The 52,010-nt window shown below is 50.0% G+C and overlaps 2 protein-coding genes across 2 annotated transcripts; one reads left to right on the top strand and one right to left on the bottom strand.

Moving 5' to 3' along the window:
- Positions 1-12,647: 12,647 nt before the first annotated feature.
- On the bottom strand, positions 12,648-21,091 carry LOC128930172 (uncharacterized). The gene is made up of 4 exons (XM_078355986.1): positions 18,219-21,091; positions 17,806-17,872; positions 17,084-17,152; positions 12,648-15,561 (listed from the first exon to the last, which is right to left on the bottom strand). The coding sequence occupies exon 1, from the start codon at positions 20,415-20,417 to the stop codon at positions 19,896-19,898; it is 522 nt and encodes a 173-aa protein (XP_078212112.1). The 5' UTR covers positions 20,418-21,091; the 3' UTR covers positions 12,648-15,561; positions 17,084-17,152; positions 17,806-17,872; positions 18,219-19,895.
- Positions 21,092-22,091: 1,000 nt separating this feature from the next.
- Positions 22,092-51,592, top strand: MIR9-1HG (MIR9-1 host gene). Its single transcript, XM_078355184.1, is given in 11 exon segments — positions 22,092-22,118; positions 23,539-23,699; positions 25,370-25,403; positions 26,911-27,029; positions 29,501-29,535; positions 29,538-29,574; positions 41,551-41,650; positions 47,918-48,048; positions 48,692-48,809; positions 50,048-50,402; positions 51,252-51,592. Coding segments are annotated over 9 exon segments (759 nt in total). The 3' UTR covers positions 48,807-48,809; positions 50,048-50,402; positions 51,252-51,592.
- Positions 51,593-52,010: the final 418 nt, after the last annotated feature.

The raw sequence follows: 52,010 nt of genomic DNA, 5'->3' as shown, positions 1-52,010 counted from the left end.
ACAAGTTAACAGGACTTACTGCCAAAATAGACATGAAGTATGTTGTTATGGCTGCATATATTGTTGTATGTGGCCACAGGATTTTTGATCCACCCTAACTGGAAAAAAATGACTAATGGGCAATCTGTTAAGTACAGGATAGTGCTCGAGAGAAATAAGGGCTGATATGTCCCACTGAGATAGAAGGGAAAGAGCTGGAGTTAGGAGACCTGATTTCTAGACCTAACCTTATCTTTAATTAGCAGTGTCATCTTGGACAAATCCCTTCATCTGCATTAAGTCTGTTTCCTCTTACAGTAAAGATAAACACACAATGATAGCTATAAGGAAGAATATGCCGATCCCCTTCTTAAGATCCTACTCATCTAGTTAAAAAAACAGATATCTAGTATTAAAACTGCTTCCTGGGTGAGGCACGGTAGCTCACGCCTGTAATCCCAGCACTTTGGGAGGCCAAGGCAGGCGGATCACAAGGTCAGGAGATCGAGACAATCCAAACCAACATGGTGAAACCCCATTTTTACTAAAATACAAAAAATTAGCTGGGAGTGGTGGTTCACACCAGTAGTCCCAGCTACTCGGGAGGCTGAGGCAGGGGAATCACTTGAACCTGGGAGGTGGAGGTTGCAGTGAGCCAAGATTGCACCACAGCACTCCAGCCTAGGTGACAGAGCAAGACTTCGTCTCAAAACAAACAAACAAAAAAAACTTTGCTTCCCTTTGTTGTACCGTAATACTATGTTCATTTATCCATTATAGGACTTATCACATTTTATGTCTGTCTGTTCCAACAGAAATGGCTTCCTTGAGAGAGGGAATTCTGCCTTGTTCAACTTCATATTCCTCCACAGCACCTTGCAGAAAGTAGGAGCCCAGTAAATGTGTATTGAATTGCTCAGAATTATGTCGTGAAGTAGAAAGTATTGCTTAATATCTCCGACACTTCAATTTCCTTATTTGCAAATTAACTTGGTTAATTTCTAAAGTTCCTTTGCATTACAGAATTCTGTTATCCAACAAAGTTTCACAGATTGAGAAGATTGAATTATATGATTTCTAAATTCTCTTCCAGCTCCAATATTCAACGATTTTTTGATACTGAGTTGCAAGTGATCTAATGGAAGCGATAGTTGAACAAGTTTCAGAGGAAAAACCTGTGGAAAAAGATTGAAAACAGAAGTAACATCTCGCTATCCACTACGAGAGAGAGAAGCTGCTGAAAGTAACATGGAAGAATCAGTCTGAAAAGCAGGAAAGATAATAATAGAAGGAGTGACAGATTCAGATGCCCAGAGGACTATTATGCAAATGAACCAAGTGGTCCGGTGGTAAGCCTTAGGGAGTGGTGGAGACTGGAGAGGACATGGCTCATCTAAAGTCAGCTACGTTGTTACCAATGTGAGTGTCCCCACATCTCCTGGGTTTTTCTTTGTTTGTTGTTTTTGGTTTTTGTTTTTTGAGACAGAGTCTCACTGTCGCCCAGGCTGGAGTGCAGTGGTCAGCATCATCAAATTTGCCGAAAGATCAAAGACTGTGGAGGCCAAATGAAACCCACTGGATTTGAAGATAAGGAGGTTACCAGGAACTTTTGAGGGGGCAGTTTCCGTTTAGGGAGTTGGAAGACTTGCCGTGGTTTATAAGGAAGAGGGCTGTGGAGTGAGTGTAGACCACGAATTGGAGAAGTTTGGCACTATCGGGAGGAAACAGCAGGGAACATTGGAGATATTTCATGCCAGTTCGAGTTCTCAAGATCGAGAAAATCGTGGCATATTTGTAAGTAAAGGAGACAAAACCAGTGGCATAGGAGATGCTGAAAATGTTTGATAAAGAGAACACCTCGGAGTACACCATAATCAGTGATGGGAGACAAGTGAGAAATTAGCAGATTCAAGGAATTGGTTGGAGGTGAGAAGTCGCCTCTGAAATAGGCAGAAGAGTTAAAGGCCTGAGTCAGAATTACACACAGACCCTTGAGTAAGGAAAGGTGATGGAGGAGAGCTCCTGTGCGTTTTATCAATAAAGTGGAAACGAGGTTACATGTTTCCAGTAGTCGGCTGCGGTCGTAGACCTATAGATTGCTAGCAATCTTAGAGACTATTCTTTGCAGGCTCTACTCCTTTTCCCACCCTGTAAATACTATTGTTTCATTGCTGATGATGGGGGGACGCAGGCTGTCTTTGGCTGCCCTCTCTTCTTTACTCCTTTTTGGGCAGTATCATCTACTCCTGAGTTTTTTGTGGGTTTTTTTGTTTTTTTTTTTTTTGAGACGGAGTTTCGCTCTTGTTACCCAGGCTGGAGTGCAATGGCGCGATGTCGGCTCACTGCAACCTCCATCTCCTGGGTTCAGGCAATTCTCCTGCCTCAGCCTCCTGAGTAGCTGGGATTACAGGCACACACCACCATGCCCAGCTAATCTTTTGTATTTTTAGTAGAGACGGGGTTTCACCATGTTGACCAGGATGGTCTCGATCTCTTGACCTCGTGATCCACCCACCTTGGCCTCCCAAAGTGCTGGGATTACAGGTGTGAGCCACCGCGCCTGGCTACTCCTGAGTTTTAAGCAACCCCTAAATGCCAGTGGCTCCTGATCTATGTCTACAGCTGAAACTTCTCTCTCTCGAGCTTCAGACCTATGTGTGCAGCCACATTTGTGGCATATCCCCAGGATATATCACAGGTTAAACCTAACAGGAACTCGGCATTTTCAGCACTGACATTGCTAATTTCCCCTAAATTCTTTGTCCTAGCTAATGATCACACTACTTCCCCAGCTGCTCAAGCCAGATACCTCTCTCTCTCTCTCTCTCTCTCTCTCTCTCTCTCTCTCTCTCTCTCTCTCTCTCTCGAAATATGTGTGTGCATGTGTCTGTGTGTGTAGACAGGTAGGTATATTTAAAAGAATAGGAATATACTTATATTTTTTTTGTATTATGTTTTCTTTTACACTTACTAATGTCACGATCACTTGACCATGCCGATAAATACTTTTCTTTTTCTTTTGAGATGGAATTTCACTCTTGTCACCCAGGCTGGTGCAATCTCGGCACGCTACAACTTCCACCTCCTGGGTTCAAGTGATTCTACTGCCTCAGCTTCCCCAGTAGCTGGGATTACAGGGGCCTGCCAGCAAGTCCAGCTAATTTTTGTATTTTCAGTAGAGATGATTTTGCCATGTAGGCCAGGCTGGTCTTGAACTCCCGACCTCCATTGATCCGCCCACCCGGCCTTGCAAAGTTCTGGGATTATGGGCGTGAGCCACCGCGCCCAGCCAATCATGCCAATAAATACTTTTCTACATTTTTAGTGGCTGATAAGTATTATCTTCTAACCATGTACTGTATCCTACTGCCTTGTTGGAAATTTGGTCTGTGTCCTCTTTTTTTGCTATTTGGAATAGTACTGAGTCTGGGTGTGGTGGCTCATGCTTGTAATCGTAATACTTTGGAAGCCTGAGGTGGGAGGATTATTTGAGCCCAAGAGTAAGACCAGCCTGGGCAACATAAGGAGACCCTGTCTCTGCAAAAAACAAAAAAATTAACCCGAGAGTGGTAGAGAACACCTGTGGTCCCACCTACTCAGGAGGTTGAGGTGGGAGGATTGTATGAGCCTGGGAGGTCAAGCTACAGTGAGCCATGATCATACCACTGCACTCTAGCCCAGGCAACAGAGTGAGACCCTGTCTCAAATAAATAAAGAGCACTAAACGTATCTGTACACATCTTTTATTTCCTTAGATTGAATACTTAGAACTGCAAATAAAGGGCCACGGAGTATATACATTTGAAAAGATTTTAATACATTTTGCCAAATTGTCCTTCCACAAAAATTATACCAGCAGTATGTGATAACATCTTTGCCAATATTCGATATTAAGATTTTTAATTCTTGCCATTGTAATAGATTATATCTGACCCACCAACTATCAGCCCCATCTTTTCCCTAAATCCTTCATCATTCCCTTCCAAGTACCCTCACGACTCCCCTGGGACACACAACTTAGTCAAAAGGCAGAGAGTCTCATCTTCAAGACTCTAGAAGATAATAAAAAAAAAAAAGAAAGAAAAAGAAAAGCAGACAGGGACCAATTTCCCATAGGGATAATTCCCAACCTTCTCTGCTTTCCTCTAACCCACTTTTACTGGTCTAGAGGTTTCTAGACCAACCTGTGTGAGCTTCCAAAATCATTTTTTTTAACTTTTTTTTTTTTTTTTTGAGACAGAGCCTCACTCTGTCACCCAGGCTGGAGTGTAATGACATCATCTTGACTCACTGCAGCCTCCTCCTCCCAGGTTCAAGTGATTCTCCTGCTTCAGCATCCAGAGTAGCTGAGATTACAGGCGCCTGCCGCTACACCCAGCTAATTTTTGTATTTTTAGTAAAGACGAGGTTTTACCATGTTGGTCAGGCTGGTCTTGAACTCCTGACCTCAGGTGATCCACTTGCCTTGGCCTCCCAAAGTACTGGGATTACAGGTGTGAGCTACTGCACCCAGCGTTTGTAATTCTTTAGTATGTTGCTCTGTCTCCCTCTTTTCCTAAATTCCTGTCTCTGAGAGGTTATTTTCCCTCTCCTTTTGAGAGTGATGCTTCAAAAGCACTTTGTCCTTCCTTCCTCGCCTAACGTTTGTATTATGCCATTGCTGCCTTCCATTAATAGAGTATTAATTTCTTTCATCTGCCAACAATATACGTAAATCTCTTCTATGCAAGAAAAAATAAAAAGAATTTCATTATCCTCAAACTACCACATTCTTTTCTCCTTCCTTCACCATCAGTTTTTTTTTTTTTTTTTTTAGACAGAGTCTTGCTGTGTCGTCCAGGCTGGAATGCGGTAGCCGTGATCTCAGCTCACTGAAACCTCCACCTCCCAGGTTCAAGCGATTCTCCTGCCTTAGCCTCTGGAGTAGCTGGGATTATAGGCCCCTGCCACCATGCCTGGCTAATTTTTTTTTTTTTTTTATTGAGACAGAGTCTCACTCCGTCACCAAGCACCAGACTGGCGTGCAGTGGCGTGACCTCGGCTCACTGCAACCTCCGCCTCCCGGGTTCAAGCAATTCTCCTGCCTCAGCCTCCCGAGTAGCTGGGATTACAGGCGTGTGCCACCACGCCCAGCTAATTTTTTTGTATTTTTTTTTTTAGTAGAGACAGGGTTTCACCATGTTGGCCAGGTTGGTCTCGATCTCTTGACCTCGTGATCTGCCCGCCTGGGCCTTCCAAAGTGCTGGGATTACAGGAGTAAACCACCGTGCCTGGCGCTAATTTTTTTTATATTTTTAGTAGAGATGACCATGTTGGCCAGGCTGGTCTAGAACTCCTGACCTCAGGTGATCCGCCCACCTTGGCCTCCCAAAGTGCTGGGATTACAGGCGTGCATGAGCCACCACACCTGGCCACCAATACAGTGTTGAGAAGTGTCTATTGACTCTCATGCACCTCTCAGCACCTTGAATTCTGGGGTCCAGCCCCTTCTCCTAAAATTGCAGTCTTCAGGATCCTAAGCAACTTTAAAGCCCTATCAGAAGCCTGTTCTTCGCCTCGTGGCAGCCTGGGGTGCAGGTCCCTGCCCTCCCTCCCACGGCTGTCTTCCCCCAGCTGCATAGTTCGCCCTCTCCTGATTCTCCTCTCTCAGTGAGGGCTAGATTCCTGCAGCCCCTCAAAATGTTCGTATGTCTCAACAGTCACTCTCCTCTTCCCTCCCCCTGACTTTCCTCACCTGCTCCTGTGGCTTCAGTTTTCTCCTTTATCTTGCTGATTAATAGCCCAAATGGAATTCCAGAACTAAATTATGCCCTTGCCTCCTAGACAGCTCTAGGTGGATGTGATTTGTCAAATTCCACAGATCTCAAACTAAACTTGTTAGCCAGTTTCCCCCATCATCCCCACTGCCACCCACACACAAAGAGAAAAACCCGCCTTTCCCACTGTGTTTCCCATTTTGGTCAATGTCATCATCAAACTTTTAGTCATCACGTTCAAACCCATAACAATTACAGCTGCCGGCCGGGTGCGGTGGCTCACGCCTAGGTGAAACCCCGTCTCTACTAAAAATACAAAAAATGAGCTGGGCATGGTGGTGTGCGCCTGTAGTCCCACCTACCCGGGAGGCTGAGGCAGGAGAATTGCTTAAACCCAGGAGGCAGAGGTTGTGGTGAGCCAAGATCACGCCATTGCACTCCAGCCTGGGTAACAAGAGCGAAACTCCGTCTCAAAAAAAAAAAAAAAAAAATTATAGCTGCCACGTATTGAGTGCCTGTTGTATTTGCCAGGTGCTTTACATACAGAGTCAAATCCAATCTTCCCACAATAACCATGCAAGGCTGATTTACTGTGTCCATATATATATATATATATATATATATATATATATATATATTTTTTTTTTTTTTGAGACATAGTTTCGCTTTTGTTGCCCAGGCTGGAGTGCAATGGCGTGATCTCGGCTCACTGCAACCTCCGCCTCTCAGATTCAAGCAACTCTCCTGCCTCAGCCTCCTGAGTAGCTGGGATTACAGGCACTCGCCACCATGCCCAGTTGATTTTTTGTATTTTTAGTAGAGATGGGGTTTCACCATGTTGACCAGGATGGTCTCAATCTCTTGACCTCGTGATCCACCTGCCTCAGCCTCCCAAAGTGCTGGGATTACAGCCTTGAGCCACTGCGCCTGGCCCAGCTGTGTCCATTTTTATAGATGAGGAAACTACCAGAAAGTGATGGTATTCAATCAGTCTAGGTATTGCCCACGCCTCTGCGTGGAGTTTCACCATATAGTCTCTCCCTGCTCCTCAGTACCATATTCAGACAGTTTCCAGGTCCCCTGTATTTCTGCATGTTCACTGTACAGTATACCTGCCCCCTCTTTATCTGCCCACTACCGACTCCTTAGGCGAGCCTCATTGTTCCCACCCTCCCTTTTTTTTTTTTTTTTTTGTAGAGACAGCTGGTCTCAAACTCCTGGCCTTAAACCATTCTCCCGCCTTGGCCTCCCAAAGTGTTGGGATTATACCTGACCTCACTGTTCTTTTACCTAGAAATTAGCAAACCTGCCTCAACTATCACTGACAGGTGTCATTCTAAAGCATACTTTTAAACATCACTCCTTGGCAAGTGAAAATCCTAAATGGTTCCTGTTGCTGTGTAGGTTTTTTACCCTTTAGCCTAGTGTCCAGGGCTCTCTACCCTCTAAGGCCAGCCTTATCTCCTGCCTATGCTCTTGGAGAACCTTATAATCCATTTAGCAAAAAACAAGAGTTTTCAGCATGCCCTGCACTTCCTCCCATGACCCAAGTCATTGTTCTTACTATTGCTTCCCTCTTTCATTCCCTTTCTTCCCTATCTAATCCCCCTCTCACATGTGTTTGCTGAAATCCTACCCTACTTAAACCCCAGTTCCGCTGCCACCTTCACAGAAAACCTTTTCTTTTTAAAAATTAGAGAGGGTCGGCCGGGTGCGGTGGCTCACACCTGTAATCCCAGCACTTTGGGAGGCTGAGGTGGGTGGATCACGAGGTCAGAAGTTAGTTCAAGACCAGCTTGGTCAACACAGTGAAACCTCGTCTCTACTAAAAACACAAAACAGCTGGGTGTGATGGCGGGTGCCTGTAACTGCAGCTAGCTACTCGGGAGGCTGAGGCAGGAGAGTTGCTTGAATCTGGGAGGCGGAGGTTGCAGTGAGCCGAGATTGCACCATTGCACTGCAGCCTGGGTGACAGTGTGAAATTCCATCTCATAAAAAAAGAAAAAAAATTAGACAGGGTCTCACTGGGTCACCAAGGCTGGAATGCACTGGGGCAATCATAGATCACTGCAACCTCAAACTCCTGGGCCCAAGCAATCCTCCCTCCTCAGCCTGCAGAAGTACTGGGATTATAGGCTTGAACCACCACACCCAGCCAGAAAACCCTTTCAAGTCCTCCAAGGAGTCATTTAGGTCTACCTCTTCCAACTCCCACTCTTAGTATTTTTGCCTTTTTTTAACCATATTTTTCCTCATCTCAGAGATATTTTTGTAAGTGTCTCCCCCTCTAGTCTTTCATGTTCTCAGAGGATATGGACTATTTCCTTTTTTCTTTTCTTTTCTTTTTTTGAGACGGAGTTTCGCTCTTATTACCCAGGCTGGAGTGCAATGGCGCAATCTCGGCTCACCCCAACCTCCGCCTCTTGGGTTCAAGCAGTCCTCCTGCCTCAGCCTCCCGAGTAGCTGGGACTACAGGCGCGGTGCCACCATGCCCAGATAATGTTTGTATTTTTAGTAGAGACAGGGTTTCACCTTGTTGACCAGGAAGGATGGTCTCGATCTCTTGACCTCGTGATCCACCCGCGCCCGGCCTCCAGTATTAAATAAAATGCAAGTAAAACACTTAGAACGGTGCCTAGTAAAGATGAAAAGTTTAGGCCGGGCGCGGTGGCTCAAGCCTGTAATCCCAGCACTTTCGGAGGCCGAGGCAGGTGGATCACGAGGTCGGCAGATCGAGACCATCCTGGTCAACATGGTGAAACCCCGTCTCAACTAAAAATACAAAAACTTAGCTGGGCATGGTGGCGCGTGCCTGTAATCCCAGCTACTCAGGAGGCTGAGGCAGGAGAATTGCCTGAACCCAGGGGGCGGAGGTTGCGGTGAGCCGAGATCGCGCCATTGCACTCCAGCCTGGGTAACAAGAGCGAAACTCTGTCTCAAAAAAAAAAAAAAAAGATTAAAAGCTTAGTTAGGTATGGTAATCATGGAAAATAAATCAAATACATTCAAACTGGGTTTTATCTGTTTACACTTCAGAATGAATGTGTCTGCCTTTCTGGAAAGTCACATCAATGCCAATTAAATGACGCTGCTTCGGGACTCTATTCCCAACCTAGCTCAGCCCCTCCAGCTCGTCTTCCTTTTCTCTTCCCTGCCATAGCCTAGTGTGGCCACCAGGAGGAGTATTTGTGCCACAGAAAGATTTTCACTCAACTCTCAGGCGGGAAAATGCCCTCCTCATTCTCCGGGCCATATCCACTCCCCTCTGGAGCACGGTTTGTGACACCGCTGCCGTCTGCCTGTCTTCTCCTCCTCCCGGCCTGAGAGGAACTCTCTAGTTCTAGGTTTCCATTCCTTTCTTTTGGGCAGCCTGCTGTAAAGAGCATACACTTCAGGCCGGGCATGGTGGCTCACTCCTGTAATCCAAGCACTTTGGAGGCCACGGCAGGCAGACCACCTGAGGTCCGGCGTTCAAGACCAGCCTGGCCAACATGGTGAAACCCCGTCTATTTAAAAAAGAAAAAAAAAAAAAAAAGAACATCCACTTTGAATGAGAGCCAGGAGACCTGTGACTTGCTCAGCTTTTCCACTATGTCCCTGTCAATCGACTTTTTTCTTTCTTTCTTTTCTTTTCTTTTTTTTTTTTTTTTTTTTGAGACAGGGTCTCACTCCAGTTGTCAAGGCTGGAGTGCAGTGGCCCGATCTCAGCTCACTGCAGCCTTGACCTCCTGGGCTCAGGTGATCAGCCTCCTGATAGCTGGGACCACAGGCGCATACCACCATGCCCAGCTATTGACTTTTTTTTTCCGAGTCAGAGTCTCCCGCTGTCACCCAGATTGGAGTGCAGTGGCCTGATCTCTGCTCACTGCAACCTCCACCTCCAGGGTTCAAGCGATTCTCCTGCCTCAGCCTCCTGAGTAGCTGGGATTACAGGTGCGCGCCACCACACCTGGCTAATTTTTGTATTTTTAGTAGAGACGGGGTTTCACCATGTTGGCCAGGCTGGTCTCTAACTCCTGAGCTCAGGTGATCTACCTGCCTCGGCCTGCCAAAGTGCTGGGATTACAGGTGTGAGGTCATGGTGCCCGGCGCTATTGACTTTCTTTAGCCTGTTTCCTCACCTGTGAAATGGGAATACTATTACATGCCCCATGAGTCTCAGCAGAGTGCTGTAAAAATGAAATATCCTGACATATACAGACACTCTTTATGAAGTGTCAAATAGGTGACAGCAGTGTCTAACCCCACACTGTGTCATTACTCCCGTTTGCTGTCTTTTCAAGGGACACTCTCATCAACCCAGAGATTTGGGCTGGAAATGGATTGTTAGGAAGGGATTACAGAGCACCTAGTCTCCACTTACACTAACAGAAGAGAATGAGTCTGAACCACAGCAAGAAGTACTGGGATTACATTTACCTGGAATATTCAGAGAAAGGTTAAAGTCTCTTTTCACAGAAAGCAAAGGACAGCAGGGGAACTGTCTAGAGCAGAATGACGGCAGGGATTCCTAAAAACAACTGGAGGGATGGGGCAATTTGCCTCCATAGTTGGCTAGAGGGAAGGTTTAATGTATTTTTGCTGGAAGATGGAATCAGTGAATAAATGAATCTGAATTTGGGACACTAGGTGGCAACACAAGGCAAGAGACCAGCACTTCTTTCAATGGGGCTGCCCCAGGAGGGGCACCTCGTCTGAATTCCCCGGACTTTAAGCACCCTTTCCCTTTCTGTCTGTCCTTTCAAATGATGCATTCTCTTCAGTGGTAAAGACCTTGAAGCAGGCAGGGAAGAGAAAACCTGGGGAAGCCAAATACATATGACCTAGGGTTTCTTCAGATAGCCAGTGGAGTTAGAGTTCTCCAGCTCTGAAAAGGGCACAAGAAAGGGGGGAAAATGGGAACATTGCATGAGAAATCTGGATTAGGGTGAGAAGGTATTTAGATAGGGTTACCCAATCTAGACTGATTGGGGAAAGAGCTGGTGACAGATTTTTTTTTCCTTTTGAGACAGAGTCTTACTCTGTCACCCAGGCTGGAGTGCAGTGGTGCGATCTTGCCTCACTGCAACCTCTGCCTCCTGGGTTCAAGCGATTCTCCTGCCTCAGCCTCCCGAGTAGCTGGGACCACAGGTGCCTACCACCACACCCCACTAATTTTTGTATTTTTAGTAGAGATGGGGTTTCATCATGTTGGCCAGGCCGGTCTCAAACTCCTGACCTGAAGTGATCCACCCACCTCAGCCTCCCAAAGTGCTGGGATTATAGGAGTAAGCCTCTGTGCCTGGCCTTTAATTTTTTCCCTGGGGAAGTTATTGTCTCACCCATTTCTTCCTCAGGACACCTCAGACCCCTCCCTTCCAATTTATTGGAGGGGGGGGGACTGGGACTAAAGCCCTTCTGGGCAAACCAAAAGCAAAGCAGAAATCAGGCCATGTAACTATCACAAGCTCTTCATTGTATTTTTTCACCTAGTATTGGTGCTTTGATACAGGAGCAGAAGCACTGCCAAAAGCCAAGGGCCTTTGAATAAATTCTATCCCAGTCAGGAAACACTAAAAAGTGATTCTGGTAGTAGGTGGCTACAGGGAGTTGATCATGCCACCTTGCCCACCGTAATGCAAGCCTTCTGAGTCATGAACATAGTGCCAGTGGAAAGATGCCACCTTCTCCTTAGCGTCACTCAGCTTGGGTTTGTAACTCTAAGACAAAAGCCCCCTCTGTATCATCTCCATTCCTAGTGTTCTGTTCCGAGTCCTATTTTAGCAGCCATCAGTGGATATGCAGCCCAGCCATGCCCCTCCCAGTTTCCTTTAGCACAATGGAACCAAGACCACCATCTTATCCTCTGTCCTCTCTTCCATGGATGGTAATTCCCTGGTCTTTCCTATTTCCCCCAAGCCTCCCTTCTTCCCATGGTGGGGGAGGAGGAGTAGTGAGCATTGTGCTTTTTACAGTGAGCTCCTGTGACACTGTCTTTATAATAATGCATGTAAAGCACTTGTAACAGAACAAAAAAAAAAGTCAATGATTATCATGGCTACTTATAACTATCTGCAGACTCCTTTTTTTTTTTTTCTTTTTGAGATGAAGTTTTGCTCTTGTTCCCCAGCTTGGAGTTCAATGGCACAGTCTTGGCTCACTGAAACCTCCTGGATTCAAGCAATTTTCCTGCTTCAGTCTCCTGAGTAGCTGAGATTATAGGCGTGCACCACCACGCCCACCTAATTTTGTATTTTTAGTAGAGATGGGGTTTCTCCATGTTGGCCAGGTTGGTCTTGAACTCCGGACATTGTGATCCGCCCACCTCAGCCTCCCAAAGTGCTGGGATTATAGGCATGAGCCACCATGCCCGGCCAACTATCTTCAGTCTTTTACAATGTACAAGAACTTTGAGGGCTGGGTGCGGTGGCTCATGCCTATAATCCCAGCACTTTGGGAGGCCGAGGTGGGTGGATCACGAGGTCAAGAGATTGAGACCATCCTGGTCAACATGGTGAAACCCCGTCGCTACTAAAAATACAAAAATTAGCTGGGCTTGGTGGTGCGCGCCTGTAATCCCAGCTACTCGGGAGGCTGAGGCAGGAGAATTGCTTGAACCCAGAAGGCGGAGGTTGCGGTGAGCCGAGATCGTGCCATTGCACTCCAGTCTGGGTAACAACAGCAAAACTCCATCTCAAAAAATAAAAAGAACTTTGACATGTATTACATATTCATTTATTCATTCATTAAACAGATATTTATCAAATGCATGTTATATACCCAATACTCTTCTGGGCCATTGACTGAGAAATACATGAGCGTGATCCCTGCCTTTTTGGGACTTTGAGGAAGCTTACAATTTTTAATGTAAGTTGACATATTTACTGGTTTTTAGAACTTTGACATTGAAAAGAATGTTAGAAATCAGCAAGTTCAAATTTTATTTTTTATTTTATTTATTTATTTAGCGATAGAGTCTTGCTCTGTCCCCCAAGCTAGAGTACAGCGGTGTGATCTCAGCTCACTGCAGCCTTAACCACCCAAGTTCAAGCGACCGTCTCGCCTCAGCCTCCAGAGTAGCTAGCACGGCACATACTGCTATGAAATCAGGTAGTTCAGTCACTTACCCAAAACAGAAATTTGTTCTTCTATATCTTGGTCTAAAATCACCAAGAACTGGTGGTCATGACTGACTAAATGTTCTCGTGTTTGGTCGTTTCTGGCCGTTTGTACATTCTTCTTCATGCCAAGCCTTAATGTGTTTCCTTCTATTTCCACTCACCGATTCTTTTCCTGTACCATTCAACACGTCTACCCCTTTTCTATGTAGATTGCTCATTAGATAGTTAAAGACAGGTACCATATCTGCCGGGCGTGGTGGCTCACGCCTGTAATCCAAGCACTTCGGAGGCCAATGCGGGCGGATCACCTTAGGTTGGCAGCTCAAGACCAGCCTGACCAACATGGTGAAACCCCGTCTTTATAAAAAAAACAAACAAACAAATTCTGCTTTTCAATGTTGTTAACAGAAATGTAGGTCTCGTCTAATCTGCTAAATATGTTAATCAGTGTCAGATGATGGATTTCAATTCATTTTTAGTGTATGACTTTTTCCACATTCTTTAATTAAATTTCTATTACTTGTTTTTTGTTTTTGAGACAGAGTATCACTCTTTCATCCAGGCTGCAGTGCAGTGGAGTGATCTCAGCTCACTGTAACCTCTGCCTCCTGGGTTCAAGCAATTCTCCTGTCTCAGCCTCCTGAGTAGCTGGGATTATAGGCATGTGCCACCACATCCAGCTAATTTTTGTATTTCTTTTTTTTTTTTTTTTTTCTTGCAGATGGAGTCTCCATCTGTGGCCTAGCTGGAGCGCAGTGATGAGACTTCAGCTAACCACAACCTCTGCCTCCTGGGTTCAAGCGATTCTCTTGCCTCAGCCTCCCAAGTACTTGGGCGCGCGCCACCATGCCCAGCTAATTTTTGTGTTTTTAGTAGAGACAGAGTTTCACTATATTGGCCAGGCTGGTCTTGAACTCTTGACCGCGTGATCTCCCCACTCCATCTTTCTAAAGTGCTGGGATTACAGGCATGAGCCACTGAGCCTGGCCTAATTTTTGTATTTTTAGTAGAGACAAGGTTTTTATCATGTTAGCCTGGCTGGTCTCAAACTCCTGACCTCAGGTGATCTGCCCTACTTGGCATCCCGATGTGCTGAGGTTATCTGCATTACCCAGGGCGACAGCCTCAATTACTTATTTGAATGTTATACAATACAGTTTATACATTGCAAGTGAAACCACTAGGTAAAATGAGTTCTGACTTAATATAAAGAAACAGTTCCTAAGTTAGTGTTACATATAAAGAGGGATGAGACTCAACAAGATTTTAGACAAAAAAAAAGATGAACGGAACTAACATGTGTTTCCCTGACAGTCTCTAATAAGTTTATAAATAAATCCAGATTTCAGCACATTAAAAAAAAAAAAAAAAAAGACAGGTACCATAGCTCCAGGATCAGCTTGTTCACAATCCTTCACTTAATGGAGACTTCTTTTTTTTTTTTTTCCCCCCCCCCCAAAGATGGGATTTCACCATGATGGCCAGGCTGGTCTTGAACTCCTGACCTCAGGTGATCTACCCACCTCGGCCTCCCAAAGTGCTAGGATTACAGGTGTGAGCCACTGCGTCTGGCCAGAAGACTTCTTTTTCAAGAATCATTTGAAGTATTTCCCATGTACCGGGCACTTTAGCAGGTATTCTCATATAATCTCATTTAACCCTCACTATGAACCCTGTGCAATAAATCTCATTCTCATTTTACTGATGAGGGAAATGAAGATGAGAGAGATGAAGTCACCTGCCCATGGCCACATCCCTTCTATATGGTAGAGCCCCCTCCCCATTTGGTTAATCCTCTTCTCGGTGCTCTCTTACATGTCAGTATCTTGTCTCAGATGGAGTCAGTTAAGTGCACTAACGCTCCTCAGCTCTCTTGATTGGAATGTGATTCTTCTTCCAGAGCCAAAGACATTAGCCTTCAGCAGTTCCACCATGTTACTGGCTCATATTGAGCTTATGGTCACTTAAACGTTCAGGTCTTTCCGAGATGCATCTTTGACAAGCCTGGTCTCTCACACACTGATCTGCTTTGTCTTACCCTCTGCATGTTCCGGTCCTATCCTTCTTTCAAAGACCACCCAGCTCCTGCCCACCTCTTTAGTGAAACCTTTCCTGATTCTACATTACCCCTGTTGAACGTGATCTCTTTCTCTCTGTGTAGAATTTCCATCGATATTTTCTGAACAATAATTTGTGGCTTTGCTTTTGATCTTTAATCAGGGCGGACGTCTCCTTCCCCTTATGTCCCTTTAGTGCCTGGTCCATAGGGTCAGCCAGCAAACACTTGTCAAATGAACAGTTCTTGTAACTAGAAAATTTATGTTTTGTCTCTACATGCAGTGCTTTACATATCCCTGTTGAATTTCTTAAGCACATTCTAACTTCTTTATGGTGTGGGACCCATTCTCTGCTCTATCTCACACAGTGCTCTGTGTAGAGCACCCACCAGGAACTGTCTGTTTCCCAGCAGCTTCATGAAGTAGGCGGAATCTTTGTTTTACAGATGAGGAAATGGAGAGTCAGAGTCCAGGAGCCATACCCAGAATCACATAGCTCATAAGTAGCAGAGATTGTCCTGACTCCGATGCCAATGTTGTTTCTGTCACCTTATGCTGCTTTCGAAAGTACAACATGTCTCTACAGGAGACCAGATGTGTCTACAGCAGAGTCATTCCCAACAGGCAGCTGTTTGCCAGAGTTTGGGAGACCCACCTCTGTGGATTGTCCTGCAAAGGATGAGATGGTGGCTGAGAGCCCCTTCCTGAACAGGTTAGAAAACAGTTGCGGACAATGATGACGGAAGGACCAAGGGGGTAGAGGCAGCAAGACGGAAGGCAGCTGTGGGAAGAGACTGGATGGTCCTTGTGTGTGGAGCTTTTTCCTGATTTTCTTGAAAATATCTCTCTTACCTCCTCTAAGCCTTTAGTGTCGACTTCTCAATGAGGCCCCTCCCTGTCCACTTAGGCTGTTTTACATTTCATTGATTGTCCAAAGTGGTTATCGCCTTTTAATATATTACGTACATAATCTAATTTCTGAAGCCTGGGTAGCACATACACACTTTTGGTTCTAGTTATCAACTTTTCCCAGACCTTGGGCCAGAAGGCGCTCCCCCTGAGCCCCTCATTTTCCCATTTACGAAGCCCCTTTCTGCAAAAGAGTAGCAACAAATAAGAATAAATGTGAAAACCCTATAGAACAAGTAACTCTTAGATGGAATCAAATTAGTGTTTTTATGGACTCTCGTGTCCTTTTTCCCACAGTTCTGTCAAGGGAGGGATGAAAGTTAGATTTTAATAATTATTTCCCAACAGTCATAGGTGGAAGAAACTCAAAAAGACTAGAAAGGGACCAAAAATGGGCTGGGGCTAAGGTGGCCTCAGAGCAGAGACAGCAGGACAGTGGGGCACAGAACAGCCTGTCCCACACCTCCGCAGGGGGCTGATCCTGAGAGACCCCCAGAGCCCCGGGGGCCCGCCCCTCTCCCCAATTCCCATCGTCGCAGGCAACGGAGAAGAATGCAGGTCAGGATCGTAAGTGACCTTTCACACCTCAGACAAGCTAAGTTTGTTTTCTCCTTTTCTGTCCAGCCCTCAGCGGGAGGGAGGGGGAAATGGGATGGGCCTTGTCGAACTTTCTCCTGCTACAATACCCCAGAGGAGTTGAAGTGGAGGGAGTAAAGGATCTATTTATTTTGGCTCAGGAGGGACAATGTAAGCAGATGGTCTTTGATGGGATTAGCGGCGTAATCTCTAAGACCCTGGTAAATTGGAAAATGATCCATTATATTCCACGAACCTTTGGCGGCTTCAGCTCCTGGGGAGGGAGGGGCAGGGCCCGGGGGCACCTTGTTAGAAAAGACCCCCTTCTGGGAGCAGCCAAATCCCGCACAGAGAATTTGGGAAGAGGTTCGTTAGCTGTGCGATGCAAGTCCCTCTCCTCTTGAGAGAGCACAGAAATAAGAATTCTCCCTGTGCCCTCTCAAGCCTCTATTTTCTCCTTTCGCTTTCCCCTTCTTTCGGGTGTATTGGCGTGTCTTCTCTACCACTCCCAGCCCCAGCCCTTTGCATTCCCAGGGTATTAGGGGATTCTTCTCTGGGGAGAGAATGCTACTGGGTCTCTTGCCTTAGAAGGTCAGAATTCTTCCTAGAATCTCAATAATATCCCTTCCATTGTAATTTCGGTTTATTTCCCACCCCCTGTCCTCCAACACTACAGCCCACAGCCCAGGAAGACTCTTCCACTCACCGCGTGTGTCAAGGCCAGGCAGAGAAAAAGCCAAGTAGGAGGAAGGGGCAAACTGCTGGTGGGTGAGGGCTGAAAAATGTGAAAGGGGAGATAAGGTGATAATGAACGCTGCCGCCCAACCCTCCACACTCTCACCTCACCTCCATCCCCCAAAGCCCAAGCGCCTCCAGGCCCCGGACACCCTCCATCTGGAGATCCCAGCTGCAGAGATGGGGCATATGGGAGGCCCATTCAGTATGGGATATGGTGCGGTAGGACGCATTGATGTAGTTTGGGTCACATAAGTTATCTGCAGTACGTATGATACGCATTCACAGAGCATTTGCAGATTATAAAGAAACTTTGACGTAGAGAATTTCACTTGGATCTCATAACAACTGAATGAAGAGGGCGTTCAAAAGACTGGAAAACAGGGTCAGTGGCGTGCCTAAGGTCACCCAGTTCAGTAAGTGACAGAGCCAGGACTGAAGCTTGACCATTTTCGACTCTTAGTTCACAGCTTTTTCCTTTCTTCAGTCTATCGTCTTCCATCACAGAGACTTACGTTTCCTCCTGCCTACGCCTTCATTTCCTGCGGTCACGCACGCATTATCTTTCTTTGACTGTGAATACTATATGGCTATTTCATGTGCTTTTTTTTTTTTTTTTTTTTTTTTAAAGACGGGGTTTCACCATGTTGGTCAGGCTGGTCTTGAACTCCCGACCTCAGGTGACCCACCCACCTTGGCCTCCAAAGTGCTTGGATTACAGGCTTGAGCCACCACGTCCAGCCTCATGTGCTTTTTTAATCTGTAAAAATAGGAAAGTGTTACTTCTCTCATTAACTTCTAACTTTTTCACTCAACATTACACTGTGACCTCTGTTCACATTCATAAACGCCTAAACTTTTCCTTTCCTGCACAATATCTTGTTTATTCTTTTCAGCATTCAAGTCACTTCCAGAACTTCATTGAACAGAAATTTGATTGGAATTGTATTAAATGCATAGGCCTCACTTGGGCTCTTAAAAACCAAAACAGTCAAAATATTCATTTTTTTCCATACATAGAATCTCCATAATTATCTGAAAATAAAGTACAGAAATAAGGAAAGTGGGGTGGGGGGACAGACAGAAAGGCAGTACAAACAACTTACTCAGTTCCAGATAGAAATGCCATCCCTTTTGAGTGGTTAACTTTAACTGTAGAAGACGCAGCAGGGGACTGGTGGAGGTTCCGGGAGGAAGCTGACTTGCACGGCGTTTTACTGCAGGCTATTTCAATGCATTGAGGGATGTTTTATTTTATTTCAGTGGCATTTTCTTTAAAGAGCAATGCTTTATGTTATATATTTAAGTATTTTAGATAATTTGAGTCTGACACAGGGATTCAGAGACTGGTAAAACAGGAAGGCAAGAGTGAGAGGCAGCAAAATACAGCCATTCCCCCCACCCGCTCCACTCAGCACCACCCCAAACGAGGAGAGAAAACAATATGAACATGACATTCCTGAACTGGAAAACACAACACAACACAACACCTAGTTCTCATCCATGAAGAGCCAGGAAGGAACATTAACCACTGAGTTCTTATTACCACAACCCAGGGAAGTTGGTGTCGGCTCCTCCATTTTGCCTGTTCAGAAGGAGGTCGGGAGAGTTTAATTGGCTTGGAGTCACACAACCAGCCTCATACTGTGCTTTTCCCAGCACCTACACCCTCCACCAAGCTGTCTGGCTTTTACGCCATCCTCTTCTGCCCCAGCACCCTGTCTGGTCACTGATCTCATGTCAGGGACCCTCCTGGGAAGCCCTCTTGCTCCCTGTTCTTCTGGGCTTCTCTCACAGAAGCAGCCCCCTCAGCCGATGGCTTTCTTTCAGATTGGCCCGCACCCAGCCACGCATTAATACACAGTGTGTTTCCTGATGAGGTCCAAAACGTTCTGGGATGAGCTTGGCCGACCCACCAAATCTGGGCTGGTCTCGTTTGGAGTGACTCCTACGTCCCATTCATTCCCAGCACTGACCATTTTTCCACTGGAGGGACTTCCACAGCTTCCACCCACAGACTCTGCGTTTATAAAAGCAAAAAGGGATGGAGGAAGTGACTTGACCAAGGCCGCAAAGCGGGTCATAGCAGCCCTTTCCCCACCTGTCCGGGGATGCGGAGGGAGGGGCGGGCAGGGAGGCTGGGGGAGGTATTTGTTTAGGTTGTTTGATTCCTCCCACACTGAGGCCAGCGAGAATTCTTTATTTATTTTGCTTAGGACGGGCAAGCTCTGAACCAAGCAAGCCTCTCCCAGATGTGATCCCAGAAGCGGCTCTGGATCCTGGGGTGGGGGGTAGGGGTCTGCTGGCTGGACCCTTCTCGGAGGAGACACTTTCTCTGTGCCCTACAGTGTCCCAGCTTCTCCATCGCCAGCAGTCTCTCCATCCCCTTTGCCTGCTTCCCCTAGAGCCGAGGCCGAGGTCGGCAACTTTGCATCCTGGCCCTACCCTCTCCTGGGAACTCAGCGTCTAGGGACAGAATTCGGCGGCTCGGAAAGAAAAGGGAAGGGGAGCGACTCCCAGCAGCCGTGCAGGGGAGGGGGGTTCGGGCGCCTCTGGCCAAGCTCCCGGAGGGGCCCCGCTGCCTCTCCCACCTTCCTTCGCTTCGCTTTTTTCCTTTATTATCTCATTTTTCCTTCTCCCCAGCCTCTCCTCCTCTCTCGCCAGCCTCGCTCTTAGCCCCCTTTCTGTCTCCCTCTGTCCCTGTGTCTCTGTCTCTGTCTCATCTTTCCTCTTCCTGGCTTGCCAGGCTTCCCGCTCGCCCCGGCTTTCCCGTTGTTAATTATTCAGCCCCCTGGCCCCGTACCCAGTCCCGCCTGCCGCATGGAGTTTGCGCGGAGAGGGACGCTGTCCGCTTCCCCCCGGGGTTGGGGTCCGGAACGGCGGGCGGGGAGCGGGCGACGCTCTGCAGTCCCCGCGCTCTCGGCTGCCCAGGCTGGCCCGAGGCTCCGCTTGACGCCGCGAACCCAGACACCGCGCGTAAAGGGCCTCGCGGCGGAGAGCACACTCGCGGGGAGACCCGGCGCTGGGACGACGCGGCCGGGAGGATTTCCCCGGCCAAGTTCAGCGGCGGCGGAGGTGGGGGCGAAGCAGTCCCTCGGCTCCCGGCCCTCGGGCTCCCGCGGCTCGCCGCAGGTGGGGCTGGCTGACCGTCCAGCCGGCTCTTCGCCCGAGCCGGGTGCCGGCGACTGGCAACCCGCGGAGGAGGCCCCGGCGCTGCGCACCCGCCTGGCCCCGCTGAGCCCGCGGCCCGAGACTCCCAAACGCCACGTCGCCCCGTCTAGGGCCCCCTTCCCTGCGGGCGCCATGGAGCGGTTTCCCGGCCCTGTTTTTTCTTCGCCTTTTCTATCACTTAGTTCAACACCTTTAACGTCTCCTTTAGCTCGAAAATATGTCTCCTTTTTATTTCATTTAGCGTTATTTTATCCTTTGTATTGTAACGTTTTATTTTTTTTTTCGAGTGGGTTTTATTTTTCCTTTTTATCTGTTTCCGATGGATTCTCTTTTCTTTCTGCTCACTTCTCGCCTCGGGTCCGGAGCCCGCACTTCGTTTCCTCTTCCCCGCGCGCCCGCGGCCCTAAGGCTGGCGTCGGCGGTGCCCGCGGTGGTCCCGCCCGGGCGAGGGCGCGAGGGTCCCCGTTTCACGCAGAACTCGGTCCGCGCGCCCCGCGAGTCTGCGCCCCAGGCCGCTGCGGAGCTAGGACTTTGACGAAAGCGGGAGCCCGAGTCGCTGCCGCCGGCGAGAGCGCCGAGAGCAGACAGGGGCGCCACGGGGGCCCTGCCCGCAGTTTCTGGCCTGGTTTTGGCCTGGCCCAGGCGCACACAGAGGACCCAGACCTGCAATTCACACTGAGGCTGCAGGCCCACGCTCGCTGACACTCAGGGGTATGAAGACCATCGTGCACGAACCACGCGGACACCCACCGAGTTACCCGCGAGCCTCACCGCCAAGTCAAGAGAGCAGGCACACCCAGCACACACTGACAGACACACGCATAACAAATGTCATATGCACACACACACGCAGTCCCAAACCACACACACACACACTGAGTGTGGACATACACATTATCACGGGACACAAACACGGGCCAGCCAGCACACACGCTATTGCACACTGCAGGTAAGCACCACACACAGACGGGTGAGCCTACTAGCCCACACTCTGAGCCCCGGGTGTTTTAACCCTAACCCAACCCATGGGGGTGCTGACTTTCAGGCGAGTGCTGGGCAGCTGGAAGGGAACCTGCCTGGTCTCACCAGCGGGCACAGCAGTAGCCTAGCAACTATAAACACAGCCACCCAGGGCTCAGTACCTCTACCTGGACTGAGGGTGCCGGAGCTCGCACACTGGCTGCTTGCGTAGCTGAGAGATGCAGCCAAAATCCAAGAGCCTGAGCCCCAGAAATAAGCATTAGACCTAGAGAAACCTATTTGAAGCAGGTACCAGTACTGCACCAAGAAATGGCACCACGCTACAGAGCATGAAGCAGGCATGCCATATATGTGCCAGTATGTGTTCCGTGCCACATGCATCACACACGGTGCTAGTATTTGGCCAGTGCCCAAATAGAGACCGTTATTTATGTGAAAACAAGCAGAAGAGATGTATATGGTTCTAGGAATAAACGTAACGTGTGTACAAATATAGAAACCAATCTCCACCTAAGGAGATGTAAAGTATAAAATCTCTTTCCAGCTCGTGGGTACCGTTATCAAGCGGGAACACCAGACTATGTGTCTGTGGTGAGGTCTGGTCTCCTTTCCAGGGTAAGGGGGTCATTTGGTGCCTTGGGAGCTCTTTGGCGAGACTGGATTATGGGAGAACTGTATGTATCTGAAATATAATCAAGCCACTGAAAGAGGGGATTGGGCAGCTTTAGAGGGGAACCCCAGGGTAAAGGACTGTCTGGGCTGTGTCCTTAGAATTTCTGGAAGGTGCTGTCAGCCACAGCAGCAGTAAAAGTGGTGGCCAGACCTGCATGTCGGATGATGGAGCCTGTCTGCAGGTAGGTATCAGTGTGCACAGACTCTGCTGGGTAAAAACACAAACCTGTTTGTGGTACCCACAGACAGGTCCGGGTAACCAAGCCCAGCAAGTAGCACACAATGTGTGCCCACAGATGTCCAGCTGGATTGCCAGGGAGATGCATTCGTAGGAGAAAAGATGAGGGTAAGAGATATTTTTGTGCACACACAGAGTTCCATAGGTTTGGAGCTTAAGAATTGTATAGGAGAGCCGCAGAAGTAGGAAAGTACATAGGTCAAAAAGAAATGCTGGGTGAGCTTCATCCTAGAAGGCCAGGATGAGTGGGGACAGGTCTCTCTGGGGCAGCCCAGGGAGAAGCCCATCCATTGTCCAGATGACTCTAGAGTATTCTGCTATGACATTTGCAGAGAAATGTGCCTGGTGAAGTTGAAATCTATTCGCCAATGTCCTGGCTGAGCCTGGGGGAGAAGCAGGCAGGAGAGAGGGCCATATACCAGGTCTCTAACATGGGGTGGAGAATGGAAAGGTTGGCTCCCAGGACTGGCTGTCAGTCTCTGCTTCTGCCCTGTCCTTGACCAGGCTTTTGGTGCTTCCCAGCACCTTTCTCTTTCATTTCTACAGCTCTCCATCTCTAAGTCTCTGCCCCTCTCAGTTTCTCTCTGTGCTCCTTCTGTCTTTTTCTCCTTACCTCTTCAACTCTTTTACTAGTCTGTACTACATGGCCAGAAGAATAAGAAGCAGTCAGACTAGGAGCAGCCACAGATACAAAAGCCATAGATGCAGAGATCATTGGTGATAAAGCCCATCCATATCTGTTATCGATATAGATATACATGACAGCAAATTTCCATTTTTGCACAAAAATCTAAGTGTAGCCTTGAAGTTTTGTTTCCTTTTAGTCTTTTGGTTGCTGCCTCTTTGAGTGTCTATCTCCTTACTGCTTTCTGGGACCCTTCTTCATTACACCACTCAAGGTCCCCGGACTCTGCTACAGTTTCAATAATCCTGCCTCTCCCCACTATTGCCTTCTTCGAAGTTTGCCTCTGTTGGGCAAGGCTTCTTTGAGACAGAGGTAGCTAGATAGCTGCATTGCAAGTAGGGATGTGGAGAGGAGACATCTGAAACTTGATGGAGTACTAGTATCCCCAGCGTCTATCTAGTTTTGGGGTCAAACAGACACACTCCCTTAATTCACCTGGGGAGTGCAGTAAAAGAAGGATATCGTGGCTGGAACCCCAATGTACCAGGGGTGCCAAGGACCAGCAGAATCCTACTGAGACAGGCAGAGGAAAAGGTAACCAACTCAGTGGAGGCAAGTCCCTGGGACAATATGGAGGAAAAGTTGGGAAGGTCCCAGCTTCCCAACTACGGATCTGGTATAAATAACGTCTAAGAGAGGAATGGAAAATGAAAAGGGAAGCGGTGTTGCATCTCCTTAGATACCAAGGCACCCTGTGGAGATCCGGCTGCAGAGCCTAAGAATGAACCTAGGGAAGGTAGCCCAACCTGGAGAGAAGAGGAGAGGCCTGCGGCTCAATCCTGGTGGGAGAAAGGAGGGTCCAGAGTCGGACCAGGTCCACATGGTTTCTGCGGGTCATGTGTTGGTTAGAATGCATGAACACACCGAAAGCCACTGCTTGGGGCCCCATGGCCATTTACTAGATGGTAGGAAAAGGAGAAATGATTGGATAATATGGAATGGACTCTGGATTAAGACTCAGACTCAGCCTCTAAACCAACATGGGGTGGCCCCCATTCTGGCCCCATGCCAAATAAACCTGGAGAGCTCATCCCTTTCAACTCCAAAAAAACCAGATCCTTGTTTTCTGGCCAGATCTGAATTTCCTGTGCCTTGCTCACTGTGAGTTTGTGACTCCATCTCTGGCTCCCCCACTCTCTGTGAGCTGCGGCTCTGTCCCTCTAGTCTCTGTCATTGCTTCGAAGCTTTTCTGGCTTCATCTGTCTCTGTTTTCAGGTCTCTGTCTCGCCCCTCCTGCCCCCCCCACCCCGCTGGAATTAGCCTTTGTTAATTCAAAGGCTTCTCACTGAGCTCCTCCCTACTCTTCCCAGAATAACATTGAGTAAAATGAGATAAAACCCTCCCGCCCCTAGGTTTTTTTTCCTGTCCTACTCCCTTCAGCCCCCTCCTCCAGGGCTACAACCCCCTCTTATAATGTCAGATAATTACTGGTGTGCAGCTCTGAGGAGCCAGAGCTGATACAAGGGAAGGAGAAAGGGGGAGAGAAATAAATAATAATCTGCCTCCATTCAGCGTATATAGGTTACCTGATTTGCATATATGCTAATAATGCTATAATTACCCTGCTGTTCTGGCCTATGATCAAGTTCTATAAATACATAGGATAGCAGAGCTAGGCCTAGCAACACCACCCCCAAAATCATGGATATAAATGTATGTGCATGTGTGCATTTTATGTACACTCTAAACCTATGAGCCTCTCTTTGTTAGCACACACTCCCTTACAGATCCCAGCTCTTCAGACGTTCAGCTACCCCTCCTGTGTTTGGAAGCTACTCCAGAGGAGGAGAGACATGCCTGAATGAGAAAACATTCTAGGTTTTAGTTAATTCTTAATATTAATTTCATTATAAATGTTATGGCTATTTTTAGGAAATTCAGCCTTCCCGAAATTACGGAATTAGTTATTATCACCAGGATTCCCTCACCTTCTACAATCCTACACTTTGGGGTACAGGCTGGTGGGCAAGAACAGAAAGTCCCCATCTCTTAGGCCTACTGAATGTTTCAGAAGGTGCTGTCTAGGGAGGAGGAAGTGGAGTCCCCTTCCCCAAACCTGCCCCTCTTGCCTCAGTCTCCTGCTCACTCACCGCTCAAAGGAAACCAGGGGGAAGGTACACAAGGGGCTGTGCAAATTTTTGGGTGATGGTGGCAGAAGTGGGGGGGAAGCTTGGAGGAACGTAAAAGATGCAATCCACAGCTGTCTGCTTTTAATTATAATTATCCCCTTTCACTTCCTTTCTGGCTAATGAGGGGGGGATTTAAATTTTTTTCTCCCTTTTCTCCCCCTCCCTCTTTTCCCTGGAATTGAGGGGTGGGGTGAGTTCAGGATCCTCCTCCCCTTCCTCCCTTATCCCCTGGTTACTGGGAGAAAGGCAGACTCCAGAGGGTGGTGACAGTATGAAGAGATTTGTAGGAACAAAAGAAGGACAGGTTTGGATTGCTGGACACGTCCCAGAGCTGGAGAGACCCCCCCATTCCACTGGCACCCCCTCCCATCAACCCCCCAGCTCCCTAGACAAGGAACTCAATGTCTTCCAGCCGGTGAGAAAGGAGCTAACGGGAGCCCTGGTCTAGAGAGAAGGGGAGGGAAGGGGTGGGGAGTTGGGGGGGTGCAAAATTAGTCTCAAAGGATCTTTATTTCTGAGCTAGTGAAGCAGATGTAATCAAGGGGAGAGCAAAATAATCATAATGGGAGGAATGGGGGAGGGGAAGCGGGGCTGGAATGGGGGGACGGGTCGGGACAGGGCTGAGAATTGGGGGGCAGGGAACATTGAGTGGGGAGAGTCTGTTGCCTTCTCTCGCCCCTCTCAAGTCTCCCTACTTTGAGGTGGGGAAAGAAGGCCCAGGTCTATAGACTCTGACCTTAGCCCTCAGAATCCCTCATTCGGAGCTTAGGGATCGCCAGGCCAGAAGGTGGCTGGGAAGGCACCAGGGAGAAGAGAGCCCCCCCACCCCGCCCCCAGTTGAGGGAGGTGGTTAGGAGAGGGGAGACTAAAGGCAGTGGGGGAGGGTGAGAGAGAGGAGCCAGCAGAGACTCAAGTGGCCTCCAGGTCTGTGGGACAAAAGTTGGAGGGAGATTTGTGTATGAGAGAGGAGGGGAGGGGGCCGTGGGGAAGGGGGGGCTTTGACAATGAACTTGAGACAAACTTCATTAGCATGCAGGCCTGCTGTCTGTCACGTCGAGCTCAGACCGAGTTCCCATGCAGGCCAGGAAGAGTGGGAGGGAGAAAAAGGGAGGGGCTGAGGGTGGGGGTTAGAGAGAGAAAAGAGACCCGACCATTGTACCATTCTGGGCCCCAGCTTCCACCAAATATCGGGACCCCAGCCCTGGAAACCAACCCCCCAAATTGCTCTGCCTCCTCTGAAAAAAAGATAATTTATCTCCCACTTTGACTCTGTGGTCCCACCCCTTCCCTCCTCTTGTCTAGACTTCCAAGTGCTGGCCTTCATCTCCCCCCAAGATGCTCCCCCCTCCAGCTCTCAGCCTTCACCTTCTGATTGTCACTGTCACAACTAAGATCAGGATTTGTGATTAGCTAAGCTGACTGGGATAGGAATTGAGGGGAGGCCTAGGAATGGGGGACTGGGACGCCCCGAGCCTTCAAATGGCAAACTGTGTCACCTTCCCATGACTCCTCCTCAGCTCTGCGCCTCACCCTCCACACACCACTTAATCACGCTCGCTCTCAAGTTCCAAATCGAATTAAAACTCGGAGACTAGGGATGGAGTCTTTCCATCACACCCTTTCTCTTGCTTCCCTTGGGGACGAGGGTGGCCTGGAGGAACAATAGCTTCCCTTAGCCCCTTCTTCCTGCCTCAGGTTAGAAAAGGCAGTAGGGGAGGTGGCAAGCAGAGTGGTGGTGACAAAGACCCCTGGCCACACAGGCATTGGAAGGAAGAAGGAGGGGCTTCATGAGAGTGGGCTGTTATTTTGGTGGTGGTGGTGGTGGTAGTGTCTCCAGAGAGGGGCAGCACCCCCTTTTTGCTGCCTTTCCAGGGAGAGCAGCAAGAGAAAGAGAGAGGCTAACGAAATTCCTGAATGGATAGACAGATGCTACGTCATCGGAGCTGCATCCTCCACTCCACAAGAGGCTAGGAGCTGGGGGGAGAAAGGCAGTCCAGCCGCAGGGGACACCCGAACAGTCTCTCCTCCTCACAGAAGCCTGGTAAGTGCCCATTCGGGTCCAGGAGGATCCCAGCCCCCTCAGACCTCTGGGCTGGGAGTGAGAAGAGATCCCATCAAATCAGTCAGGACGCCCTAACCTTTCTACTTTACCTACTGGCTAATGGAGGCTGGTGCAATCATCACAGAAAGAAAAGGCTGATAAAAGATTTAGGGGGTCCCCAAAATGGATGAGGCATGTGTGAAGAGGAGGAGCTGGCAGCAAGGCTATCACCTCCTGCCTCCTGGGCACCTACCGCTGAGCCCAAGGCAGTGGCTCTACCCACCCGCCCCAGAGTGGCTCCTGGTTCCCCTCCTTCCCCCAGCCCATGCCGGCTGGAGACAGCTCACTAAGTTTGTCAATGGGATTGTGGGGGGGCTTTAGGGTCACGGTGCTACTGATCCTATTAATCTGCCCCTCCCTTCTCTCCAGCAGACATGGCCAACATCTTAATGCCTGCACCAGAGAGAGGAGAGGCAGGAAGGAGACTGTAGTGGAGATGGGAAGGAGGGGAAAAAATGGTTCTGTGTTTGGACTCCTGACCTTGCTCCCTCCATCTGGCTCTTATTCCTTTCTGACCTAGTGACTTTTAGGGGAGGACCAAGTCTGGGGGGCTTGGGACATGGGGAGAAAGGAGCCAGATTTCCCCCAAAGAAAGAAAGGTGGAAACCAGAATTGGGAAAAATCCAAAAATATTTTATAGGATTTAGATTCATTTAATTTCCCCTTTCCCTCCTTTTCTGTGAGCGGGCAGGTAGCAAAGGGGCTGAGGGGAACCTAAAGGCAAGTGAGATGTGGGGGAAATGCTTAGGGTCTAGAAGGCGAGAGAACCCTACTCCAACACCCTCTTCACACCCATCTAATGGGGGGTTTGCCTGTGTGTGTTCTGTTTTGTGTTTTCTTCTCCTAAGGAAGGCCAGGAGATATAGAAAGAAGGCACATTTGCTGCCTCTAGTCCCCCACTCACACTGTGCTTTCTGGGAGACAGGATTGGGGCCATTGTGGGGTAATGGAGGCTGGAGCTGAGCAGGCTATTCCTGGAACCCCAGAGGCCAGATTGCTGGGAGAGGCTGAGGCTGCCAGCCGTCATACGTGCACACACATGTTCCATGCCTGCTGGGCTGTGTTCTCCATCACCATGTTCCCCTAGGCATTGTGTATGCTTTGTTGGGGGGTGGCAGGGCAGAGATCAGTGCTGAGGGGGACAACTGCCCCAGGGACCCAGAACTCTCATCGATTAGGGTGGAGGGAGGAGCCAGAGGCCCCCTAACTGTCCTTGCATCTGTTTTCTAGCATGTCAGCAAGTTGATGTGGGGTGGGGGTAGCCCCTTCTTTGGTATGAAGATAATTTCAGACTGAGGCATCCCTTTATGAAATGGATGGGCTGGGAGAGCTGAGGCTGGGAGTCAAGTGAGTATTTGTGAGTGTTAGAAGTGGGGAGGGGGTATTCAAAGCACCCCTACTAGAAATCAGACTTGGATGTAAGTCTCATCCCTGCTCCATAGCCCCCCTTTTTTCTAATTTCCTACATTTAGGTAGGCTATCTTCCTGACTTAAAAAAAAATTAGTTGTGGAATTGAGTTTGAGATGGAAGAATTCACCAACTTCCCCCAACCCACACACAAACACACAAACATATACACACAAAACACTCATCACAGTACTTTAGGGGCTAGGTCACCTGCAGTATGCACACCACCCCCTCAAATCATCATTTAACCTGAAAGCAAAATTCTGGGAAGATAAGATTGTAAAATACTGAGACTAGATTCATATTCAACACTAATAAAAAATAAATGCTTTGTCTTCACACCTTTTGTGTGTGTGAAAAGGAGAGGGAGAACACTGATCACTACAGGACCTTGGGAGATGTTCACGGAGGGGGGATAGGTAGCTAGGTCATGACAGAGATGAGTGGAGGAAGCTAGAGAGATAACATCACTGAGAATATTGTAAATGTGCACAGCACTTCACAGTTTACAGTGCGTTAGATCCAGACAGTCAAAAATATATCCTAACCCCAGCTCCTTCATCCTATCCTAAGCATGCTCTCCCGAGGACCCCAGGCAGCAGGAATCTGCAAGGAGATAGTGTCCCCTGGGTAGATTACTTCCTTAGATTAAGTCTAAGATCTCCACAGGCTGTTTGAAGTGGGCCAGACCCCTGGGCCCAAAGGTTTTGGATGGAGATGAGAGAGGTTGTGAGGATAAGGCTGGGTTAGAGTTGCCCAGGCGAGATGGAGCTGAGAGTCCCAGGCAGGGAGCGCTGCCTGCATGTCCAGGCTTTCCTCATTATCCCCCTGTGCAGCCTCAAGCCTGGCGATTAAGAGGGGAACACAGCCTGTCCAGGTTCTGCAGATGCAAGACTAGGAGAAAATGAGTGGCTGAGAGAGTGACAGGAAGGCTGGGGGTCGTCAGGGAAAGAAGGCTGGATTTCTCAAAGAACTTTAACCTTTGCATTCTCCTCTTTGACAGGAGCTGGGCATCCAAGAAGCAGCCGCCTCATTTGTTTCTGGTGTCATCGTAGGTGGCCACCTATGGCTTCTGGGGTATTTATTTTCTTATTTATTGTTTCTGGTGGTGGAGTGGGTGGGGGGAAAATGGCCCTGTCTCACCTATGTTTCCTCCTGTTCTCTGTACCCTTCTACCCAACTCCCCGCCTCTTCCAGCTTTCAGCCCCTGATTTTGGGTCTACTCCAATTGTAGTTAGACCTACATAGTCAATGATAGGCCACCCTGCTTCAGTTCTGTAATAGAGAGGAAAGGCACTGGGGATACAGGGAACTCTTTCCCCTTCTCCCATAGGCTCCTGAGGGCAGAGTTGGTGACCAACTGACCTGGGGGGAGATGGTTGATTGGGGAAGGGATCAGAGACACTTGTACCTGGGTGACAGAGGTGAGAAAGAGCAGTGTGGATTATGGTGAATGGGGACCCAAGGAACTTAAATAACTGTGAGTGATATGTGTTCCAGAGTATACAGCTGCAAGCACTGGGAGGTGGTCCTGCTGGGAGTATGTGTGGATTTGTCATTGCATTGGTCTGAGTTGGTAAATTTGAGTGAGTGTGTGTGTGTGTGTATGTGTGTGTGTATGTGTGTGGGTGTATGTGTGTGTGTATGTTTGTGGGTGTATGTATGTGTGTGTGTGTATGTGTGTGTGTGTGTGAGAGAGAGACACGAAGCACCCTTGCATATTCATGCTTATGCCCTTTAAGGAAGCCATTTGCTGATGGTTGAGGGTCTTGTAGAAAGGGCTCAATCTGTACGAACCAGCCAACCCTCTACCATCTCTGCCACCTTGTTCCCACCTCCCGGACGCCATAGCACTCTCAGGCAAGTGAGCAGTGTGTGGGCTCAAGAACAGAACTGGGAACAGGCAAGGCAGTGCTTACACAGGCCCAAGGAATTCTCAAGCTAGCCCCTCAGTGGGAGGAAAATACTGCTCTCTTGAGGAAGAAGTATGACATCCCTAGGAACAAATTCCTCCAGATTATTTCCTACACCTCCAACCTTTTCTGCCCATATGAACAGACATTATTTTTCACACGCCTTAGTATTTTTTACTGCTAATTCTTGCTTTTATTTGTCACTACCCCATGGACAATGCAGATTTCTATAGCAAAAAAGTATGATATTGTTCATAATGATACTTACAAGACAAATAAATATCTGAATCCACCCCCTCCTAAATGCCGCTTTCATCTGTGTCTTCAAGGCAAATTAACCTGGTAATTGAAACAAAGAAAAAATATATGCTTTTTATTTAATTACCTGACTCTTTCAAGAAAGTGCTTGACTGCCAAAATGTATTTTGGAACCTGAATTATAAAGATCCGTCCAAGAGCTGCATCCAGAGAGCATAATTCAGGCCATGTTTTTCTCTACATGGGTCTTTTCAGGCACACAGACAATAGGTGGGCATCAGGGCTATAAGGGATGGGGGTGGGGACGGGCACTGGCAAAAAATGGGGGCTCCTAAGCTAATAGAGACACTTACAGATTCACATCAGCACCAGGGAATCGATGTGCTCTCCCCACAGCCCCTAGAAATTCCCTGGAAGGACTCAGGGTGGGGTCTGCAGTCCATCGCGCTGTAGAACACGCCAGCTGACTGTGTGGTGTGCTGGAATCAGAGGGCTCTACTTCAACTGAGACCTTCTCAGGGACACTGAGGCTGCTGGGCCAAGCCCAGAGGGCACCCAATGCACCCATTTGACTCCAGCTGTTATACTCTTCTAGGCCTGCTGTATCTAATTAGTAGAAGGGTCTCCTCTGGTCAAAGGAGCTATCAAATAGTCAGAAACACACAACACAATAGACACAACTCTCCCCTCCCCCTCCCCCGCAGATCCCACAGAACACACAACTTACCAAGACCCTCAGTCCCTACCCCTAATGCCCTCAATCCACCTGATGGCAAATGCACACTCGAGGTACACAGATCTCTATTAATTGATCAATTACTGGGCACCCACTATGCTTCAGGCAGAGTGTTAGCTACCATGGACAAGAATACGTGGGACATTGCCCCCTGCTCTGGAGAGACTGTCTCATTTGCCACTCTCCAAGTAGTTTCTTTTTGGAAACTGGAACAATGGTATTGAAACCAATCCCAGTTAACATGATGGTGGGAGTTTTCTGTTTCTTTCATGGCTGATAGCTCTTTCTCCATCGGAATAAAGACAGATGCCCTACTCACCTTTATCCTTGAGCATGAGTGGGAGAATACGGGGTTGCCGAGCACACCCAGACAAAACCAAACAAAACCTTACTTCATCAGCAACCTTGACAGAAGTGGGGATTTATGTGGGTAGTGCCAGGACAATTTAGACTAATCTCTTTTCCTTTGTCGGGGGTCTCTCCTCCCTGCATTTGGACACTCTGTTTTGGGCTGAACTATCTGCGTAGAACCCAAAGCCTCACTAAGAAGCAGAGGGATCTTGCTCTTTAACAAGCTACTTGGAGACATTTAGATATATTTTCAGAAGGCATCCAAATGTAACCATTTCTGTCTTGACCTTGGTTTTTGAGGATGCCCAGCTGAGTCTGAATTTGGCCAACAGAGGTGGTGGGGGAGCCTCTGATGGGCAAAAAAAACCTTTCTGTTCTCTGCCTCCAGTAAAAATACAGCAGTGGCTGAAAGAGAAGGGAGGTTCGTGCTGGTTCCAGTTGCCTCTTGTGTACTGTTTGGTCAGCCCAGGCCAGGATAAGGGGTCGTGGTGATAAGCTTGGGCCCCACAGCGGGCAGGGAACTGGGTTGGAAATTGGTAACACAGGAGAAAGGGGAGAGTTTTAGCTAGCAGAACAGTCCACTCTTCCCTTCTGGCCCCAGCCTCCCAGGTGCTGGTGAGGGGAGGGTGGATAGGGAGAAAGGTTTGCTTAAGGTGCTTTTAAGGGATCTTGTGGAAGGGCAAATTCGGTTATTTGTAGGGGGAGTTGGTAGTTTGTTTGGAGAAGCGTAGGCCCTAGCTAGAATTGCTGGAATGTCTGGAGGGCATTAAGCATCTTAGAAATGGGTATGAGATGGTTTCAAGAGAAATCTTTGAGGGGATTTGTAGCCATGGAGGGGAATGGCTAGAAAGCCTATAGCTTTTCCTGGCTGGATGGAGGAAACATTTAGGGAATGCCTTTAGCAGCACACCAGGAGGTAGGTCGATCTGTGAGACTATTTGAAAGGGGTTCTTTTTTTTGTTTGTTTGGTTTTGGTTTTTTGTTTTTTGCAACTCTGCTTCAGAGGCAGTGGACTCCAAGGGTCTGCTCCCAGTGCTTCAATGCTTCATTCTAAGCTGTAGGAGCACCTGGGAGGGGCAGGAGGAAACCAAATAGGGAGTGGACACCATCTCTGTCTCTTTCCTTCCCTCCTTCTCATTGGCTGGTGTGTTCCCTGTTCTGGAAGGGTGAAAATTTGACATTGCGGAAGCATCTAGAAAGCCTTTCATTTAGGTAAGGGCCTTGAAACCCCATGGCAACTGGCAGAAGGAAAAAGCTATGCCAAGCCCAGCAGTGCGAATGCCCGGGGAAATTAGATTGTTTCCTTCAGCCTCATATTATCATCCTGGTAGGGAAACACCCGGCTCCCAGGCTTTATCTTATTCCAAACTGCCCCCCCACTCCGCAGTCATGTTGCCAACATCAATTGAAGCAATTATTCAGATATTCTCCAATCTTTGGGGGAAGCACCAAATTAAATTGACTGGCCATAGGCTTGCATCTAACCAAGAACAGCTTTCAGGCTTGGCTTTGTCCTGGGCTGTGCAGACAGGCAGATAAAACAATCTGATGGGGCCTGATGACAAAGCTGGTCGTCCCCTGGAGCACACCCCTGGTGGCCTAGTGTTCAAGGATCCCTGGTTAGAGGAGCTGGCCCATGTTCATCTGGCTGACAGGCTCCAGGTATCTGAGTCATAGTTTTGTTTTGTTTTTAGTAAGGCAGTGGAGAGTAGATTGGGTACAAGGGTGGGGTGCCTTGGGACCAGGAATTCGAATTGCTCCCTGGCAGAGCTCAGGTAGGGACCTACAGCTCGTTCTGCGAGCTCTACAGGGCAGCGGGATTCAGATATCTCTCAAGGTTGAGACTAGGCATTATTCTGATTCCCAGCGCCGAGAGGCCGAGACAGGAATGTCGCGCTGTGTCTGCTAAGGAGCCAGGTCCGGCAAGTCCCAAACGGAACCTTGCTGGGGGGCGATCCTCCTTCCATCACCCCAGCTCTCCAGACCGCTAGAGCAGGACCGTGGGCCAGAGGTGGGAGTCTCACCGTGTTGGAGAAGGGCAAGAACGCACTAGCAAGGGCCTCCATGCTGGATGAAAATCTGTGGGTCTTGCCCTGATTGATGCCAGCTGGAATCCTCACCCCAGCCTCCCTTACCTGTAACTTTGGTTCTGCCAACACATTCAAGAGATATTCCAGTTTCTGCAAGGCAAAAAAGGACGTTCAGCCCCGCTCAACCCCCGCATCTCCCTGCAGGAATCCCAAACTTCCAGACTCTTTGCCTCATTGTTTTGAGTTGAAAAGCAGCGAGAGAGGTTCCTGCCCATTCTAAAACATTAGGCCCACAGTCTGCTAAGCATCGGTACCCGAGAAGCACAAAGAATATTCCGATGGGAGGAGGAAGGTAGGAGTAGAGTCTGTAGTCATCTGGTTCTTTCTGAGGGGCTTCCACCTGACCTCTTTTCCATCTTTGCGCCCTCGTGTTGGTGCAGCATACCTAGGGCCAAAATGGAAAATGTAGAACCTACAAAATGAGTGAGGCTGGAGATCAAAACCACAAATGGCAATGGATTGGAGGTGGCAGGCGGGTCTCGGGAGTGTGTGAGGCAGCGTGAGGCTGAGAATCAGCACAGAGAGGTAGTAGTCCCCCCATCCCCATTCTCCGGGGGGGAGGGGCGCCCCAATTGCGCTCCCGGGCCGGCCCGGGAAGGGGGAGGGGCGGGGCCGGCGGGGGACGAGGCGGTGACGTCAGACGCGGTAGAGCCAATCAGAGGATGGTCTGGGGAGGGAGTGTGAAAGGATGAATGAAAAGTCCGGAGCCGGAGCGCGCCGGGGCCAGAGCCGCGGCGGAGGCTAAGGAGGGAGCCGGGAGGTGAGACTCGCTCTACCCTGCTTGCTTAGGCTTGGCGGAGTCTAAGAGCTGGGCGGGCTCCTCCGTCCGGCGCCCGCTGAACCCCGACGTCTGGGAATCAGGGCCCTGGCGCTCCAGGGGCACTGGCGGGGAGGACCGCGCGGGAGAGCACGGATGGGCACCCTGGGCTCGATGTAAGTGGCCTGGCTAAGCGTGGGGCACGAGGTGAGCGAGCGCCTCGGAATCCGGCGTACGGGCGCGTCCGCCACGAGGGGCCGGCCGAGCCCCCATCCTCTTCGGGGCTGCGGTTTCCCGTTCCCGATCGCACCCCCTACCCACCCCTAGGGCACCTCTCGCCTCGAAACCCCAGCCATTTTCACAACCCTGGGTGATCTCTGGTCCTCTTCGCACAAAGCCGTTTCTCCGGGGCTCTGCTCACCTGCCCGGCCGCCCTCTGCTTTCCTCCCCTCCGCCCCTCTCGTGGGTGTTCTCCCGGATCTCTTCCTGGGTGTGGTCTCTGCCCTCTCCTCTCCTCCAGGGACTCGCTTGGGAGTCTCCGGGCCGTCCCCACCCGCCCCCGACAGGCTACCCTCTCTCTTTGGGTCGCAGAGATTTCCCTGCTTCCTATTAGGACATCTCTAGGGTTTTTACCTCCAGGGTTCGGCTGCCCGTTTCCCCTGTTAGTCGGCCGCTTGGTTCCAGTTCTTTCCCCCGCGCGGGCTCCGCTTCGCTTCCACCGCCCTAGTGAGTTGGCGACGTGGTCCGGCCGGCCCGGCCGCTCCCCATTTCCACCCCGCGCCGGGCTCGGGCTCCGCGGAAGGCCAGGGCTCCGGCTGTCGGATGCGCCTTCGGTCTTCCAGAGGAGGGCAGTGGAGACCCGGCGAGGCTGGAGAGGCCTCTGCCTCCGTCCCTGCGGTCTTCCCGGGTGGCACGAAAAGCCACGCGTCCCTTCCACGGGCACCAGCGGAACTCCTGCTCCTGGCCTGAATCGGAGAGCGGGAAATTGGGGCACTAGAAGCTTTTTGGGTCTGGGTCGGGGTCAACTCCTAGACTTCGACGCCACCGGTCATCGCTTCCTTTCCACGCCTTTTTCAGTCTCTGCCGTGTCTGTGTCCCCGTGTCTGAGGTTTTTGTTGTTGTTTTGTCTTGGACTTCATTTTCTCTCTTCACCCTCCCCCCCAACTCCACCCGTGTCCCTTCTCTCCAACTCCCACTGGCGGGCGACCGGGAGGCTGCGGAGGTGCTGGCTGCGGCGGCGGCGGTGGCCGGGAGGCTGCGTGGAAGAGGCGTCGACGGCAGCCAGGAGGCGGGGTTGGTTGTTATCTTTGGTTATCTAGCTGTATGAGTGGTGTGGAGTCTTCATAAAGCTAGATAACCGAAAGTAAAAATAACCCCATACACTGCGCAGAGGGGCCCGGGTAAAGCCGGTCTCACCGGCTGGAGGGGGAGGCTTGAGCGAGGGTCTAGAGCCGCGAGGACTGACCAGCACAGGAGGATACAAGAGGAGACCTCACTGGTTCGGGCGACGTTTCACCTCCTAGCCCCCCGGTCGGCACAGGTAGGAGTCACAGTCCTATTTCACTTTAGCCAGGTGCCATATTTTTCCCCCCCGCAGAGTTGGGGGCAGGGAGCAAGGAAGCCTGCTTGTGGTTCCCTCTGGTGGTCCCCACTCAGAATGGGGCCTTTTGTGGCCGTCTGGGTCACTGCTTGGGAAGCTGATCCAAGGGAGAAATCCGTTGAAATCTAGCTGCAGGGTTATTCAGGCTCCTGGCCCAGGCCTCTCCTTCCAGCGGGAGCTGGTGAATAGTTTCCCACTGGCTGTCCACAGCTATGGCTGGGTGAGGGAGTTTGGAGCAAGTCATCGGAGAACACTGGTCTTTGCTTCAGTCGGCTCCTTGAAGCCAAGAAGGGCTATCCAGCTGAGTTGGAAGATGAGGGTGTTGACTTGAAAATAGGTGGAGATAGAACTGAAGGTGCTGGGGCTGGGAGGGCTGCTCAAAAATATAAATAGGGTGGTGGAAGAACCTTTTGCCCAGTCTGGGTTCTGGGGCAGTGGAGTGCAGAGCAACCTCGGTTCCATATCTGTTTGCCTTCCTCCTTCCGACCCAGGACCTGAGGACAATGTTTTTAAAAGATTCTCTTGCTGCTCTGTCATTGCTCACCAGAGGGGTTGAGTTGGGACCGTTTAGGACACCCAATCTTCCCACCCCATCTTCACTCTTGGAAATCATCTCCAAGAACAAATGGCCTCGAGAAGCTCTGAGGATCTCAAACACAAAGGAATTTGTAGCTTAGTATCTATGCTGCCCAGAGAAAGCAAATAATTGGAGAGATTAATCAGGGCCTTTCCTAAAAGAATCCATTTATCTGGCTTGACCTAAATATTTTAAGAGAAACAGTGTGTAGGTGCAGCTGAAAGGAGTATAGTCTAGAGTCCCTTTGTGGAATAGAAGTAAATGCTATTCCACATTTACTAGAAAAAGCTGGAAGTAGCCCCCTCTGCATTTATTACAGCTCCCATCATATGCCATCACCTGGCCTTCCAGGACATGGGGCAGGAAGGAGTAATAAGGGGGTGGAAGAACTGGACAAAATGACCTTGACTGACTCCAGTTTCCTGTATCAATTTAAAATTTTCTCCCAGGACCTGATTTTATAGCTAGAAGATAATGATTCAATTACATATTATGTGGGAGAAATACTGGAGAATCCAAACTCAAAAAAATTGTGCTTCAGGGAGCCTGGAATACATATGTCTTCTTCCTTTAGAGATTTAGAGGAAGGAGAGATTAGTAGCCTCTTACTTTCTCAGCCATTTGGAATTTGGGTCTTCTGGGGGAGGGGCAGGTGGAGACTGGATTAGGGAGAAAGGGAGCAGGTTTCAGGGGAGGACTAATAATTTCTAACACTACTTCCTGGGCATTGGGCCTACATCCCTTTCTGTGCTCTTTCAACACTGAGATAGTTGTTATTAACCCCATTTTACAGATAAGGAAACATAGACTCAAATGAGTTGCTAATGTCACTCAGTGGTTTCCAACCCAGTGCTTTTTCTTTTTCCTTTTTTGAGACAGAGTCTCGCTCTGTTGCCAGGCTGGACTGCAGTGACACTCTCAGCTCACTGCAACCTCCATCTCCCGGATTCAAGTGATTCTCCTGCCTCCGCCTCCCGAGTAGCTGGGGCTACAAGCCTGTGCCACCACACCCAGCTAATTTTTGTATTTTTTTTTAGTAAAGATAGTGTTTCACCATGTTGGCCAGGATGGTCTCAATCTTGACCTCATGATCCGCCCACCTCGGCCTCCCAAAGTGCTGGGATCACAGGCGTGAGCTACTGCCCGGCCTAACCCAACTCAGCTACTGAACTTGCTTGTGGGAACAGCTGGAGAGAGAGTGAAGCAGGGAGGACAAGATGAGGTTGAGCTGAGAAGGGAGGGCATGGGGCACAGTGAAGGGAAGCCGCACCAAGAGAAAAGCCCTGCCTTTTGGCCAGGGCTGGGAGCTGGGATGAGAGAAGCAGCACCAAGAAAGATAGGATTCCATTTTTTAAAAAAGAAACAAAACAAAACAAAAACCTTTCATGTAGCTTGCTGAAAATGTGTATTTGGGATCCACTGAGGCTCGGTCACATGAGACTTAGAAGCTGTATCAGTAACCACAATGGGTTTACATTATTATCGTTGTCTCTGATTAGCGCATTTGACCTACCTCAGGATATCCAAAGGAGAGCAGAGGGAACTGGGGGGGCTGAGAACTGACACCCTACAAAACCAGCACCTCAGTGGAAAGGGGGAATAGAGCCCAGGAGGGATGTGGGGGTGAGGGTTTGTGTCTGGCTTATGTGAGCATATGGTGTGTGCATGTGGGTGTGTGGGTGGGGTTGTCAGGAGAGTGATGGGTGACTGTGTTTGTGAGCTGTGTGTGTCTGCTTATGAGGGTGAGAAACTGAGTGGTGTGTGACCTGGTGTAAGGTTGGATGTGTGTCCCTCTATGGTGGGTGGGAAGCTTGGTCGTGACATTAGGGACACCTGGCTATGTATAGGTATAAATCCACTCTAGGAACAGACATTCCTGGATATGGAAGGAGGTTACCAAATGCAGACATCACAGTGACACTGCTGAGTTCTCCCCACCCTCTCTGTGCCAGATCGAATCTCCTCCAATTAAACCCCACAGGAGAACTGTGGGACTGGGGTGCAAGGAGGCTAGTTAAAAGGGGCTCAGAAAGGCCTCCCCAGTTACCAGTTAGGAAATTTCCTCTCTTGTATAATCGCATCTCTGCCTGTGTCTAAGAATTTGCAGTTCTATGCTGCAGATATTGTTACATCTATTTTTACTGGAAACCAAATTCTAAGCTGGTTTCTTTACTCATTTCTGTCCTCAGCCCTCGATTTTAATATCCTTCTATTGAATTCTGGGTCCAGGAGGCCAAAGGCACTTTTCTCCCAAATATTTGACCCAAGTTTTGCATTACCAGCCACACCCTCACTCTGGGACAAATTCTCCTCCCACCCAATTCCAGGCATGGAAAGGGTTTTGTTGATAAGTACTTACAGTCATAGGAAACATTCTAGTCAGGAAGCTGTGGGAGAGACAGAAACAGAAACAGAAAGAGCAAATCTGACCAAGCCAAGGTCCAAGGTTTTGGTGTCTCCATTTATCAGCGACACAAATCTCCCAGCGTCAATTCAGATATGTGTATAATGAAGATAAGAAACCCTTAGGGTTATTGTGTGCAGAAAATGAAGAATTCTATATAAAAGATCATATACTATGTTATGACACTCATGGGTAAAGGGTAATTCTCAGACTGCAGAAAGGTTAAAGGCTGTAGTTTGGAAAGACAGAGCATGTGATTGGTTTCAGAATGTAAAAAGGGCACCTCTCTGGCGTGTTCCGGGCTGATGATCTCACCATATTTAACTTGAGGAATTTCCTCCTTTTCCAGCTCCTGGGGACCTAGGTAGGGAGTGTCTGAAGCCTTGGGAGAGGAGGCACAGTCCTTGCGAAGCCTGATAAAGCGAAGAGGCTGGAGTCCACGTGGCAGAATTGCTATTGTTTTCTTTCTCAATAAGTATTAAGACTTATTGGTAAGAGCACTTAGGATTGGTAAACTGACTTACATAGATAAATACAGCATGTGTAAATGATAATTTCAAGCTTATGCCATTAAGCTCCTGGATTCTAAGTAACTAAAAACACAGTTTATTAAATAAAAGGACAAGTTAGGTAGTGGCTGTAATCAACAAATCCTATAGAGACCTGCCTGTCAGAATGCAGACTTGTCTTCATAATTGAGTGACTTTAAGAAGGGATGTCTTCTCTCCCTTTGCCTCACAAACCAGCATCTCCCCAGTCCCCAGTGTGACTCCTAAGGTTGGCAACCCACCTGAGACGCATGGGCCCCTATGTCTGAAAGTCCTTTTTCAAGTCTGCACGTTCAAGGTTTGAAAATTGGGGTCTGGTTATTTATTTTTTCACCTTCCTTCACTTGAATGTTCTGGGAACGGATTGACCTTCTCACCTCCCTTCCTTTGTTATTGAGACCTCAGAGATGGAGGCCGGGGGGATATAACACTGCCTCATCCAGAGACAGGGTGTGCCAACTTCCCTAGGAGATCATAAGTTTAGGTTAACGCTTTAAAATCACTGGAGGGAAGGAGCAGACAAAACTACGAAAACATTCTTGGGGTTTTAAGGAGAATGAGGAACAGAGTTATGGAAGGAAGGGTGGGTGGGTGCAAATTTAGATAGGAGAGATAAAGGAAAAGGGGGAACCCCCTCCTTGCCACTGAGGCTCTCCCAGGGCCGAAGTGACACCCCCTCCTCCTCCTGCCCTAATCCCCCCATTAAGGCAGCTCTGAGTTTGTTATGACAGCGGCTGAAGGCTGCTGAATTGCTGTTTGCTGTGTCTGCTAATTGGACTGAAGGGTTGGAGTCTGGACACTGAAAGGGACCATTGTTGCTGTTTACCTTCCACAGCCGCCTCCCTGGGGACCCTCTGGGTAAAGGGGAGCAGCAGCACCCCCTTAGGGTCATTGCACCCATTCCCTGCACAAGGGACTGCAGAGGGGAGACAGTTCATCTCATTGCCTTGGGGTGGTTTGAGCTTCTACAGCACGGAAGAGACAAGCCAACACCTGAGCCAGTCTCATCGCCAGGCCAGGCCTTGGGGCCATCCAGGAGCTCCCAGGAGAGGAGTTAAATGCTTGTCTTTCTCCTCCCTATTCATTCCCTTCTTCTTTGCTTTGCCTCTTCCTCCAGCTAATCAGGCTTCACCCTTGCACCTTTTCTGACCCACTTTCTTCTAGGTCAGTGATTCTCAGCTTGGTTATGCACGGAATCACCTGGGGAACTTTAAAAAAAAAAAAGTTGATGTTTGGGCCCAGCCCCAGACCAATGAAATCAGAGTATGTGGAAATGATGCCTAGGCATCATTATTATTTAATGTGCACCTGGGGTTATGAACCACTGACACAGGCTCACCTCTCCACCTGGGAATCACATACACACACATGCATTCATGTACCCACATGCCTGTGTATGTGTACACGTGCACACACAAACACACCCCGTTCTTTGCCTGCCTTTCCTCCCAAATTCCTGATGTCTGTAATACTATCAGGCAGGTTGTGTATCTTTTTAATTATTATTACTAAATTCCTTGTAGGAGCCTTAGAAATTAGAATGGAATTTAAAGGTCTGCACTTTATCTTACCTCAATCTGAGCTTTTCCCCAAGGGGAGGGACTATGATTCCATCTCCCAGTGGATTTCCAAATGGGATCTAGAGGAAGACTGAGCTAATCTGGGGCACTTATCAGAGATTCAGTGACTTTTGTGCTTTTCCTTCCTCAAAGTAATATTGGCGATTTGGAGGTCTTCACAGAGGAGAAATTTTCTTCAGGCATCATCTTTCCCTTTCCTTGCTGTTTCCAAATATTTCTGCTTCTTCTCTTCCCTTTAGCTTCTCACCCCGGGCGGGTGGGTGCTCCACCACCCTCCCGCCCTCCTTCCTCCGTGTGGATGACAGAGCCACATCCAGCACCACGGACAGCTCCCGGGCGGTGAGTGAGATGGCTGCGCTGACCCACTTCGAGATTGTTAGGAGGGACCCTCCTGTCTGTATCAAAGTCAGCTATCAAAGACTCTACATTTTTGAATCTGTGGGAGTTGTTTGCAGTCAGCTGTGGAGTCTCAGGGAGAGGCAAAGGCTGAGGGAAGTTGGCATTCCTGTCTCGGTGCAATTGGGTTTGTCTTCATGTTGGGGAGTTTGAATGAGAAGGGCTGATCCAGTAGTAGAAAGAATGAAGGTTACATTTCAATAATGATTTAACTTCTGTCATGTAAGATATGGAGGGTATAGATCGCGTCGAGCTGAAATGAGCTTAGGTATCATCAGCCCTATATTCCTCATTTTACAGCTCCCACAGGAGTAGAAGGGGTGTGATCAGGTTGCCCAGCTGGTTATGGGAAATGCCAGGATTCAGGCTCCTGAATTTCAGGCTGGCCCTTTCTATCTGTCTCTTACCTCCTTTAGAAGTCTCTCTGCCTGGGTTGGGTGGACCGGGCCTGGTGCTGGTTGGCGGAGTTTGCAGGTTGCCTCCATACAAAAGAGGACAAGATGCATGACTGGGCATGCGAGGTGTTCAAAAAAGCCAGGAAAAGGGGGAACAGGCTGCTACCTCTGTCTGAGGAGGTTTGGAGGGAAGGCCTCAGGGACAGGGAAGACATACCTAGCAGTAGCTGGCAAGCCCATGGGAGAAAAGGCAAGGGGGCAACCATCTGCCAGTGGATGGCCACAAGGAGTCTCCAGAGGCCAGCGGGAGTCATGCAAACTGGAACGGGGCCTGGGAAAGGCCCTTCTGTGTGCCCAGGCCTGCTCCCCCAACACCGTGAGCCTAGAAACAAAGGGGCCATTCTCTCTAGGATTTGATGCTGCCATCTCCGGCTGGCAGTGCCAGGTGGTGGGGGCATCAGGGGGTGTCAATCCATTATCCTCCCCCCCCAAACTCCTAGGTCCTCTGGGGCTGGATGTTGGGGAGGTGGGTGTTCCATGCTATGTTGCTATGGCAACCGCCCCCCTAACCCCCAAAGTACAAAGAGAGACAGCTTTCACCCCACCCCCAGGAAGAACCTGGTCTGGCTGGGAATCTTCCCTTGAGAATCCTCCTTTCTGATGCACAAGCCATGGCATGCATAAGCATCACCCTCTTTTCAGCACTGGGAGCTGAGGGTTCTGCTATCAGCAGGCCACATAGGCAAGGAGGCTGGTGCATGCAGTGTCTCTGGGCAAGGTTATGCAAGTGAGCACCGGCCCCTTATACTTAACCCCCTCTCTTCCCAAGTTCTCCTGCCCCTCACCTACCACAGCTAAGGACATCCCAGGCCTTCTCGGCTGAAGCAATGGGACCTTGACCCTCTACCCTTTCCCAGAGATGAGGGACACCCAGCTACCTCCAGTAAACCTCCAGGCTGTGGGAACGGAGAAGAGGAGGGGGACATTGCTGCCACCCTCCATCTGCACCCTCCGCCATTACTCATTAGGCATTCTGCCCCCTCCTTCCGCTCGTTAAGCCTGATTTGCATATATTTGCATAATACAGTTCATTTGCATTCCAGGAGGCTCATGGTAGAAGCCAGAAAAAAAAGGGGAGGGGGGCTGGAGAAGAGAGAAAAGGGGAGATATTTTGTTTTCATCAAAGTGTGGGGGGAGGGACCAGGGGGAGGTGGCAGGAAGAGGACAGAAATAAAAACTTACACTACTTTCTTTCTTCCCTTCTGCCCTCCCTCCCTGAGCTGGACTCAAATGCCAAAGAGAGATGCCAAGGGGCCGGCTTTTCTGTCCTTTTTTGTCTTGCTTCCTCCGGCCTTGGCTCCCCAGCCTGGCCCCCCACCTTGTTGCGCTCAGGCTTCAGAAAGAAAGAGGCAGGGGTAGGAGGCAAGGCTGTGGGAACGGAAGCGGAGGGTGAGGGAGACCGCCATCTTAGGTAACTGGCGCCTGTAAGATGGCTGACCCGACAGGTGTGCGCCGAGAGCCTGCCCTGGTAGGTGGACATGGAAAAGACCGAGGCCATAGGAAGGACTTCCTGGCTGATGAGAAATATTGTTGAATTTTCCTGCTAATGGAGTTAGGAAGAGAGGATGGGGAGAGAAGGAGGGAGGGAGAGACCAATGGCGGCCCGCGGAAGAGACATAAGGTTGAGCACAGGAGCAGGGATGTAGAGAGGCCTCAGCACCGGGCTTAGTTCCCAGAGGACTTAGAGGACTGTGGGTAGTGTGAAAAGTACCGGAGGAATCAGAATGGGGAGTATCAGCAGGAGGAGGGAGAGGGTAAGACGTGGGCAGGCAGTATCATCTGCCAGCTTGAGGGTCTCTCTGGGGCCTGTGAAAGGTGACTGCGTACTTGAGGTGATGCTCCACCTTCTCTCCTCAGCCCAGCACTCTGGTTTCCTCTGGTAAACCTGCACCCTCTCAGAGGCCACTCACAGCCTCCTCAACAAAGACCACTGGCCCTTCCCAAGCCCAGTCCTCCTTGACCTCTGTGGAAAATGTTCCGCTGTTTTCTCAGCCTTTGGTTCTTCTGTTATATCCATGATTGTCTGTTCTTGGTTCCATTCAGTCAGTACTCTGGATGTGCCAGTTCCTTAGCTAGAGGTGGGTCCCAGATTCTGCTGGTGGTGCTTTTGTCCTGTTCCTTCTCACTCTACTTTTATCAGTTCAACCATCACCTGAAGTTATAAATTCTCTCTCCTTCCTTCCTTCCTTTTTCTTTTCTTTTTTTTTTTTTTTGAAACGGAGTCTTCCTCTTTTACCCAGGCTGGAGTGAGATACAGCAATGGCTCAATCTCAGCTCACTGCAACCTCCGCTTCCCAGGTTCAAGCAATTCTCCTGCCTCAGCCTCCCTAGTAGCTGGGATTACAGGCATGCAGCCACACACAGCTAATTTTTGTATTTTTAGTAGAGACAGGGTTTCACCCGTTCTTCCATTTTGGGAGGCTGAGGCGGGTGGATCACCTGAGGTCAGGAGGTCAAGACCAGCCTGGCCAACTGGTCCAGACCGCCTGACCTCAGGTGATCCACCCGCCTCAGCCTCCCAAAATGCCAGGATTACAGGCATGAGCCACTGCACCCAGCCTCTCCCCATCGTTTCTTTAGTCTTGACCTCTCCTAAACCCCAGATTTGTACCCCCAGCGGCCAGCTACCACCTGTGGTCCTGCCATTTGTCGCCAGATTAGGGACTGGGACGGTACTTCTGCTTGGTCAAGCCTGGATCACAGGCCTAGGCTCTAGCTGCAAGGAGGGCCCAGAAAGTACCCATGTTTGTAGCTTATGTAGTGGCATCAAAGTACAGCCTCCCACCAAAATCCAGGAGGGCGGTTCAGATGCTCCCTCTGCATTGTGCTTCTGCTGCCTTACCTCTGTCAGCAGCCTCATTAAAACCCTAGGCCCTCAGGTTCAGCTCCTGAACGTTTTCCTGGACTTGTCCCCACATTCAAATCAGTCACATCAAAACCCATCACTTCTTCCTGGGTAGCACCTCTCTCATCCAAACCCTTCCCTCCGGTACCCCTGCCTCCATGTCAGCCCATTCAGCAGGCACTGAGGGCCTCCTGTGTGCCAGGAGCTATGCTCAAGGGGACTGCTTTGAGGAGCTGGCAGTCTCCTAGGCGAGGCAGACGCACGAATGATTAGAAGATGGTTTGGAAAGCACTGTCCTGAAGACCTGCACAAAGTGCTGTGGGAGCACGAGGAAGGGAGCTCAGGAAGGCTTCCTGGAGGAGGCCAAGAGATATGCGATACAAGATAAGCAGGTGTTTGGCAGTCTACAGAGTCTGGGAGGTAGGTGGTGGACAGTCCACAGCATTCGAGAAGGCAGGGAGGCAAGGAAGAGCAGGGTGTGTCTGGGAACCAGCATGACCACCGCAGGGAGTCTGTGCTGGGAGGAAAAGGGAAACAGAGGCAGGAGGTCCCCTGTAAAGCGCCTTACGTGCTATACGAGGGAGGCTGCAGCAGTTAGCTGACAGCCGCAGTAGGGCGTGGCTGGAGACCAACACACAACCACTCCTGGGAGGGAAGGGGACTCCTGCATCTGGCTGCCCACTGAGCCCAGCCAGACATTTAACTGGCTCTCAGCTAGTTCCAAACAAATGAAGGACGTCTGAAAGACCTGGAAGCCCCCTGAGGAAGAGATCTTTCTACCACCCCCCTTCAGAAGCCCTCCTTTCCCCCCTCCCCCGCCCCGCACCCGATATGCGGGACAGCAGGCTTGTGGGAGCTCTCTGGGGAGAGACGTGGAGAAGCAGAGGTTGGCGTCCCCCAGCACAATGGACACCCTGAGGTCAGGGCAGGCGAGGGGCTTCTGGGGGTAGGGGACAGAGATACTGCTCTGACTTTGTGGGGCAACAAACTAGTCTCTGAGTTCTCTTATGGAAAAAAAAAAAAAAGGTTCAGTAGTCAGGGCTGTGTGGCTGAGGGGGCCGGAGCGAAGCAGCAGAGAAGGGGCTCAGCCCTGGAGCCCTCCTGAGGGAGGGAGTTGGGGGTGAGGTAGTAGCCTGGATTAAGGCTCTGAAGGAATTCTTCCTCGAGAAAGGGGATGAGAGGCTGGAGAGGCAGATGGGAAGATGGAGAGGCTGCTGCTGGCCGCTGGGTGGAATGTGAGTGGGGGTGCCCACCACCGCCCATCCCCCAGGCCCGGCTTGTGCACAAAGACTCCTCTGTGAGTGGCCGTGGAAGTGGCCCTGTCAGGTGAGGGGGCTTAGCTCCCAGGGAGTGGGGCAGAATGAGGCTGAAGTGGGGGAGGGCTGAGAGGTGGCCTCAGGCTTTAACCAGGTCTGGGCAGGAAGTAGAGAGAAGCTGAAGCCAGGCCGGGGTCTCACGGTGAGGCCGTCCATGGTCTGGTCCAGCTGTCCCCAGGACGGGTTCCTCCCCATCATCCAGGGTCCCAGCACCCAGGCCCTGACCTGCCCCTGCCTCCTCCCCGTGTTTTCCAGGCTATAACTCCCGATCCTGCCAGGCCTCTGCAGTCTTCTTCCCAGCTCATACATGCTCTCTCCTGATGCTCTTGGGACTGACCCCGCCAGAGCTTCTCTCATCTTCCCAGCATGGGGTCTCCAGCACTCCCGCTCCTGCTCCAGGGAGGGCTGTGTTGGGAGGGTGGAAAACAAGATTGACCAGAGCTAGAAGGGAGTCCCAGTTCACCCCGGTTTCCACACCCACTCTTACCTTCCCCTAGAGAGGCTCCTCTCCTGGCCTGGCCCCAGTGTCACTTACCACTAATCAGCAATATGTAGAGACCTCCCCCCCACCCCCGCACCAGTCCGTCCACCCCCAGCCCTTGTTGGGCACATTGGCCCTTTTTGAAGACGGGGTCTTGCTGTGTCACCCAAGCTAGAGTGCACTGGTGTGATCTCGGCTCACCGCAACCTCCGCCTCCCAGGTTCAAGTGATTCTCCTGCCTCAGCCTCTGGAGTAGCTGGGATTACAGGCACCTGCCACCACACCCGGCTAATTTTTGTAGTTTTAGTAGAGACAGGGTTTCCCCATGTTGGCCAGGCTGGTCTCAAATTCCCAAACTCAAGTGATCTGCCCGCCTGGGCCTCCCAAAGTGCTGGGATTACTACAGGCGTGAGCCACCGTGCCCGGCCCGCACTGGCCCTTCTAGTGAATGTCTGGGTTCGGGATGTGTGACGCAGTAGAATGCTGGCGGACACCACCTCAGCTGCTGGGTGTGATGCTCAGTGGAGCTTTGTCCACTGAAGGACAGCAAAAGAAGGAACTCTTGGTTTTTGACCCTGGAATTGGACAGTCTGGTCAGGATACAAATTCTGGCTTCCCCCACTTACTCACTGGGTGACCTTAGGCAAGTCCCTTCATGTCTTTAGACCCTAACTGCCTTCCTTGGTTATGCTGAAGATCACATGGGGTGATTGGAGTGAGTGTTTACTAAGGCTGTGTGCAGATGTTTAGTGTTAAATGCCAAGGGCAGAGGGACACGGTTCTAGGGGCCATTGAGGTAGGTGGGGGCAATTGAGGACAGCTTCCTGAGCTGCGAGGGCCACGGATCACTGGGTGCATTGCGTAGCGGAAGCCTGACTGAGAAATGTGGCTGGGCCCTGTGGCTGGGGCTTTCGTGGTCTCAAGGAGGTAAGCATCTTGCTGAGGCGGTTTCGAGAGGGACCCGCTGTTTATGGTTAGGTAGTGAACTCCACTGACAGCAGTTTCTTTTATCTGCTGGCCAGGTGCAAATGCCATCCAGCATGCCAGGAGGAGGGGACAGCTAGGGTGCAGCTCAGCCGCATTGCCCCTAACCTGCCCTGCCCCTCCCTGCAGCCCTCATCTCATCCTCCAGGCAGCACAAACCGCTGTGGAATCTCCACTGAGGGCACACAATGGTGCCTCCACATCCTGCCACTCAGGACCTCTCAAGTCCCCGATATGATGGCTCCTCGGCATCGTCAGGAGTGAGCGTAATTCAGACCTATTTAGATCCGTCAGCCCATGGGTCAGGGGGACCTTGAGCAGGACAGTCTTTTGTCTCCAAGCAGTCATTCCTTGTTATACAAGCAAGAGTCAGGAGGAGGAATGGTTTTGGCATCATCCCCCACAGACAGCAATGGGGCCTTTAGGCCTGGAGGGAAGGACCAGGCTGAGGCTGGCATATGGAGGTTGAGCCCTGGGCACGGGCATCAGCTTCACCCGGCTGGGGATGCCTTCTGCTGGGTTTGTCCATCTGGCACCAGCTGGCTTCCCAGCACCGCCCCCACAGCCAACCAGCCTCCTTCTTCTGCTGTTGCCATGACAATTGGCTGCCATATTGTACTCAGCGCACTAGCTCCTATCTGGATTTTCCCGTGGGGTTCCTAGAGGGTGTGAGATGGGTCTCCAGGGATTTAGCCCTTCCTCCTGATACCCATCCAGTAAAAATTCATAATAACATATGATTTTTAAAATAGCCAAAGTGGAGGATTACTATGTGTCAGGCTCTGTGCCAGACACTCTCTACGTGTTATTTAACGTGGCTAAGAAAGAATTAATCAGATAGAATTCAAGAGGTTCCCATCCAGTTTCCTGCAACTAAGACAGACCTTTCCTCTCTCCAACCAGGAAATTCCATGATCTTGCGTATTCCTGTCTTGGGAAGTCCTTCTCAATATCTAACCAAGATCTACACGGCTATAGCACCAGCTCTTCGGCCCTTGGCTTGGCCTGGCTGAGTTGAGAGGTAAGGAAGGAATACCACCTACCTTCAGTTACTTCAGAAAGGTTCCCGGACTCCAGCTATTAGAACAGGGAAACTGAGAACTGGCTCGCTTGGTGAGAGGTCTGAGCGTCCCTTAAAGATTTTGGAGCTCCCACCCAAACCTTTTGTTTACAGAAGAGCAGTAAATGCCACAGAATGCTTTAAAATTTCCCTTCCGTGCCCCCATCAGCACCCCAGAAAGAGTCAGGAGCTGGAGACTATAGAATAGGGACAGTCTTCCAGGTCCTCTGGGTGCCCCCTTTGGAAGCCAGTTTCCCAGCTCCTGCCTTGGGGGGAACGTTCCAACAGGGTCTCAGAGAGATCCTGGGAGAGTGAGAGTCCCTTCCTTCTGGAGCCCAACTGGAAGGCAGAGAATGGTCACCTTGACCTCGAGGGGCATCTATAAGAGGCACTAAGCAGAGGCCAGCTTTGCTGAGGGAATCCTGAATGAGGAGCAGGTGGAGAGAAAAAGAAAGCCATTCCCAACTGAAGAAGGATGGGCTGGGAGGGCGGGGCGGGGAATAATTTATTTTATCATCGTTGCCCCGCCCCACTTCCTTCCCAGCCCTCTGCTACTGTATCCTTGCTAAGAGAGCTTGGCTCTGTCTGGGGCTGGGAGGGTGTAACAGGCGGGAGGCTGTCCCATCTGTACCCCTCCTCCCCCACCCAGGGGAGGGCCCCGCATGGAGCTGCATCCACCAACCCTTCCCAAGCGCTGACAGACACCAGTCTCTTCTGTCGTTCCCCCAAATCTAGCCACTCAAGGGATAGCAGGGCTCCCAGGTGGGCTGAGGATCTAGAGCAAGGAATGGGCAAGAGAGTGTGGGAGGAGAGACCCTGGCAGACTTAGAGGGGCTGAGGAACAGCTGGCCCACCTCGAGACCTGGGAGCCAGCCTGGGCCAGGAAGAGGGCCAGAGGGAGTCGGGGCAACAAGCCTGGCAGAGCCCAGGTTTGGGGAAGTCAGAGTCCTTACATCTGAGGGGCTCCTGATAGGATGGACAAGGCAGATTTCTCATCCCCACTCCTCCATACTGTCAAGGTCAAGGTTGGAGATCTGGCAAAGGTAGGGGGAGGAGGAGCTGGGGCAGGGAGGAGGGAAGTGAGCTGGGAGAGGCTGAGGAGAATCTAGGAATAGGGAGGGCAACACTGGTCTAAGTGGAGCTAGGCCATGCAGGGAAGTGGCTGAGATTGCCTCCTCTTTCTGAAATTCTCTTCTCAGATCTTAAGGCGCTTGGAGAAGCCACGGAAGGTGAACTTCAGGGTTTCCAAAGCTGCTGGCTCCCCACCCTGGATGGGACAGGAAAGGAAGGCTGTTCCCACAAGCTGTGCCTGACACCTGGCTCCTGTACAGCCCCTACAGGGTTTATTCGCCTTTCCTGGACAGAGCTTCCCCACCCCGAAAGGAAGGCGCTGATCCCGATTTGCACCCATTTGGTTGTGTAAGCCGTTTCGTAGCCAGTGTCTCAGCCAATCTTCCCAACGGCCCTGAAAACCGGGTGATACTGTCCCCACTTTATGAAGGAGGAATCAAAGCCTCAGGAAGGCTAAGACACTTTCCCAGAGTCACAGGTCTGGTAAGTTGGGCTGGGCTTCAAGTGGGGCTTTGTAGACCCCAAAGCATATGTTCGCTTCCTCCCCTGTGCTGACTTCTGAAACACAAATGGAGGGACTGAGAGAAGAGAGGACCAGATAGGCAGGTGGAAATCTTGGCATGTTCTCGGATGTAGGGGTAAAATCTAAGGGATGATAAACATCTTGAAGGTTGAAGACAGGATTGGGGAAGAGGCCTTGGGAGCCGTGGAAGTGACCGCAATTCTTCCGGACTGGTCCTTAGCCCACGTGCAGTCTGCTCCCTGTCTTCCCAAAGCAAGCCGCTGGGCTCCCTGCCTAATCTCTCCTGTGCCTGGGGTCTGAGTTTCTGCCCTAGGTATTCCCCCCACCCCCCATTGCCTTGGATAGAGCACCTAGAAGAGGTGCCTAGACTCAAGCCACCATCACGGTGGATCCCTTTGTGATGACTCCGTCCCTAGCTCCTCACCTTGCCTGATGGAAGCGAGCTTCTTCCAAGACTGCTGGAAGTTTGATCTCTGCCTCCTTCTAAAGTCTCCATCCAAAGAGTATTTTTCGACTGGGTGCAGTGGCTCACACCTGTAATCTCAACACTTTGGGAGGTCAGGAATTTGAGAGCAGCCTGGCCAACATGGCAAAACCCCATCTCTACTAAAAATACAAAATTTAGCCGGGCATGGTGGCGCATGCCTGTAATCCCAGCTACTCAGAGGCTGAGGTACAAGAATTGCTTGAACCTGAGAGGCAGAGGTTGCAGTGAGCTGAGATCCACTCCAGCCTAGGCAACAGAATGAGACTCCAACTCAAAAAAAAAAAAAGTCTTTTTCTTTATACTTGATAATTTTTCTTTTCAGACCAAAAAGAAAACTTACTTCATCCATTTGGATTCCGTATGAGGAGCCTTCCCAATTGACCGAAAGATGACGCTGGTCTCTAGCGAGTCGAAGTCAAACCAGCTCCTTCAAGAAGCTTTGAGCAGAACGGAAGTAGGGAGGACCCAGCTTCCAGCCTGGGCAGCCCATTATACCTGGAGCCATCTGGGATAGGACTTTGACCCATGACTGTCATATCCTCAACCTGTTCATCTTGGCCCATCCCAGTTTATCCTGTATCGTTTGAGCTGGGATTCCCACATTCTCTGAGATGGAAATCCCATCTCAAGTCTTCAATAAAGACTCTTGAATATTGAATCACATTAATAGTGGTAGTGGATATACCTGTACAGGGTTGGAAGGGGAAGGGCTGAAAGAGAGGGGGTGATACTGGGACTTCCTTCGACAGAGATTTGTGATACAGAAGCCAACCTTGCAACAGAAGCAGGGGAGCCTCTCATACCAGAACTCCTATCTGGTAGGGGGTGAGCCATGGGTGAACATCCTGGCCCCTTCCACCACCACCCTCAGCCACCCCAAGGTTCCCGAGAACGTTGTCCATAATCTGGTCAGTCCCAAGCCTAAGTCATGTGCTAATGCTTCCAGCCAGGGAAGCACCTAGGTGCCATACGAGGTATCAAAAGAATGGGAGAGGGTGGTCACACTCCCCCGGGGTGCCTGTGTAGGAGGTCACTGAGTGGCCCTCTGTCTTCTCCACTAAAGGACTCTCAGAAACGTCCT

This window comes from Callithrix jacchus, chromosome 18, assembly GCF_049354715.1.
Source record: "Callithrix jacchus isolate 240 chromosome 18, calJac240_pri, whole genome shotgun sequence".
In the NCBI taxonomy this organism is placed as follows: Eukaryota; Metazoa; Chordata; class Mammalia; order Primates; family Cebidae; genus Callithrix; species Callithrix jacchus.
Note: the sequence above shows the minus strand (reverse complement) of the source record. Positions and strands in the feature narration are given on the sequence as shown.

Bases quoted from the DNA above. Each gene is read 5' to 3' on its own strand.
- LOC128930172 (XM_078355986.1), bottom strand. From the start codon at position 20,417: ATGGCGCCCGCAGGGAAGGGGGCCCTAGACGGGGCGACGTGGCGTTTG.